Source organism: Equus quagga, chromosome 5 (genome assembly GCF_021613505.1).
Source record: "Equus quagga isolate Etosha38 chromosome 5, UCLA_HA_Equagga_1.0, whole genome shotgun sequence".
Classification (NCBI taxonomy): Eukaryota; Metazoa; Chordata; class Mammalia; order Perissodactyla; family Equidae; genus Equus; species Equus quagga.
This window is the reverse complement of record NC_060271.1, coordinates 112,570,760-112,631,707: the sequence shown is the minus strand read 5'-3', so window position 1 is coordinate 112,631,707 and position 60,948 is coordinate 112,570,760. Positions and strand designations below refer to the sequence as shown.

Genomic DNA, 60,948 nt, shown 5'->3' with positions numbered 1-60,948 from the left:
ATCTCACCTGTAGCTGTTCTCTCCCATGAAACCTAAGCTCCAACTAAATGACTTCCAGTTTTCCAAGTCCATTAAATGATCTCTGGGATGTTATGACCCAGGCTGCCAGCCCCCGACACCTCTTTGCCTGAAAATTTTACTCATCCTTTAAGTACCAATTTAATTGTTACCTCCTCTGAGAACATTTTCAATATTCCCTTTTACAGATTAATGGCCATGACTTCCTATTGCTCTACGACTGATCAGTCATGCATCTCTTCAAGTCTGTCTCATAATATACTATCAGACCCTCTCTCTCCAAATTGGAAGCCACATTTATGTAGCTAGGATATTACATTTAAGAATATTTATTTAAACATTTAAAAACCTAGGAGGGTTTGTAAACTTTGGTAAGTATATCAACAGACAGGATCTTGTAGTGAAAACAGCACTGGACCAGAAGTCAGGAGATTTAGTTACAGTCCTAATTGTTTCCTCCTTAACCTTTCTGGCCTCAGTTGCCTCCCACATAAAGGAATGTGGCTAGACTACAGCCCCAGCCTCTGGGTGGTAATTTACAGCTTATCTGCTTTTTTACTATTATCCAATCCAGCCCCCTTCATTTCACAGGGTAGGAAACTGAGGCTCGGAGACGATATACAATATTATTTAGACAAGAACCTATACAATTAATTACTAAGGGCAACGGAATCTTGGGATCCTAGACCGGGGCAGACCTTTGGAAACGTTCCTAGTTCTAAAATCCTCTAATCCACCCAGTTAACAAAAACGGAGCAGAGAGGTAAAGAAAAGCCAGAAGAGATGAGACTTAAAGGAAACAAACACATCCCAAACAGAGGGAGAAGTCACAGCGTTCCACGAATCAGAAGTGAACTTCCTGGCCTGGGTAAACTTCCGGAATAAACAGCAGGGAGACCCAATCAGGACCTTCCTCCGGGAGCCAATGGGAGAGCACATTACAAAGGGCCAATCCAAGCGGCGTTGTCACTGTTATGGTCCTGTCAGGGCGCCGGCGTCGTGGTGCTTGGGCGGTCGCCACCTAAGGGACTTTGGCGGGGCAGCCTCGGGGGCAGCCGCGGTTCCGCTGCGCTTGTCTCCGGCCTCGCTCCCAGCCCGCACCTCGCGGCTCGCGGGCCGCACTGTAGGGCGCGCGTGCGGGTCGGCGCCGGGGCCGCCCCGGGGCCTGGGCCCAGCCACCGCCTCCTCCACCGCCGCCGGCTCCGAGGGGCCGCACGATGCAGCCGCCGGGCCCGCCCCCGGCCTACTCCCCTACCAGCGGGGACTTCACCTTCGTCTCCTCAGCAGATGCCGAAGGTGAGCCTGAGCCCCCGGAGGGCCCGTCACGCCCGAGGCCGCCGGCCCGGCGCGGCGGGGTCTTCTGGTGCTGGGGCGGCCGTGGCCGGGTGGGGACGGGCCCGGTGACTCGAGCACCCTGCGCCTGCCGGCCTTCCGACAGGGCACGAGCGGCCGCGGGAGGGGTGTGGGGGGCTTTCCAAGAGACTGGGGCAGCTTCTGGCTGTCCGCACGCCGTCTGGGGGTAGGATTTTCGGGGTGAATTACCCAGGTGGACCCACGGAACCCGAAGATTTTATTGCTGAAATGACTTGCCGTTTCGCAGAAAAGGGCTGTTTAGCTGGCCTGGGTAGGTGTCAGAGGCCGAGAACGAGAAAGGGGAGCTGTGTGCCTGTGACTTATCGATAGGATGCCTTTGTGCGGGGATTCGATTCGGCGCTGCTAACGCGAACGTCCCTCGGGGAGGTCGCGTTTTCGTGGAGTCTGATATCTTGCCTACGTCCCAGTTTTTCTCCTGTTTAATAGTGTTTGACCTCAGTAGGCAAAGAAATGGACCCAAATATATTTGAAACTTCCTGTAATCCAGCTGGTGTTCCCAGTAGCTTCTACCAGTTTCCTTGTACTGTTTCGAGGAAGCAGGAGTGCTGGAGAGATTTTCCTACAGCCCAGGAAAATTCGTTTTCCTCGTTTTCTCCGTTCCTTACCAGACTCTTTGTAACCAGAATCTTTCTGTGTTAGTCATTTTCAAATTTGGCTTTTATTAGACTTTCTACATCAGTTATTTTCCAGTGACCAGACTCACTACCCGGTATGAAAAAATAAGTGATATTTAGTTGGAGAAGTTTCAGTCTAAAGAATAACCTAGCGTTTTTTTCGAGTGTGGTTTCATAGTTGCATCGGTTAGTATAGCTTGTTTTCCTTTTTTTGTTTTGTTTTCCTTGTTTTGCTTTTTGAGTGGCATTGTTTTAAAAAAAATAGTTCTGTAGTTTTGGTTATAGTTTAAAATGTAAAATAAAATTTTTGTCTATCATAGAGAACGTAGCTGATACATTTCTTTTAAACTTAGTATGAATATTTGATGAAATAGAGCAACTTGGAGTATTTCAGTTTATTTTATCTACATTTGGTTGCATGGTGCTTAGGGTGGAATATCAACTTTAATTTTACAGACTTAAAAAAAAATTCTCTATCTTTGAGTATCAGAACCTGATGTTCGTTCAAACTTTATATCTATGTATATATTTTTCATATCTTCCTTTCCCCCAGGAATTACCTTTCTTAAATACACCCAAGAAGTCTGACAGAATAATATAACAAGTAACTCATTGCCTCCATATTCTAAACCAAGAAACCTGGAATAAGTAAAATCCATAAGATTTATCCAGACTTCTCTGTATAGCCTCTAAGGATATATAGGCTCCCTGTATATCCAAGGATACATAGACAAGAATAGATGTATGTATAATAATACCCTCATGTATATAACATGGTACAGTTTAAATTTACACAGTATTTTAAGCAAACGACTTGTTTAGTCTTTTTAAGAATCCTGCTGAGCTTTATTATTCCTGTGTTTTATAATGAAACTGAGGCCTAAAGAAGTTCAGTAACCTGCACGTGAAGGATCTGGAATTAAGAGCCAGTGTTCTGTCTCCTCAAATTTCTTTCCACTAAACCATGATGCCTCTTTCTTATATTTTTACAAATTGAATAGTTTTTCTGAAGCGTAGTGTTAATAGTCCTGGGTTTGGATCCTGGCTTTACCAGCTACTATCTATGTGATATTGGGCAAGTTCCTTAGCCTCTCTGAACCTTAGTTTTCTTATATACAAAATAAGAATCGTAATACCGAAGTGCTCAGTACATGTTAGTAATGATGCTACTGCTTGGGTTTCAGTATTAATTGGTGCCACACTTATTTTTTATTATTCTCCAACATGGACACTTGGCTCTGCAACTTCAAGTCTTTTCTTGGGTTCCTAAGCATGTCATATAAATTCTTACTTCTCCCTTTTTATGCTGTATCTCTGACCATGAATGTTTTTGGCTTTTAGATGTTTTCAGTGTATACCTTCCTTCTAGATTCTGTTCAAGTCTCTCTTTCTTTCTTTTTTTAAAGATATGCTTTTCCTTTTTTTTGGTAAGGAAGATTGGCACTAAGCTAACATCTGTTGCAATCTTCCTCTTTTTTTTTGTTTTCCTCCCCAAAGCTCCAGTACATAGTGGTGTATCCTAGTTGTAAGTCCTTGTAATTCTTCCATGTGGGATGCTGCCACAGCATGGCTTGATGAGTGGTATATAGGTCTGCGCTCAGGATCCGAACAAGCAAACCCTGGGCCACCAAAGCAAAGCATTCAAACTTAACCACTGTGCCACTGAGCCAGCCCCCAAGTCTCTTTTTCTTAATGATGCCTATCCTTACTATTGGGCCACACATATCCTTTATTCTAAAATGTGCCTTGGTGTTTTGTCTCCATATCGATCCATATTCTAGTCCTCATGCCTTTCTCCTCCTTACCACAAGTTGAAACTTAAGACTGAACTCAGATACTCCTTCCTTACTGAAACCTTGTTTAACTGTCCCTCAGAACCAGAAACTTCCTTAATCTTTTCTATATCCCAGCACCTACCACAGAACCCAGAGTATAAACATCACAAAATAATTGTTTGTTGAAGGAGTACATGGTTTCTGCTTTCTTTTATCTTATGTGACATTGATACTTAGGACTACAAAACTTAGCACATTTAGGATGATATAACTAAAAAATTCCTGGATTTAGAGCCAAAAGTCTTCAGTTAAAGTCCCTACTCTTATAGTAGCTATGTGATATTGGGCAACTAATACAGCTTCTATAAGCTTCCATTTTGTCACCTATATAATGAAAAGCACACTTACAAGAATATTGTGAGAGTTATTTAAGATAATGTGTATAAAAGACAGGTCCATAAGTACAGGTTAAAAGAATATGAGCAATGTGTGAATAAGCCAATAAATGACTAAATAAATGAATTGTGAGATCTAGACTGAGATTCAAGCCTATGGTGTAAAATTACATCCAAAAGCAATTATGAAGTGCATATGTATAAGTGAAAGAATGTAGTGATACCATTATATATATGTAAAGTGTAGTATAGAAGTCTTTAGGGCAATCCTTTGGCTTTATTTTGTATCAGATAAATAAGTAATTCTTGGTCTGGTTTATGTTCACAGACCAGCAGCATTGGCATTACTGGGGTGCTTAGTAATGTAGAATCTGCCTTGATTGTAACTTGCATTTTAACAAAATTCCTCAGTGATTCATATGCTTGAGAAGCTTAAAGCTCCTTAAAGCTTGAGAAGCACTGATTTAGAATGTTATGAAAGATCAAAAGTGGAGGACATTTTTTCTAGCTGAAAGATCAGGAACAATTTAATGGAGGTGATATTTTGCTAAACTTTGAAAGATAGATGATGTTTTATGTATGTAGGTTGGAGGGAGCATCTCCATGTGCAAGAGACTGCATATGAGAAAGTTCCTGATACCAAGAAGTGGTCTAATAAGAGAGAAAAGAATTTCATCATACATAATAAATACTAAAAAAGTATGGTTCAAAGGAGAAAGTGGCTACTCTGCAGGAAGGGATCAAGGAGGTCTTCAGTGACAGAAGAAATATGCTTGGAAGGATAAGTAGGAGTTCTTCAGATTGAAAGGGGGAAAGAGCATTCATTTAAGAACTGTGCAAGTACAATAATTGGTGGAGGCAATCCTTGTGTCTTACACTTCCCAATGTTCACAAACCTAAGACAGTGCTGACTGAGACCATGAGCTCCTTGGGGTTAGAAGCTGTGCTTTACTGCCTACCAGTATCATACTCACTGCCTAGCACAGAGCCTAGCTCATAGCGGGAACTCAATAAATGTTTGATGAATGAATGACTAGATAATATTTTTTGATTAAGATAAAGTTGTGCTGCCAGAAGTGAAGCCAACCCTAATTCAACAGACATTCGTCAAGTAGTTGGAAAGGGCATGAACAGAGACAACTAAAGAAGAAAGATGATCTAAGCCACCCAGGAGCCTTTTTCCCATCCTCATATTTTTCTCTCTCTCGATATCTTTGTATCTATATTGGAACATTCATCTTTTTTCCAAATCTTAAAGGGAAGGTTTCTTTCTTCCTTTCCTTGGATAAACCTCTGCTAGTGCTTTTATTCCCATATCTCTCTGCCTCCTTTGGAACCTTTCTTTCTCTTCTGTTTTTCTCTCTAGCATTTTCTGTTTCTTCCGTCTATCTACCATCACTCACAGGTCCCCTCCTAGCTGACAGAATTTTTAATTAAGTCTACTACTTCCCTTTTTCCTTATTTTCAAAGCTAAACTCTCTCTGATATTTCCCATTTCCTCAGCATCCAGCAGTCCCTGCCACTCTGCTGGAACTTCACTTGCTTCCTGTCGTCTAGAAAAGTATCCTCAACAGTGTTTCCCAAAGGGGAAAGATTCCACGACAAACATGAGTTTGCTAAATAATGTGTTAAGCTAAGTTAAACCAGTTGCCTTAATGCAGAATTCCCAGAGACTTTAATATGCCAATATTGGTTCTGAAATTCCAAGTAGGGGTTGTAGTATGCAGGGTTTTCCAAACTTAGTGAATATCAAAAGCCTTTTGTGGAGGGTATCTCATAGGATCCACGTTCCACAGAACATGCATAAAGAAACACTTGCTTATGAAATAAAGGCAGATGTTTTCTTTTGTTTTGTTTTGCCTGATATTTATACTCTTAACAGTTTGTCACTGACCTATCTTCCACAGCTTTTGGAGATGAGCTGCGTACCTATCATAAGTCTTGGGCTTCCATGCTCTTGTCCCTGCCATTTCTTTTCCTTGGAATTATTTCTCATCCCTTCTCTGTGCTCTTTTAGCTGTCCCTCAAAGCTGAATTTAGATTCTACCTCCACATAGCCTTCCTGACCGCCTCTCTGATAGTTTAGGCACCTTTACTCTTCACTCCTTAGTCTTTACTCCTATGGCATCTATGATCACTTAACAATATACATTGTCGTTTACCTACAGAAGTGTGTGTTTTACAGTACTAATGGGGTTTTGTATCACATCTTCTCTCACTTAGATTTTTTTTATTGAGATAGCTTTCACATACCATAAACTTCACCCTTTTAAAGCATACAATTCAGAGGTTTTTAGTTTATTCACAGTGTTGTGCAGCCATCACCACGATCTAATCCTAGAACGTTTTCATCACTCCGAAAAGAAACCCCATACCCATTTTCAGTAACTCTCCCTTATTCCCCTTGCCTCCTAGCCCCTGGCAACCACTAACCTACTTTCTATCCCTGTAGGTTTGCCTCTTCTGGACGTTTCATATAAATGGGCTAATATAATCTGTGGCCTTTGTGTCTGGCTTCTTTCACTCAGCATAATGTTTTCAAGGTTCATTCATGTTGTAGCATGAATCAGTAATTCATTCCTTTTTCTCACTGAATAATACTTCATTGTTTGGATATACTGTCAATTAGATTTTAAGCTCCTCAAAATATCTCACTTCTTTATATTGCTCTCAGGAAATTATAGAAGTAAGTAATCCATAAATATTTGTTGATGGATTAATTGATCGATGTTGAAAATGAAGAAGGTGCTAAAGTGAAAATGACTTAATGTTTGTGATATAGTTCCTCAAATCTCTTCCCTCTTAAACCAGTCCTCCATAGTGCAGCTAAGATTATATTTCCAAAATACAAATCTAGTTTTGTATATTTGCTTTTTAAAAGCCTTTTATGTCACTTCTTGACTCAAGCTATGTGGAGCTATTTGCCCTTCCATTAATTAATTCATTTAATTGGCACACATTTGTTGGTTGCCTACTATAGGCCAGGCACTATTATAAATACTGGGGATATATGTTCAAAACAAAACTACCACATATATATACACAGTGGAATACTACTAAGCCATAAAAAAGACAGAGTCATCCTATTTGCAACAACATGGAACTTGAGGATATTATGTTAGGTGAGATAAGCCAGACAGAGAAAGACAAACACCATATGATTTCACTTGTGTGGAAGATAAATACATGGACAAAGAGATCAGACTAGTGGTTACCAGAGGGGAAGGGAGTTGGGGGCTTGGCATAAGGGTAAAGGGGCACATTTATTTGGTGACAGACAAATGATAATGTGCAACTGAAATTTCACAATGTTGTAAACTATTATGACCTCAATAAACTAAACAAAAAAATGCAAACTACCCCAAAAATATTTAGTTCCTGCCATCATAGAACTTACAGACATTAACCAAATAATCACACAAATACATTGTTATAAACTGTGTAAATGCATGAAGGAAAAGTGCAGGGGACTATGAAAGCAACCTAATCTTGTCTGGGAGAGCAAGGACAGTTTCCTTAAGCAAGTATATCTGAGAACTGAGGAATAGGTGGCATTTCATTATCTGAAGTTAGAAGTTAGTTAGAACTGCCTGGGCAAAGTCCCTGAGCTAAAAGGGATCCTGGTTCATTCAAAGAACCAAGTGGCTAAGTGTGGCTGAAGCATAGGGTCCGTCTGGGGAGGAGGCAGAAAATTGTTCTGGAGAAGTAGATAGGGCAGGGAAAGATTGTTGGACTTGAGCTGAAAAAGCAATGGGAGGCTGCTGAAGGATTTTAAACAGGAGAGTGAGAGACTTGCATTTTGAAAAGATTCTTCTGGCTGCAGTTAAGAGAATGGATTGGAAGAACACAAGAATGACTAGAGAGGGGCCAGCCTCATGGCTGAGTGGTTAAGTTCCCGCTCTCTGCTTTGGCAGCCTGGGGTTTCACCAGTTCAGATCCTGGGAGCAGACATGGCACCGCTCATCAAGCCATGCTGAGGCAGCGTCCCACATAGCACAACCAGAAGGACCTAAAACTAGAATATGCAACTATGTACTGGGGGGCTTTGGGGAGAAGAAGAAAAAGATAAAAATAAGATTGGCAACAGCTGTTAGCTTAGGTGCCAATCTTAAAAAAAAAATGACTAGAGAGAGAGCAGTTAGTAGACCGTTATAGTCATGCAGACAGGAGATAATACTTTGCACTAGCTTGGTGCTGATGGTAGAAATGGAGAAAAGTGGACAGGTTAAAAAAATAGAGGTTAAAGTGCCAGAATCTAGTGGTGGATTGGATGGAGTGGGGAACATGTGAAGGGAGGAAATTGTCACGGATAATCAAGCCTCTAGTTTATAATGCTGGAAGGATAGTAATACCATTCACTGAAATAAGAAACTGGAATAAGACCTTAGATATTAAGAATTGAGTTTTGGGGAGTCGGCCCAGTGGCATAGCAGTTAAGTTCGTGCATTCCGCTTCGGTGGCCTGGGGTTCGCCAGTTCTGATCCCAGGCACAGACCTATGCGCTGCTTATGAAGCCATGCTGTGGCAGGTGTCCCACATATAAACTTGAGAAAGATGGGCACAGGTATTAGCTCAGGGCCAATGTTCCTCAGCAAAAAGAGAGGATTGGCATTGGACGTTAGCTCAGGGCAAATCTTCCTCAAAAAAAAAACCCCAAAGAATTGAATTTTGGAATATTGAGTTTTAGTGCTTTTGACATAGCTACAAGGAAATGTTAAGCTGACAATTGATTATGTAAGTCTATGGAAGAGGACTGGGCTCAATATATTGCTTTTTGAACTCAACCTTCCTCAACCTTCTTACCCCTTGTTATGTTCTGAATGTTTCTGTCCCCCCAAAATATATATGTTGAAATCCCAATGTGATGGTATTAGGAGGTGAGGCCTTTGGGGGCTACCTAGATCATGAGGGTTAAGCCCTCATAAATAGGATTAGTGCTCTTATAAAAAAGACTCCACAGAGCTTCCTACTCCCTTCTGCCATGTAAGGATACAAGAAGTCTGCAGGCCAGAAGAGGGCACACTAATCTTGGACTTCCAGCCTCCAGAAGTGTGAGAAATAAATTTCTATTGTTTATAAGCCACCCAGTCTATGGAATGTTGTTATAGCAGCCCAAACAGACTAAGGCACTCATATAAAAATGATTCTAGGGGGCTGGCCTTGTGGCGTAGTGGTTAAGTTGGGCGTACTACACTTCAGTGACCCAGTTTCACAGGTTTGGATCCTGGACATGGACCTACACCACTGGTCAGTCACGCTGTGGTGGCGACCCACATATAAAGTGGAGGAAGACTGGCACAGATGTTAGCTCAGGGCTAATCTTCCTCAGCAAAAATAATAATCATCATCATAATCATAATAAAAAATAAAAATGATAGTATCTACAACTCATGGTACCTTATTGTGATCAGTAAGCTGTAGGCATAATAATCTAATAATTACTGTCAATGCTCTTTTGAGTAAGTGATAATTTTCTGTTACTCTGTTAAGGTAACCAAACATTTAGCCTAATCTTTTTGTGAAGTCTCCCCCTGCCCCAGAAAGGATATCACCTCCCATACAAGTTAGTAGTGTAGATAGAGAAATCTTTAGTTTTTCCTTTTTAAAAGTTTCCTACTTGATTTTAAAAAAATTATATATCCATGTAGGTATTATCACATATCTTCTGTACAATATACTAATAAAGTATGATACATGGTGTATAATAAGTGCAAGGATAGCTTTTCTTCCATATTTGAAAATTGAAAATGACTTTCTAGCCAGCCTTTCCTGGGGAGAAAAAAAATTAGTTAAGCAAGATTTACCTTTTTAAAAACATTAATCTACTTCTTTCTTTTCATAAATGTTAAACTCGTAAGGCATTACACAAATCTACAAATGTGATAAAATTGCATAGAACTATACATACATATACACACAAGTGCGTGTAAAACTGGTAAAATCTGAATAAGGTCTGTGAACTGTAGCAATGTCACTGTCCTAGTTTTTGTAACTTTTTTTTTTTTGAGGAAGATGGGCCCTGAGCTAACATCTGTGCCCATCGTCTTCTACTTTATATGTGTGCCTCTTGCCACAGCATGGCTTGATAAGCATTGCGTAGGTCCGCACCCAGGATCCGAACCAGTGAACCCTGGGCCACAGATCAGAACACGCGAACTTAACCACTACACCACCAGGCTGGCCATGTCAATATCCTAGTTGTATAGTTACATAAGATGGTACCATTAGGGGAAACTGGGTGAAGCATACATGTAAACTCTCTGTACTGTTTTTGCAACTTCCCGTGAATCTATAATTATTCAAGGTAAAAAGTTAAAAAACTCATAAGGCAAACAAAAGAATTTTCTGTTACATAACTGGTTTATGCCAAAATGGAATTTAATTTTTCTAAAGGTAGGCCCAGGAGATTTAGTCAATTTTAATTAATGTTATGTAGAATATGAAAATTTCCTGAAAATATTGAATAGTAAGGCTACTAAAATTGTATACCAAAACAATATGAATAAAAATGTAACCTAAAACAATTTTATACAAGGCTTTAAAATATTTTCAGATGGAGTGACATAATCAAGCTCCACTATAGATCTGGCAGTTATAAAATCATTATGTACTTGGGTTGGTTTCTTGATCTCTTTCATTGGCCTATGTATGCATTAAAATGTTTTTATAACTAAAATGGAACAATGAAATTTATCCCTTCAGTATGAAACATGCTCGTTTTGCTGCACAGATACTCAATTCTGGTTTAGATTTAAGCACACATAGATTTCATTTTCAAACGAAATGAGATGATTTTTGTCCTTTCTCTTGTTGCTTGTTACGTAAGAAAAAGCTTCTTCACATGTATAAGAAGTTGGCAAATACCAACAAAGTGTTCATTGTTCGTTGCAGGATACTCTTCTTTCATAGAAATCTAGAACTTATCTGGGGGCAGGTCAGTAAATCTCACCCTGAGTATTCTGTCGTGCTGCAGTGACCCAGTTCTTCCTCGTCCTTCACAGGGAAGTTGTCAGGCTGAGTAGAAGATTCGGAGAAAGGATTCCTCACCCAGTAATACACTTGAGTTGAAAGAGCAGAAAAATTACTCTTAAGTTTTGTTCTGCAGTTTTTCCAGGGAGCTTTCAGTAAAATTTGAAACTTACTGATATTTTTCCTCACTTTGAGCCCAAATAGCAGTGGAAACATTTTTAAGGTTTCCTTTTTGAATAGACTTTTTTCCATAGGTTGTTTCCTCTTAAAACCACTTATATTTATTATCTTTACATTGTTACTTGGAAAATAGCAAGAATATTATACATGGTGTAGTAAGAAGGAATTAATTGAAAATTAGTGTTCTGTAATTCTGGATACACATCCTAGAGTTGACAGCCAATTAGCTGGTTCTTACTGTGCTTTACCTTAAGACAGCTGTACTCCCAGAGTGATTTGGAATCTTTCCCCTTGTTTTCTAACATTATCCTTTACTTGTTAATTTGTTAAGCTAACTACCAATTTTTTTTACTTTTCTATTGCATTTTCTTACGTACGCCTAATTGTGTTGGGGCTGTCCTGGGGGATCTGCCAAACTGCTGTTGCTGACATTCCTACATATGTCCATGATATTCTCCTACTTTGAATGGAATGGAAAATACTTGTAAACTAAAGATGCCTTTTTGAGGTTCTGGCATCCACGCTATGACAAACTGCTAAACATATACAATTCTTTATCACAGCATTCCTTAGCACTGTAATTTATATATCCTTTTTTGGTTTAGTTTAAGGACTTTAAGTGCAGTCCTTTCTAGAGGGCAGGAAACAGTTGTTAAGGTCCCTTCCTGCCTCATGATTCCAAAACCTTTAATGTCACTGCTGTACTAATGACTTCCTGATCTAAATCTTCCTCTTGTTAAATCAAGAAAAGTAATTTTTGTACCTATTGGAAGTGGAATTTTAGTTAAATTTCAACTTTTTCATTTTCAACTTAGATTAATACAAAGAAGCAGGAAGTAAAATTGAGAGACTATTTTAATCACAAGATTCTATAATAGCATCTACAGGGACTATTTTTAAATTTTAAGTAGAAAAGGACAGTGAATTCAAAAGTGTTTGTGTTGTGTCTCTAGTTGAGTAAATTCCCTTATAAAAACTTTTTAGAATTCTATAATGTTAAACCTGGAAAGAACTTTGAATAGGAAACTGGAGATCAGAAAACATTAATGATTTGTTGTATTAATTAGCAGCTAAGCTAGAGCTTAGCTTCAGAATGCAAACTTATTATTATAGTTAATTACAGGAGTTGTCACAAACAGACTAAGATGTGACTCATAATTGAGCCACTCACTGATTGAAGTTTAAGCCAAAATTTTAATGGCAGTTCTCAAAAGCTAACCTAGAATTTAGAGTAATGTGCAAATTAACCTCTTTATGTGATCTTCAGGGAAGGAGTCTGTGTTAAGAGTGTTCTGGTTTTGCTGTTGCCAAAATTGTTTTCTAAAGTACCACTCCAGTCATGTGGCTTCTAGTTAACAACGTTGATGGTTGTTTACTAGTGCATGTTGTCTGGTCCTATAAATGTATTTTTTTCTTCTTAATTCCACTATGACCTCAAGCAAGTCCTTTACTATTCTAATTTTCTTTTGACCATAAAATGTAGCATTTGTACAATTGTGATTATTTGTAACCTTTAAGGTACTGTGCAGACTATGAATGGAATTTATTTTGTAATATGGATAACTGAATCTTTACCCCTTTTTAGAGCTGACCTAAAAAAAAAAACCTTTATTTTTGCCAAAACTAAAGATGAATGATACAATTATGTAAAGGAAAGAGTAGCTGGAATAGCTGGGAACTCTTTCTAGTCAGATTTGTCCAGGACTAAGCATTAATATATGAAATAGTTAGCATAAATATTTAGTGATGTAAATGAAAGAATGTATGAATAAATACATGAACAAATAGAGAAAAATTATCTACAGTTTGTCTTTAGCAAATTATCTAATGACTTGTATATATACATATTTAATGCTTTTAAAAAGAATTTATACAATCACTTTGTTCTGAAGCTCATAAAGTACGTAATAATGAAGGGAATCCACAATGATATCATGTAATATATTTTGTATATATCTTCCATTTAAATTTTTAAAGTTACTGTTATTAGTCTAGATTCTGGTACCAGTCTAACTGATTAGCTTTGAAACCTTTCATATGTCTTCACCTCTCTCATCTTTCATTTTCTTCTAAAATAAAAGATAGTTTTTAGATATCTACCAACTATAAAATAAGATTGTATGCAATAGCAAATGTTCATAGTTAGAGATCTTTAAATGATAATTATCTTAGTTGTATATATCCTCATGTTGGTTAAGATTCACACATTTTACCTTGGTTTATAGTTTTGTCTTCTTTTCCCTGAAGATCTCAGTGGTTCCATAGCATCCCCAGATGTCAAATTAAACCTTGGTGGAGATTTTATCAAAGAATCTACAGCTACTACATTTCTGAGACAAAGAGGATATGGCTGGCTTTTGGAAGTCGAAGATGATGATCCTGAAGATAACAAGCCACTCTTGTATGTAAAATTAATAATATGTATTTTTTGGTTTTTAGAGCTAGTCTGTGGGATGATTATATTCTTTCATGTTATTTAAAGACAAGTATGGAAAATCTTAACCTTTTTGGTCAAAAGTTGTAGCTATTTTCAGTTTTACTAGTAATTAGAAAAACAGAAATAATGAGAGAATACTTTTAACTTATTGAATGGCAAAAATTAATAGAATCATAATCCTTTATCACACACACGCAAATGTACTCCAGACTGTTAAAGCTTACCTGGGTCTATAGCTGTCTCAGGTAAACATGCCATCTAAGGAAAAAAGCAGGGTGCTTGCGTGCTAACTGTGGAAATTCAGTTTAAGACAGATTAAGACTTCCAAAAAGGTTACCCTCCAAAATCCCTCCCACGTGGAAACTCTAGAGCTGCCACAGGAAGGACTAGAGGGAGACTCACTTTCTTCATAGTACTTGAAATTTTTTAAGTTATTATGTATCACTTGGAAACAAAAGTAAAGAATTTAACAATTTTGGAAAGAAGAACCTACAGCTTTCTAAAATTGATGCGTTACCAAGTTATTCTCTGTAGTAATTATTGGTAGATCAAGTGCTAAAACATCCTGTTTCTTGATGTTAATATACTATATTTTATCAAATCTAAGATGCTATGGATTATAAAATGCAGTTATTTTACATTTGTCAGTAATAGAGAAAAAGTGTGTAAGATAGCATAAAGCCAGGACATCCAAGAGCTATCTCTTTAGTCTGAGGATAAATGAGAACTAACCCACCATACAAAAAAAGACAGCAAGGAAGTCTGCTTATCTCAGTTTGACCTGGCTGGGGTGTTGGAAGAAAAATTTCCTCCGAGAATATAAATCCCACACCAGTTCCCTTGTAGGATTGCAGTCTGAATAATAAGTATGGTCCAAAAGAGTCTCAAGCAGAGAATTTTATTTAAAGCCCTCCCAAATTGGTAGTGCCCCGAGGAGACTGGCAAAAGGAAAGGCAGATCTTGAAGCCTTTGACTTCACTCCAGGTTGACAAAAGACACCGGTGATTGTGAGATGCATCCCAACTTTAGAGATGTTGAAATGTGCACTGTAGTATCAGTGAAATATTTGGTACTTCAAATGTTTTGTTGACCTATGGAGGCTCTCCCATCATGTTTAAACTTTCCTTAAATTCTACTGCAATTGTCTCAGTATTCAAAAGTGTATGCCTTTTAAGAATTTTTATGTTAAATTATAGGGAGGAATTGGATATCGATCTAAAGGACATTTACTACAAAATTCGATGTGTTTTGATGCCAATGCCATCGCTTGGTTTTAATAGACAAGTGGTGAGAGACAATCCTGACTTTTGGGGTCCTTTGGCTGTTGTTCTTTTCTTTTCGATGATATCATTATATGGACAGTTTAGGGTAAGTATATCTTAATTTATACAAGTTCTAAATATTGAAGAGTTTTAAAGTTAAAAATAGCCAAATATTAACTGTAATACTACATTATGTTTGAGAAATGCTTTACCTTTACCCATTATTTCTCACTTGTTCATCCCTAGAACAATTCTTACTTAAATAAGTGGGGAGTATGTTAGATTAATGCTTTCCAAACTTTCCCACATCATCATTCACATAGAAAGTATGAATACTTGTATGGCAACTGGAGTAAATGGATGAGACTACTCCAAGCTGACCAGAAGTGACCAAACATGCCCTTTCTGATTTCCCAAAGGGATGAAGAATTTGAAACCCAGTACTCATAATCATGTCCTTACCTTTCATTTTTGGTTCTGTTTTTTAAACTAAACATTTTAATAAATGATGACAAGGATTCCATCAGCATTTGTTTTTATGTAATACTTTGTCCTATTCTCAGGCACTTGATCATCAGAACACAACATACACATATCACTCCCTCATCCCTAGTTTAAGGCTTTAGGGGATTAAAAGAATAACTCTTTTACTACAGGGTGATTTGGAAATTAATTCGTTTCCTATTGCTCCTGAAACAAGTTTCTGCAAGTCCAGTGGCTTAAAATAATGCAAATTTATTCATTTACAGTTCTGAAAGTCAGAAATTCAAAATGAGTGTTAAAGAGCTAAGATCAAAACGTCAGAGGCCGGCCCTATGGCTCAGTGGTTAAGTTCATGCAGTTCACTCCAGCGGCCCAGGGTTTCGCTGGTTTGGATCCTGGGGGCAGACATGGCACTGCTCATTAGGCCACATTGAGGCGGCATCCCACAGGCCACAACTAGAAGAACCCACAACTAAAATATACAACTATGTACTGGGAGGGTTTGGGGAGAAAAAGCAGGAAAAAAAAGATTTGCAACAGTTGTTAGCTCAGGTGCCAATCTTTAAAAAAAAAATGTCAGCAGGGCTGATTCCTCTAGAGGCTCCAGAGCAGAATGTGTTGCTTGCCTCTTCCTACATCTTGAGGCTGCCAGCATTCCTTGACTTCTGGCTGCATCACTACAATCTCTTTTTCCATGGTTACATTGCCTTCCACTCTACTGTAGTCAAATCTCCCTGTGTGTCCTTTTTTTGAGGACAGTTGTGATTACATTTAATGCTCACCCAGATAACCCAGAATAGTCTCCCCATAGCAAGATCCTTGATGTAATAAAAGTGTAGCCTTATTAATATTTACCTTACATCAATAGTTTATATCAAGTCTTCTGTTGGAAGTGTAAGGACCATTGAAGAAGTTGAATGGGGGCTCTGGTCTCCTACCCACAACCAATCCTTACCCAGAACATTTTAAATTTTATCTATTTTGTGTAATCTTTCATTTGAACAAAAAGTTCTAAGGCTGAAAGCAGATGATTACTACCTCCATGGCATGTTGCTCAGTTTGGCTTTGCTTGATATTTTCTCCTGACTGCATTGGGGTCATGCATTTTTGGCAAGAATACCACAGAAGTGACATTGTGCCCTTCTCTGCATATTTTTGGGGAGTAGATGATTTTGATATGTCTTGTTACTGACACATCACCATTATTGATATAGCACCATTATTACTTGGTTATGGGATGGTGTCTGCCCAATTCCTCCACTGTACAGTTGCTGTATTTCCCTTTTTCATTATTAAATACCTTGTGGAGATACTTTGTGACTATGCAAACATCCTGTTTCTCATCAAACTTTAGCTCACTAATTTTAGCTTCTGTTGATGGATCTTGCATGCAACACTTATTTTTGTATTGTTTACTGAATGGTGATTTTCTATTTTCCTCATTCCTTCCACATATATTAATTGATATTCTCTATGGAACAGCTATCTCTTCTTTGCTATTACTTAATCATTCACTCATTTCTGTCAGTTTGGACTCATGGATATTTATTTTATTTTCTGGATTTTAATCCAATATTATCACTTATTTCATTGCTTAGATTATTCTAGCTTTAGCCATTGGGAACTCCTTCAGGTTAGCTTCTGTGTGCTTTTGACATATTCCCATCCTTTTTTGAGCACTTCCTTTCATCTGACTCCACAAAATGTTCTAGGTTTATCTTTTATTTTCCCTGCCCCAGCCCCGCAATCAGCCATTTCTCTAAGGAGTCCTAATTCCTTTTATTCGGGAATAATATTTAGAAACCAGGATCTGGACAGTAAGTGCGCTTATGTTGCTGCTGGGGTGTCATTATTATCTCTAGACCCTCCAAACAGACAGAACTTGGAATTATATGCATGTATCATTACTATACTAAGTCTCAGGAGTTAAAATTCTCAGAAATGTCTTCCATATTCGGTTACTTGGATAAATATGCAATTAATGTAAATTTTAAAGACCTCCTGAGAAGATTGGTCACTTGTTTCAGGGATAAATTTTCCTTGCAAATGCTGTAAACCGGGGAATTGGGAGTAAGTACTTTGTTTTCTTTTTGCAGTAATCTTTATCATATATCTTGAAATATTGAGGTTTCCTTAGACAATTCGTCATTGTTAAACTTGCAGTTTGGATGTAAAATTGTGTAACACATTGTATTCTTATTAAATTTTGGAAAGCTACCTGGGAACCCAAACTATCTTATATAGCAGAGAATTGAGTTCCTGGGAAATTATCAGCTCATTTGATACAAAGATGTTAATTGTACAATTTTTTTTTTCCCCGTTAAGGTGGTTTCATGGATTATAACCATTTGGATATTTGGTTCACTAACAATTTTCTTACTGGCCAGAGTTCTTGGTGGAGAAGTAAGTGGTTAATTTTGAAAATAGCCTTTGTTTTTTATGGTAAGCTTTATTTTTGATTCTGTAGATACTATCACTAGCTATATTCATCCTAATTGTTTCTTGTCTCATATTTTCTTTTGAGTTGTGCTACTTCCTCCTTTAAGATGATCAACATATGAGTATTGTGCATACTCAATAAATATTACAAAAAATGAAGAGGAAAGAAACAATTGCATCCCACCATAAGTAATTTACAGCTTTTTAGGGAAGCACACAGTTCATTCTTTCTTACAGTAGTGCTCAAACTTTTTGATCTCAGGTCTTTATGTTGGTTATGTTTATCAATATTTATCATGTTAGAAATTCTTTTTTAAATTAAATATGTATTTATTCACTTAAAAATAAACCAAATACATTTTAACATAAATAATACATTTTTAAGAAAAATAACTTTTTCAAAACAAAGAAATAAGTGAGAAGAATGGTATTATTTTACATTCTTACAAGTAGCTTTAAGGTCTGGCTTAGTGGCAGCTAGATTCTAATATCTGCTTTCTGCATTCAGTCTGTTATGATATATTGTTTTGGTTAAAGTATACGGGAATAAAAAGGCCTCACACAGATATGTAATTGGAAAAGGGAGAGTATTTTTAATAACCTTTGTGGGTGATTGTGGATATTCTTCTCTGATGCTACACCAACACTGAAAGAGTAGTAGTTTCTTAAGGGTTTGCTATAGTGAGGAATCTTGGACCATATCAATGAACTTTTCATTCTCTGTTTCATTAAAATTCACTTTGGATGAATCTTTTTACCCATGCGTGGTCATTAGGAAAACTGATTTACTGAGTTTTGCAGATCTTCCAAATGTTGACATGTTTTATTATACAGTATCAGAAAATCACATTCATTAATGTCACCACCCATCTCATCAGGAATCTGTATGTATTGGAAAACTGTCAAGCTTACAGTGGTGGGTACAAGTTTTCCAAAATTCAACTCTTCACTCAAACAGTTGTACAAGTGCTCTTCTTTGGGATAACAGTTGAATCAGGATACAGCAGAAATACTTTCTGCGTACTTCCCATTTTGTTATACAGAATATTAAAAAGGTCTATGCTCAATGGTTGAAGTTTAATAAAATGAATCATTTTATCTGCTTCATTAAGGACATTCGTGAGTGAAACTGGCTTTTTTTTCTTCTTTCTCTGTGTGTGTGTGCTAGTATAGAACACAGTAACTACCAGTAAAGTTTATGCCATCTTGATATGTTTTAGCCACCACTGCTTTTGCCTTATTAATACCAATATTAACCTAATGAAAAAGGCAAATAATGTTTTGTTGCTATTATAAAAAATAGTTTTGATCTTCCAGTCTTCTGGAAGAGTCTCTGGGACCCCCAGGGGTCCATGGGCCACACCTTGATAACCACTGCTCCATTAAATAAGACTTTTTAAATTACTGTAAACTTAGGAATTATAGCAGTTTATTCTGTGGAGAGAGTAAAGCAGAGGGGATGCCAGGGAGAGTTACGATGTGGGTGCTGAACTTGAATGCCAAATGCAGAAACCTTGAGCACTTTCCTCACACTTGGTGGAAAGATCTGCCAAGTCTGTTAACTTAGCTCTTGTTCGTCTGCTTTCCAGCTCCCCAAGTTGTGTTGCTATTGTCCCATCTTCTCTTCTCCTGTTTATGCCGCTTATAAGTAGGAGTTTCTTTTTTCCCTTCCCTTTTAATGGAGTTTCTGGGAAATTAGGTATATGTGCTCAATCCATCACCTTAACCTAAAACTCTTGAATGAGTTTAGAATAATGTTTATCTGAGAAACTTTTTCACTCTTCATATAGACGTTTAAAATAATTCTAATAGATACTTAAAGTTATGCTTGTTCACATATTATTTTTTGTATCCTATACAAAACCTTATATAGTATTTATATGACAATAGATATCACTAAATATTTTGGTAATTTAGGACTGTTGATGGAGGAATTGAGACCTGGATCTTAATCTGAACTCTGTCACCTACCAGCTTTGCTTTCTAAGAATCAGTTTCTTCATGATGGGGACAATAATACCTGCTTCATAGGGTTGTTATTGCATTTGATCTTCGCAACATGTTGAAGCCTTATCACAAAGCTTGGCACACAGTAGCCACTGAAAAAATGTTTGTGTCTTCAGTCTCTTCTGCCTGCTCTCCTTTCCCTTCTGATTCTCAGTTGTCACATCTAGCTTTTCTAGACCTTGAATTTTTTTGTCTGACTAAGATGCTGTGGTCCCTTTAAATAATCCTCCTACAATTTAAGGGAAGTATTGACGAAGTGTACTGTAGAGATATACTGAAGGTAATTGTATATGTAAGTCTGAAGCTCAAAAGAGAGAGAAGGACTGGAAATGTAGATTTGGCTATCATCAGAAAATTAGTGATAATTGAAACCATGGTGGGTTGGCGAGATTGTCCAGGAACATAGGAGACTGTATGATAATTTGAATTATAATGGGTATGATACTTAATGATGTCTTCTTAATTCTCAGATTTATGTAAGTACAAAAAAGGCTATTTGATGTTCAATTGTGACTAAAATGAGTGTCTTGATTTCTGTGATATTTACTTAAAGTTTTGAAAATTCACAGGTTGCCTATGGCCAAGTTCTTGGAGTTATAGGATATTCACTACTTCCTCTCATTGTAATAGCCCCTATACTTTTGGTGGTTGGATCGTTTGAAGTGGTGTCTACACTTATAAAAGTAAGTAGTGTGTATTGTAGAAAGTAGTTTATTGTTTTTCAATAACAAAATTAGATGTTCTCTAGCTAAGAATATTGCAATCTATAACTATTTATCAAGCAGTTGGTAATATTTTGGAACAGTGACCTTACTCACTGACTTTACCAATTATATTTCTTTTATTTTCCCTTTTTAATCACCAGGAATTACAATGTATGTCTAGGAGGGAATAAAGAACAAAGAACAAATCAGGCCTCAGGATATTACACTCAGAATTTTTTTAATGTTGAATTTTTCTTCTCTATACTTTTAATACAAGTTCAGCTGACTTAGATTTTGTGGGAGATATTTATTTAAATTCAACTGGACATTTTATTTAATAACTGTTACTCCTACTTGAATAGTAAATTCCTTATCAAATATGGTAGACATGGTTCTGGTAAGTTGGCTTTTCTGTATTGCGGAGATCAGGACTTCTTTTCAGCATATGTACCCCATTTAAAATGTTTACTGATAATATTAAGTATTAATAATAAGCAGTAATTTACCTTAAATTTTGAACAACTTTGGAAGTAAATGACTGCTTTAGCACATGTATGTATATTACATAGTGAATGTAATTTTTTTTTCCGTGTGGAAAAATGTAACTATTTAAGACCATCACTGTCAGAGCTGCCGTTACATAGCCTTCACGCTAAAGTATTTATTTTAAGTAGAGCCACTTGATTTTTATGACATTTGGTTTTATTTAAAGTTCATTACTAATTCCAATATAAAAAAAATGATTCCTTTTAGAATTGGGTAACTACAGGCAAATACTGACGTTATATAAGCATTGTCCATTGAGAAGAGTGTAGATTTTGGAGCCAATCGGTTCTAAATTCAAATCCTGGTTCTGTCACTTACATGCCGTCTGCCTTGGGGAGATATATTTTCTTTCCTCCTCTGCAAACTGAGAATCTTAATTACTTTTTAGAGTTTGTTATGAAGATTTTAAAGTTTATGTAATGCCTAGCACAGTGCTTGGCACAGAGCAGGCACTCAACTGGTAGCTGTTATTATTACAAATATTATAGAAGAATATTTTGAGAACATCTTTGTATGTTTGAACTATTTGAACACTTTAGAGACCAAAGAGGAGATCTTTCTTTCGTCTACATTCTAGTCCTAAAATCTTTTTCTTTTAATTGGCATTAATTAACTCTTAGTTTGAAAGTCTTGCAGTGTAGGAGCTAGCTCCATGATGGCATTTAATTATCTAGCATTAGTGAACATACCACTTTACTGAATCATTCAGGATCACTTCCTGCTTGTGTGTTGTTTTGCTTGGGTTTAAGCTGTCTGAGTATTTCTGAAACTATTCCCAAAATTGCTAAAACCATGTCCTCTGGTTATATTTAGTCATTGAGTTCAACTGAAAATTGGTCCTTAATATTTTTTATACAACATATAAATGTACTTTTATAAAATGGATAAATCTTTTATATCATTAAAAATTTAGGGTAAAATTATTTTTAAACCACAGATTTTTCTTTGCCAAAATTTTTTTCCTAGTTACTTAATCTCTGTGTAGTGAGCTATTGTACATGTATCTTGTTTTAGTCCAAGGTTCGTTGAGAAATATGTTGCAAAACTCTCATAATTTAACTCTAGCATTAGAATACGATCTACAAGCACTAATTTTTTAACATTAAATCTCTATAACTCTTACCAATCTTGAACCATTTATTTACAACAAGAAATTTAATCATGATGTACAAATGCAATTTACATAATTTTATTTCATAAATTTCCCTATACTTTTCTGTAGGTTTAAAATATTTTGTAGGTGTGTTTTTGTTTTTGTTTTTAGTTTAAAAAGGACAGTGGAAATTTGGACCATCTCAAATACATTTTCAATCAGTCTGCTGATATTTATTTTTTACCTCTGAGGGCGATTTTGGCCCCCAAAGGCATTTGGCAGTATCTGGAGACACTTTTTTTGTGTCACAAATGGGGTAGGGGTGGAATGTTACTCATACATAGTAGATAGAGACCACAGATACTGCTAAACATCCTGTGCTGCACAGGTCAGCTTCCTACAACAATTATCCAGCCCAAAAATGTCAATAGTGCAAGGTTTCTATTGTGCCAAGTCCGTTTCTATTATTTCTACCCTCAAAGTTCTTCCTTTCATTTTATTCTATAAAATGCCTCTAGTGACTGCATCAATAGGTACTACATAAATTTCCAGTGGAAGTAATTTATAATTAAATATATGTATAATCAGAAAACCGCAGTATATTTAATTAAACTCTTGACCAACATTTTATGTTTTTTTCCTTTTTATTTAATCCTATACTTCCACCTATTCCTGGGAAAATGCTGTGATATCTAATAAATGTTGTGTAAAATCTTTACTTAATCTGTTTTCTTCCTAGAAGAAAAAAAGGAAAAATTTCTTCTTTGTAAGAGTCAATTAGTTTTCTTTCAGCAATCAAATTTTTTTTAGCAATTTGACCCAATAATAGTTTTTCCAAAAGTTGCTTTCTCTTAAATTACCAGGGACACTTGTTAAAGTCTGATAACTACACCCTTCCCTTAGAGATTCTGATTGAGCAGATCTAGAATGAATCCCAGGATTCCCTCCTTAACAGGCACCCAGGTGATTTTATGTTTAGATAAGTTTGATAACAAAAGACCAGTTGGAGAAGTCAAGGAGCAGAGCAAAGATGAACGTTCTTAATAAGTTTTAAATATGCTCCATAAATTTTTCTTTTTACCACAGTTAGTTCTAAGGCTTGTTTTAAAAAAATATTGTAAATGTTATTTTTACTCTGTGATACCCAATATGTTAATTGACTTGCTAATACGCTGCCTTTTTGTCTTTTTTTGTTTGTTTTTTTAAAGCTGTTTGGTGTGTTTTGGGCTGCCTACAGTGCTGCTTCATTGTTAGTGGGTGAAGAATTCAAGACCAAAAAGCCTCTCCTGATTTATCCAATCTTTTTATTATACATTTATTTTTTGTCCTTGTATACTGGGGTGTGATCTAAGTCATATGTGAGTAGAAAAAGACAACGTTATATTTGTGTGTAGCCTGGGAATTCTTGCTGAGGGGATTGAAGAAAACCTGTTGTTGGTAAAATTTTACGTGTTCCAGATGTAAAGGAAGGGTTAAGGTCTTTTTAAAACAATATTTTTTGTATTTAAGCAATTGTAGTTACCTGGATTTTTTTTGGTCAGAATTCTAAATTCTGTTTGATTCTTCATATTCCAGTGAATAAAATATAAAAGCATTGTGTTTTTTAAGATTGTGTCAGTCTTCACCTAAAAATTGTGCCAAAAGCACCTGGAATGATAATTATATCTCACTTGAAGGGTAAATATGACAACTTCCTGATAATCTAAAAGTGCAATTGTTTTCTTTAAATGGTTTTCTCTTGCATCACAGATCCTGTAGATATATATTTATATTTATACATATATATTTATGAAATAATTCTTATTATTCACAAAATATATTTCTGAATAGCCTAAAAATTAAGATATTTTAAATCTGATGCTTAAACTTTCCTTAATTTGGCCATTAACTTTTTATTTAAAAATTTAAATTTTTTTTAAATTGTATATAATTTTAAAATCTCATAATGCTTCAGTATGTCCTTGTTAAGAATTCTTAACAACTAAAACTAATTTTAACAGCTGCTGATATAGCTTTGGTTTGTTTGGGTGTGCTTTTAAAAACCATTTTGAATGTCTAAACATCTGATTTAAAGTTTCTGTTTATCTTTCTGACCAAAGGAGCAAGAGGTATAATGGATATAGCATTCATTAAAATTGTCAATATCTAGAAGAACAGTAATATTTATAGCATTAGTAAATATTTTTAAGTGGTATTCCTAAGTCATAAAAATAGCTGGAAAGAGACCTTTAAAATCTTGTGGTCCTGAACAATGTTACATGAAGTAGAAAAAAATAAAATGCTTCCCAGCTCTGTCTTTTGTTTTATATCACCTTGTCCTTTATTACTTGATATTTTAACAAGTATCATGTACTCTTTAACAAGTGTACAAATTTATTAAGGGCAATATTAAGAAATTTTAACTAGTGAAATTTTTGTTGCAAGTGATTTCATAGACTCTAGATGTACCTTTAATTAATATTACTTTGTAAAGTAGATAAAATGTTTTATTTATGTCCAAAAACTAGCAAATGCCTAATAACTATTAGCAAATTATCGTGTTATCCTTTCTGGTCTCAGCTGGAGAGTTAACTGTTCTCCTCAATATGATAACATGGCATCTCTCGGTATGTCTGTGTTCCTTTAGCAGCCTTATCCATCAGGAAATATCTGGCCACTCTAAAGCAAGATATCAAGTCTCTCTCTCCCTTCTCTCTTCTCCTCCCGCAAAAAAGGAAGAAAAAACTTATTTTAAGCTGCAGGAAAAGTGTGGAGCTACCTTTGAGCCGAAATAATGTGGAAAATTACATCTGCTGATGTTTTAAACAGGCTTAGGAAAACAGATTAGAAGCACCAGAGGGATAAAACGTCTAGAACCTAAAATAATATAAAGTAGTGTGGAAGGATCTATAGCTACAGAGCAGCAATTGTAAAGTAGGCATTTGTCACATTTCAGAAGTTCCTGAGGTCAATACTTTGTTCAAATGAGTTATTATATTTGATGTTGATAGTGTTGACCCTGGAATTTTCCTCAAAAAGCTTTGGGGTCCATACCATACCAGGGGGTAGAATTTTACTAAGCAATAAGTCAAGGCATTTTAAGACCAGCTCTATCAAAAAATGGTTTAATATTTTTAAGCTATCATCTTTTTAAGATGTGAATGAAAAGTTCACCTACATGCAGCATGTTTATTCCTAATGACGTAAGATAAAATGAGGTATTTGTGTTCTAAAAAGTTATTTAAAAATAATAGCATTTCATCAGTTAAAACAGGTTGTCAGTTTGAAAACATGATTTGTAAATGTGTGCAAGATACAGTACTGCTACAGCTAATAATGCTAAGCTAACCCTAACAATGTCCTCTCCTTGGGTTTTTATATAATATTTTCTAAGTCGTAGTGATTTTAAATTATGATTTTCAAACTAATTATTAGTTCATTAGTATTTTTAAAGCAGAACTAGCCAGATAGTCTCTTCTAGTTGTGTGTCTGTCTGTGTGTTTTGTGTTATCAGTTGTAGTAATCCTAATGAATGTTAATACTCAAAAAAAGAATTATGAGGCATATTTACTTCTGTTTCAAATTGATTGTAAAATAATTGAAATTTTGATTAAAAATCAGTCTATATAATTCTCATTGTACTAAAAACAATTTAGGAAGATTTGTAAAGTTTTATGAACCATTATTAAACTTGCTTATTTCTAAGGTCTATAAGACAGTTTTCTAAGTAATGATGTGTCTGTTTCCGAAAATTTCCCAAATATTAATATACTAATATAGAGTTCTAAATTAGTGAAAATTTTCATTGACTTAAAACATGAGGTAGATATTTTTGTTTAAATAGTTTAAAATTTAGTCAGCTTATTTTTTAAAATTCTGATGTAATAAAACGTTAAATAAAATAATGCTACAAACTAATAAAAACAATATTTTTCATATTCAACAAAACTAATTGAATATTTTAAGATTGTTTTTATTTATTTTTTACACTTTTGTTAGTGTATATTTTAGGCAGTTTTAGGCTTTAGGGAATTGTGACATGTTTGTTAAGTTTTGTTAAAGTGTCTTACTTCCATACAATTCTTTATTTTTTTTTGTAGTTGAATGAGTTGTGTTTATCACTTTTTCTTTGCAAGGAGAACAACACACATGAGGAACCACAGGGTGTCTCAGAATCTTAAAAAGGACTTATTATTGGATTTAGGCTTGTGTTAATACAATTTTTTTCGATTGCATCACATGGCAGTCTGAAATAAGTCTTAATAGGGCTAAAAATCACCCTCAGCAATTCTGTGCTCTGATATTTTAGCCACATAAACAAAATAATAGTGTTTTATTAGCCTCTTTCATAAATGCTTTTTTTAATTGAACTCTTGTATTACACTTTACCTTGTACTACATTTTAGTTTCCCTTTGAAAACTGAATTACAAGAGCTCTATTCCTCACTTGTGTAATTTCCTGGCAGTAGTTTGTGTGTTTGAGAATTTGCCACTTTTTAAATAAATCCCAAAATGTGATTTTGATGTCAGTAAAGACTAGACGTTGTTATATCTTTGCACTTGAAATCATGCTATTTTCTGAAGAAAGTTCCACTTGTGAATACATTTTCTTTTTAACAAATGTATAAATTTTAGACTCTACCATGTCTTTATGGGTGTAGTGATCTGGAAAGAAAGGGTTAAGAGAATATTCCCTGTACATTTAAACAGGAAGCTTAGGGCTAGGTTTCTCACTTGAAGTTCTTTTGATATGCTGAGGTTGCCAACGGGAGGCTAATTTAGGGAAAGAAGGTTGGGATGATTAAGATGGCATTAGTAAAAGAATTCCCTACTTTACATTTTGATTGGTAGCAACTCTGGTTTCACCTTTTCTAATTTTCAGCAAGATATCCACAGTTTTCTACTGTGAAGATATTTAATGTATAGTTTGCAAGTTCTTGAAAAAAATTCCTTAAACCTCCCTTCTGAACAGTTCAGTGTATGCTAATGCTATCACTGAGATTTTTTTTGTTAGATATTAATATGAAAAAAATATTTTTTATAAAATTTTTAATTCAGCTTGTAATTAGCATATAAAGGTTATTAATAATTATGGGGGAAGTAAGCTTTCCTACGTGTAATAATTTTGTTAAATTAACACTTGGACTATAAGAAAATTAGATTTATAGAGAATAGAAACCTTGGTTTTTCTATAATAGTTGCCAAAGAGCAATTTTTATTAAAGACCGAACAAGCAAAAAAAGCTTACCAGAGTATGGACACAGTATCAAGTGAAGTTACACAAAATGACTGGTTATGGGAGAAATTTGTCATCTGGTGATAAAAAGGAAAAGATAATATTAAGTGAATTGCTTGCTGCTGTTCGCATAATAAGCATTCATTGTTGAAGGCAAATGAAATTCTACGTTTTTGCTCAATTTTACAATGATTCTACTTGCTTTTGTGGAAATAATCATTTGCTATGCAAAGTATCGCTTAAATAGTGCACACCATTTGATAATGAAACAATCTATATGTTTTGTAATCCTTATGCAAAATTACTTTCTATGTTAATTATAGTCTTTCCACAAAACAGTAAAAATATTCTTGTTCGTAATGATGGGCCTAGGTGCTTAGTTCCTCATATTCAGTCTTCTTTGCCAAGTGGGATTTAGGAAAATCTTTTGCCTAATACAAATTTATTTTCAAAGAATGGTACTGGTAGTGGCCCCAAGAATGAAACATTCGGAAGAAACAGCATTTCAGTTGGGTACCCTGAATATGAAAGAACGGATATGCATCAAGTATTTATTGACTGCTTTCTATGTGCCAGGTACTGTGCTGGTGCAGGGATACGATGATATGCAACACCCTAACCTTAACGAACCACACAGGCACACCTTAACCTGAACCAGTGTTGTAGGGGAGAGAGCCAATTAGTTTCACATATTGTAAAACAATTGCAACAAATGGAGAGAGGTCTGTGGCGGCAGGAGAGTGTATAATGGGGGAATTGGAGGAGAAAAGCCTTCCCTGAGGCAGTGATGCTGGAGCTGAAATCTTAGGGAAAAGTAAAAGTTAACCAGGCAGAGAAGGGAGGGACTACTATTCCTGACAGAGGGAATAGCAGGTGAGTAGAAGGAAATGAAAACCCTTCTGGCTGAAGTTTAGTAGTTTATGAAATTGAACAGGTAACTTGACACTACACCATACCTGACATTCTAAACCATGTTTTCTTCGTGAGAGCTTTTGATCAGAAATATAGTATCAGAAACATGTTGTTTTAATACTAAAGGCCAACATAGGCAATTCTACTCTTGATATTTACCCAACAGAAATGCATCTATGTATGCCGCAAAAGAGATGTGTGTATAGTAACATGAATCATAACAGCCAAAAATAGGAAACAGCATATCCATCAACATAGAATAGATAAGTATAATTATACAGTGAACTCTTACGCAATGAAAATGAATGACTAGAGCCACATGCAAGAACATGGAGAATTTCACAAGCATTATGTTGAGTGAAAGAAGTGGACACACAAGAACTTGTATTACTCCATTTATATGAAGTTCAAACATAGGCAAAATTAAGCTATAGTGTTTAGGGATTCATAATGAGATGCCGAGTCTTTTTTAAACAGCTTTAATGAGGTATTAATTACACACCACAATTCATCCATCATAAGTGTACAGTTTGATAATTTTTAGTAAATGAGTACAGTTGTATAACCATCTCCACAATCCAATTGGCAATGTCATTTTTATAAAAAGCAAGGAAGTGGCCACCATAAAAGTCAGGTTAGTGGTTACCCTTAATGAGGAGGGAGAAGGGTTGTATTTGGAAAGAGTCATGAGAAGGACTTCTTTCGTGGGTGTTTGGTTTTTAGTAATTCATTAAGCTGTATGTCTTATGTACTTTATGTGTGTTACAGTGCATCCTTAAAGATTTTTTTAAGTTGTTTTAGACAGGTTTTACGTTTAACATGGTTAAATTACCACTTTGCATCCTCCTCTTTTCATGTATTATTATTCCATAGGTATCTTTTCATATTTTACAAACTTCGTAACCACCTCTTCAGAGAACTCTTTCCTGAGTCCTCTAACTATCCAACCATGTGCCCCAGTTAATCTCTGTTACATTATTGCTTATTTCATTCATAGCACTACTACTCTCTGTAAGTGTCTAGATTTTTTTTTTTCATTCCTCCACGATAATATAAGCTCCGTTGGGGCAGGGACATTTTCTGATATATTCGTCAGTGTACCCCCAGTACTTTTGTTGAATGAATATATGAACCTGGTCATTGAATCCTAAATTCAAATCCAGATCCAATGAATTTCAAAACCAGTAGCCTTGATCACTAGTCTTTCATAGAGTGTTAAGGAAAACCTTAGAGATTATATGATGAGTGTAATCATATGTCATTAAACAGATGAGGAAGCTAGGGCCTAATGAAGGATTATCTGAACACTATTGACCTGCAAAATTGGAATAAGAGCTTACGTCTTCAAACCCCAGGCTAGTCCTCTTTCCATTACAACATGGAAAAGCAATTTTGCCAGTTAGATACCAACATAGGTAGTTGCCTCCTACCATAATCATAGAGCTAATTGAAACATCTTTCCTTTTCTTTCCTTTTTAATTCCTTCTATTCCACTTTTTAAAGTCCACTATTAGTTTTAGGCTTACAAGTAGTACACATTAATATTAAGTAACTACGGCTCAAAGGGCTGTTCTGAGGATTAAGTGAGCTAGTTAATATGAAGCACGTGGAATTGTCCTAGTATTCAGTAAACATTAGCTATTATCATATTAGCTATTAAACTGAAGTCATTTAGATCAATGAAACAGAAGAGTTTCCAGAAATATACCCAATTATATATGAGAATTTAGTTTGTGATAAAGGTAGCATGTCAAATTGGTATAAAGAGATGTATTATTAAATAAATGGGAATACTACAGCAGAGCGGAACACATTTGGTTGCAAGAAACAACCCTCTGATCAATGGCTTCACTAAATGGGAGTTTTCTTCTCACCTAATAAAAAATCCAAGGTTATGTAATACAGAGTTAATATGGCAGCATAATTTCATCAAGGGCACAGGCTCCTTTTTGTTCTCTTCCATTTTTAGTGAGTGGCTTTCATCCTCATTATCTCAAGATAGCTCTAGGTATTAGATCTACATTCCAAGCAGGAAGAAAGGTGAAGGTTAAGAGACCAAATGGAGCATGTCGGTCAAAGTTGCCCTTTTTTAAAATCTGTCTGGAAGCTGCACTCAATGACTTCCCCCTATATCTTGAGACAGAACTGAGTCACTTGACCAGCCCTTGCTATAAGAGAGTCTGGGGAAATATTTTAAGGTGGGCACATTACTGCCCTAACCAAAGTTACAGTTCTGTTAGTAAGGAGTAATGGATGCCAGATAGGTAACTAGCAGTGTCTGACAAAGACTTGATAGGCCATTTAGAAAAATATAAAGCTGGATCTGAACCTCACTTCTTACACCAAAGTAAATTACACATATGTCAAATATTTTAAAAACCAGAGAAAAACAGGAATTAATTTTTCATATACTCTGAGAAGACTGGGTTTTCAAAGCATCACATAAGACACAAAAGCCAAAAAGGAAGAGATAAGAAACTTGACTACATATCATTTAAAACAATTCTATGGGAAAAAGATAAACGAAAATTGGGGGGAAATATTTGTAAGACTTATGTAGACAAAGGACTAACTTCCTTAATGTAAAAAGAACATTTATAAATAGGTAATTTAAAATGGGCAAAGGATATACGTGGGCAATCATAGAGTATATCATGTATAATAGTAAAAGAATATAAGTCAATAATTAAGAATGAGTGAGGGATATAAATGATCAATTCAAGAGGGGAGAAATGATTAAAAAAAAAAAAAGACCCAACAAGTATATACATACACATGCGCAAATTCATTCATGATTAAATGTGGTTTAAACAACAACAACGTTGGCCCCTCAGCCAAAACTTTAAAAGATTGATAATATTCAGTGTTAGCTGGTTGGGATTATGAGCAGATCTGGTATTTAGCTGATAGACACCAGCATGGCTGCCTTAATTGTTAAAATATTGAAGTGTGTCTCTACCAGTGGAAAATAGTATTACTGAAACTACAATAGCACTAAAATTATGTAAATTCTAATATGGATTCATTAGTTGTATTGTGACAAATTGTGGTGATAATGGACCTTTTGTTGTAATGACGTCTGAGAAACATTTGCAACATCTGTCAACTTGGCCTGTGTCATGGTAAATAATGTCTGCATTGTGCATTACCTGTGAAGCATTCATATCCTAACACTTGCTACTGCTTCTAAATAGTTTAGTTTTTTATTTGGTCTTACTTTTAGTGCATTGTAATTCTTAGGTGAAAAGTAAATACAGTGTTTTAATATTTTAAAATAGAAGAATGTATAACAAATATTAATAATGAACACTCCAAAACTGACACCGTCGGCCATCTATCAATGTGGAATACATGCATACCCTATGACCTAGCAATTCCATATGTTCACCAACACATGAATTCAGCACTGTGTGATGGAACTTTCTGCAGTGGTGGAAGTACTCTATATTCTGTGCTGTCCATACAGTAACTACTAGCCACATGGCTGTTGAGCGCTTGAGATGTGGCTAATGCAATTGAGGAACTGTTTTTCAACCACATGTGGCTAGTAGCTACTGTGTTGTTCAGGGCAGTGAGTGTTCATAACAGCACCATTATTAATATCCCAAACTGGAAACAACCCAAATGACAAATTACGGTGGTGTACACAATAGAATACATAAGATTGATAGATCTATAACTACATGCAAGATTATGGATGACCTCAAAAACCTAATGTTGAGCAAAAGAAACCAGACACAAAACAATACATACTTTAGGATTCTATTTATGTGAAGTACAAAAACAGGATGTTGGTTACTCTTGAGTGGGAAGGAAGTAACTGAAAGAGGGTACAGGGATTGAGGCTTTTAGAATGCTGGTGTGTTCTGTTTCTTAATTTCTTAAACTCTGATTCAGTTTGTGTTCAGTTTGTGAAAATTTATCAAGCTGTATACTTGTAACATGTACACGTTCTGTAAGGATACTGTGTTTGAATTAAAAGTTGTAAGTTGGAGAGAAAAAAAAACACACCCAGAATGAAGTGTTAGTGAAGTGTTGATAGCTTCTTAACATTCCTTTGAAATTTCATAAATGTTCATATTCTAAAACTGTGGAAGAACATGGTAATGAACTCTAACTTGGAATATTTCTTGCAACATTCTAAAAGGTCTTTTGGTATTGTGCAAGAATTAATATAAAGTAAATGACGTTCATTTCTGAAGTGAAAGCATGACTTACTGCAAGTGGTATGAATGCTGAATGCAAACAGTGATCAGAATTGTAGTGTTGAAAGTGTTAAACTCATATTTCATCCAAAAAGTAATCATGTTCACTTAAATCTCATCATTCAAACAAAAATTTGCAGTCATCAATGATAAAATTAAAAGGACGTCGTAAATCATTTTCAACAGTAAAGAATTTGAAATAATAACTTCTAAAAATTTCACCTAAGAATTTCAATTGATCAAACAAGAAATATTTTAAAAGAATATTCAAATTGTTAACATCATCTACTCTGTTGTTAGTGTTAAGTACAATCAAGGATTTTTAGGCATAAAATATTTAATAAAACTAATTAATAGAGTCTTGTTCCAATTTAGATTTATGGTCTCAGTCATGAAACAAAACAAAAAACAAAAAAATTCAATTATTTCACAAAAACAAAAAAATTCAATTGTTATTGCAAAGCTTCACTTGTTACACATTAAAGTGTCTTAATTTACTTAAAAGGCAAACTATCACAATTTTAAAAATAATTTAATGGCTTCCATTGATGCTGTGGTGCTGAAAGTAATGTCTGAGGGAAGATACTGAATTTTATTACAGACATTCAAGGAAAATGATTCCAATAAGAACTATAGGGAAACTTTATTGGGTTCTGAACAGAGTACTATAGAACACTAGGGGAGAAATCTGGAATTTTAGCCAAAGTTTTAGAAAGATTTCCAGATGTTTTAATTTGGCACAAAGTCACTAAATTTGAATATATCCAAATGATGCAATAAAGATGTAAATAAATGAAACACTTTTTTTTTTTTTGAGGAAGATTAGCCCTGAGCTAACATCTGTCACCAATCCTCCTTTTGCTGAGGAAGACTGGCCCTAAGCTAACATCCGTGCCCATCTTCCTCTATTTTATATGTGGGATGCCTGCCACAGCATGGCTTGACAAATGGTGCCATGTCTGCACCCAGGATCCAAACCAGTGAACGCTGGGCTGCTGAAGCAGAACACGTGAACTTAACTGCTGCGCCATTAGGCTGGCTCCATGAATCACTTTTAAGTATTTTCCCAATAAACTATATTTACTATCATAAATTTATGATAGCAAATAAAGGTAAAAATTTTCCGAGAGAGATAATAGTATCTGAAGAGCTCAGAATTGTGGTAATGATAATTGGAATTATATTTTGGTTTCAGTGGCAGGCTACAGTGCTGGAACTACAAAACTAATTTGGAAATCATATCAAGCCTTGTATATTTTCTTCATTAGAAATTCTGAAGTCAGAGCAAACATTTAGAATGTGAAAATATTTTTAGAAATTTGGCCTCACTAGAAGTATTTAGCAGAGACGTCAATTTTTTGTTTAGGTTTTCCAGAGAACAGTGTTTTAGTAATTAATATTTTTATGGGGCCAGCCCGGTGGCATAGTGGTTAAATTTGTACGCTCTACTTCGGCGGCCTGGGGATCAGGGGTTCGGATCCTGGATGCGGACCTAGCACCACTCGTCAAGCCATGGTGTGGAGGCATCCCACATACAAAATAGAGGAAGAATGGCACACATGTTGCTCAGGACAGTCTTCCTCACACACACAAAAGATTTATAAATTAATTTGACAAGAACTAAAAGTGATTGAACATACAAAACTAAAAGTGTGAAAAAGAAGCAGAAGTTATTTAGAATATAGAAATACAGTATGCCATTTGAAATAAAACAAAATATAGGGCCAATTCAAGGGAAACGATTATCTAATAAATTGATAACATTTTGATATATTCCTTTCTGTGATGGTTAATTTTATGTGTAAGCTTGACTAGGCCATATGGTACTCAAATGTTTGGTCAAGTGTTAATTTGGGTGTTTCTGTGGGAGCATTTTTGGATGAGATTAACGTTTATATAGGTAGACTGAGTAAAAGATTGCTCTCTCTAAGGTGAGTGGACCTCAGCCAATTCATTGAAGGCCTGACAGAACAAACAGGTTGACCCTCCACCCCGTGGTAGGAGAGAATTCCTCCTGGCTGACTGCCTTTGAGCTGGGAGGACGTCTGTTTTTTCCTGCCTTCTGACTCAAACACTTCCTGGGGCTTGAGCCAACTGACCTTTGGACTGGAACTACACCATTGGCTCTCCTGGGACTCCAGCTTGCCTGCTCACCCTGCATATCTTGGGACTTGTCTATAATTGTGTGAGCTAATTCCTTATAATAAATCTCTTTGCCTATATGTGCATATATGTTTATGTGTGTGTGTGTGTATGTGTGTGTGTATATACACACTTCCAGTTGGTTCCTTTGCTCTGGAGAACCCTGATACAATTTCTATCTTTTTTTCCCTGTGCGTAGTCTTAAAACATGGACATTTTATGTAAGTAGCTTTTGTACAATCTTTTTCTAAATGTACTTAGTGCTCATTGATTTTCAGAAATCTATGTAAGAGAAAATAGAGTTATATAATATTTACCTTTTTAAAGCACAGGAAATGCAAGGCTTTTTGTAAGTGGGTCAGCATACTCTTGAACAGCTTGTCACAGAATATGGTTACCTGAAAACTCAACTTCACTCACCTCTGAGTACTTTTTGGCTGTCACTGTTCCTCAGACCTGGGTGTAGTCTAACTGGCCCCCAGGGGGATCTCTCTTCCTCTGGTCGCCTGACCCTTTAAGTCTGTCAGTGCAGTCTGCTGTGGGGTTTATTTTCTTGGAAGCTGAATCACACTGATAGCCCGGCCTATAGGTTCATCTCACGCTCCTGTTGTACAAGGCCACTTATTTGGGAACCTGAGTTTTCTTTTTTTGCTGTTGGTCTGGTCCCTTAGTTTGGAGGTTATTTTCCTCCCTTGAGAAGATAGGAAAAGGAGACTCCTAGCTTTGTGTGCTTCCAATTACCTACAACAATGTACAAGCATCTCTGAATTTGAGCATATTCCTGATAATCTCTAGTGTTTGCTTATTCTGTGTGGTAGCTTTCTGGCATTAATTTAATGAATCATCATTCAGGTGCAAGAAGCATCACATTTCTCTTTCTAAAGTGAATTAAATCTAACCTGAACTTCCTCAGGTCTGGCTAAAGGAACTTCCCATGTGGGTGGAAAGTGGGATTCCCTAACTCCTTTATTGGATCCTAAGAAAAATCCTGGCCTTACCTGATGCAAAGGATGAAGTGTGGTTCATTGAGTTTTCCATTGTTTCCGTTGCTCCTTCTAGAAAACCGTATTGCTGGGGGATGGTCTTCCTCCATCTAGTAGGCGCTGTTGCTCTGTAAGGGTCACTAGGGTGCCCTCAGTGCCATTCTCCCCACTGACCACAGGCTGGCACAGCACAGACTTCTGCTTTGCTCTCAAGGCCTCTGCACTTATGCCACCTTTGACCACCCTGGTCACAGCTACATAAGAGAGACACATCTTAACCTCTTTAGAAAACCTCCCAAACCCAATTCCCATCACAGTCCCCAGGAGCCCTCCTTTTTTTCTAATCAGGCTACTTACTCCTTTTTCATTCTCAAGCACCAGTATTTTCCACATTGCTATTCCATCGTCAGCACCAGGTTAATTCCTTTCCAACAAAGGCTTGGAAAAATTTTTTTCCATGACACCCACTGAAATACAAAGGAGCTGTAACCCACCTCCTATCCTCTCTACACACACACTAGTGGAGAAGAACCCAAATTCTAGAACGTAAAGGCTTGATTGGAAAAGGGGTAATTCCTGTCTATCATGATGAGGAAATATATTTCTATCATGATCTTACAGTCAGGAAAATAAGATCAAGGTGATTTTTCTTTTAAATATACTACGAAGCATTTTAGACATTAAAAAAGTATGCAGATTAGTATAATCAGCACTTGTGTTAAGAAATAAAGTGTTACTAATAGTTTGTACTCCATAATCACATTTTTCTTGCTTTCCACCCAATAAAAATAATGAGTCTCCTAAATTTGGTGGTTTTCATGTCCATGCATTTTGTTACAATTTTACTACATATGTATATATCTTTAAGCAAAATATGTAGGATTGTTTTGAGTGTTTTAAATTTTATGTCAATGTTATCTTTTTTGTATGTATTATTCTGCATACTGCTTCATCTGTGGGGATAAAGAAAACTGTAAATTTATTCATTTCCGCTGCTGTACAGGATTTCCTTGAATTAATATATCGCATGTTATTTATCCATCCAGTGGATAGGACATTTAGATTATTACCAAATATTTGCTATTACGTACAATGTAACTATGAACATACTTTTTCATAGCCCTTGTGCACACAAGTGACATTTCTCTAAAGGAAAATTTACCTAGAAGCAGAATTGTTGGGTCCTAGGTCATGTACATCTTCTACCTCAAGATAAGTTGCCAAATTGCTCTCCAAAGTGGATACACTAACATACCCTCTTACCAGAATTTTCCCTTTGCTTCACGTCTTTTCCAATGCTTAACATTCTCAGAATTCTTAACTTTTGCCAATGTAACTGTACCTCGTGGTTTTAACGTCCCTGATTACCAATGAAGAGGAGCATCTTCATACCCTCTGTCATTTTTATTATTATTTTACAATACTGGGTTGTCTTTTTGTATTGATTTATAGGAGTTCTTTATGTACTCAAGAAACTAATTTCTTGTCATCCAGTTGCATTTGCAAATATATTCTTCCAATCTACAGCTTGTTTTTTTACTTTGTTTATGATATTTTTGGATGTACAGAATTTTTAAACTTTAACATAGTCAAATGTCAATCATTTTCTTTCGCGTGTGCTTTAATTGTTTTTAAAGATTTTTTTTTTCCTTTTTCTCCCCAAAGCCCTCTGGTACATAGTTGTATACTTTCAGTTGTGGGTCCTTCTAGTTGTGGCATGTGGGATGCCGCCCCAGCATGGCCTGATGAGCGGTGCCATGTCAGCGCCCAGGATCCAAACTGGGGAAATCCTGGGCCGCTGGAGCGGAGCACATGAACTTAATCACTTGGCCACGGGACCGGCCCCTAATTTTTTTTTTTAAAAAGCAACAAACTCCTTTCTACCCCAAAGTCTTAAGGATATTCTCCCTGTCCTCAGCATTCCCTTGTTTAAAATCTTTGCTTTTCATATTTAGGACTTTAATCCTCCTGTTAATTATTTTTGTTTGTGGTGTGAAATGGAAACCAATTTTATCGTTTTCCATATAGGTAACCAATTGTCCAAGCACCATGTCGTAAATAATTCAACATATCCCAATGAGCTGCAGTGTCTCAAGTTTCCAGGGATGTGTGGGTATGCAGAGATAATTTGTAGTCTGGTGACCCTATTACACCATCCTTAGAGTTTATCTTACATTTTTTTGTTCATCCTTGATCTTTTGGGTTAGTCTGAGCTCACATAAGCACTCCATTCACTGCACGGTGGTTGCTTTGAACACCTCCCTTTCTTAGTCAATGGAATTGCTGGCACTTGTATTGTTAGACTGTCATTTTAAAACTTTCCTATCCCTTTGTATTTCCTTTAAGAATCCCTGGCCTTGGTATCACTTGAATTGTTTTACTTTCATGATGTCACTCCTAAAGTTAAGGGTATATGTCTACTTTATGTTCAACATTCTTCTTTTTGCTGTTAGAAAATCTTCCAAGCATAAATTCACACTGATGTCGTGACATAACTCTACCTTCCTGGTCGGAATTAAACTTGGCTTATAAGCCATTCTAAATATTTTTACTCCCTTCAGAGCAACATGGTCATGAGCAAGGCAAGTGTTCTCTGGAAAGGCATTAAAAACTTTCCAAATACCATGAAGTATTTCTTGATTAATTTTAAAGTAGTAAATTTCCTTTGACCTTATCTAAAAAGTCTACAATCCTCTTCATCCTCTACTTTAAAAAATATGCTAATTCTCTTGCTTTGCATAAGTACTTTGAAGTGTGAATAAGCAGCAGGAGATGGGGCCTCAGCTTGGTCTGAGAAGAAGTCTGAGCACATCCATTGGATTGCTGGGCAGGCTCACCAGAAGCCTATTGCCATGAGGGCCTGAAAATCCTTGAAGGACTCAACTTATCCTTAGGGAAGAGAGAACCCGGCATAGCAAGTTTGGTGCAGCTGCAAACCTTTAGTTTTCTGAGGGAAGAAGCAATGCTGTGTCAAGTCTGTTTCTTGGACTTAATTCCCAGGTTTGCAGTATGTTCCCTTCTCTCCCCTTCCCCAAGTAGAACCAGGATATGACAGTAAGGTCAAAGAACTCAATAAGAGTTTTAGCTAATATGGGATAAACTTCCTTCTCAACCCTGGAAATACTTTTATCTTTAAATATTTATGCTAAGAGGGTAGGTCTATAGCCAGACAGCCCAGATTCTAATCTCAGCCTTGTCCCTTAACTGGGAGACCTTTGGCAAGTTATTTAACTTCTTTTGTGCTTCAGTTTCTTCAACTGTAAAAATGAAAATAGTAAAAGTAGTAGCTACTTCATAGAATTGTAATGATGATTAAATGTTAATATATGTTTATGTATGCGTGTGTGTATATTCACATGAGTATGTGGGTATAAATGTATATAAACATATCTATTTCCCATTTGTTTGCTCATAGAACCCAGTAGCAATGAGCACACATAGCATCCGGATGTTGGCTTCTAAATCCCATTCTCCATTAAAAAGAAGCAAGACTCCATGAAGAAATGGGTGATTCCAGGACTAGGGCAGGAGAAGTACAAGATGCGCCTGGAACATCTTTCCATGCTGTGTGAGAGTCACGGGAACCTGTTTGAAGGAGCACTCACTGACCAAATCTGTAACAATTTGAACATCAAAATAAAGAATAGAAGCAAAGGAATATAACATACGAGTGAAGAACAGGACCGCAATAATAGAGATAGATAGATAGATAAGAGAAAGTTCATTTTTAAAGTAGAAAGCCATGTAGAAGAAATGATGGAATTAGCGAATCATCATTAAGCAACCATCATAGTAATGATTATGGTTGCTAAAACTAGTGAAAGTTTGAGGAATAACAGAATATTTACAGATTCTCAAAGTATCTCTCTACAAGATAAAAGGGTACAAACTACAAAGGGTAAACTAATAACTCAACAGTGGATAAATCTGGCCCATATCAACTTAATCAATGTCAAAGACAACATCACTAATAATGGGACAAATCTCCTGAAGCATGACGAGAACTCAGCATCAGTTCTTGCCAAATTGCATAGCTTGGATCTAATCACGAGGAGCTGTCAGACACATCCAAACCGAGACACCATCTACAATACAACTGGCCTGTACTTTTCAAAAATGCCCATGTCATTTACTACAGAGACAGACTGATAAACTGTGGCACACTAAAGGACACTAAAGAGGCATGACAATTGAATCCATACATAATCTTGGAATTTCTTCTAATGTAAAGGACATTTTAGGACAAATGGTGCAATCTGAATTCTGTAGATAGTGGTATGACATAAATGACAATTTCCTTGGTTTTAGCAAAAAACACACTACTGAGGTTCTTAGAGGTAAAATGGCATAATGGAGCTTACTCTTAAGTGGTTCAGAAAACAATTAGTTACTATAGGCACATGAGCATATAGAGAGGAGGGAGGAGAAGCAAATGTAGTAAAATGTTAACAATTGGTGGATCTGGGTGAAAGGTATCCAGGAGCTCTTTGTACTATTCTTGCAACTTTTCTCTCTGAAATTAAGTCAAAATAAAAATTTTATTTTGATAGTTATGTTTACTGCCTTGATTGTGGTGATGGTTTCACAGTTGTACGCATATGTTCAAATTCCTCAAATTGTATACATTAAATATATAAAATTAAATAGGTGAAGTTTTTTGTATAGCAATTATACCTCAATAAAGTTGAAAAAATTTTAATTAAAATATATGTAAAAGAGCTTAGAATGGTGCCCGGCACATAATAAGGAGTGTATGTGTGTTTGCCGTTCCTATAAGGATAGATTAGGAGCGTAGGTTACCTGAAGATATAAGAAGGTGAGGGTAAAAACATGAGGGTAGGTGACATTTTCCTTAGATTATCTCAAGTCCCAAGATCCCAGAACTTGTGATAGTTTACTTTAGTATCTAATGTAGCCTGGATTTTTTTTTCACTTGGAAAGAATCTAAAAGCACATGATCTTAAAGTGGAAAGTAAAAAATACCTTTTTATTTGAAAAGAATGGACAGATTTTGTAGGCAGATGATAAGCACACCATCTGGTTAACTCAAGAGAAATCCTAAGAGCTTAGATTTTACATTTTTATCAGCCATGTACGGTTTAAGATAGAACTCCCTAAGCTAAAAATATCCAATCATATTTGTTCTGCTATTCATAAGTTAGTTGAAAATGCTACTCAACTGCAGTGCTAAAGGTCCCATTTATCTTATCTAAGAGTCAGAGTCCAGGGGCGAGCCTGGTGGCACAGCAGTTAAGTTCGCACATTCTGCTTTGGCGGCCCAGGGTACGCCGGTTCGGATCCCAGGTGCAGACATGGCACCGCTTGGCAAGCCATGCTGTGGCAGGCATCCCACATATAAAGTAGAGGAAGATGGGCATGGGTGATGGCTCAGGGCCAGTCTTCTCAGCAAAAAGAGGAGGATTGGCAGCAAATGTTAGCCCAGGACAAAACTTCCTAAAAAAAAAAAAAAAAAAAGAATCAGAGTCCATTGTAGTTTGTATTCTCAAGTTCAAATGTTCAACTGTGTGCAGGACAAATTAATCACATAAGAAATAGACAAGCTTGGGGGCCGACCAGGTGGCGCAGTGGTTAAGTTCGCACGTTCTGCTTTTCAGCGGCCCGGGGTTCGCAGGTTCGGATCCTGGGTGCAGACATGGCACCGCTTGGCAAAAGCCATGCTGTGGTAGGCATCCACGTATAAAATAGAGAAAGATGGGCACAGATGTTAGCTCAGTGCCAGTCTTCCTCAGCAAAAAGAGGAGGATTGGCAGTAGTTAGCTCAGGGCTAATGTTCCTCAAAAAAAAAAAAAAGAAAGAAAGAAAGAAAAAGAAATAGGCAAGGTTGGCACAATAGTAGTATCTCTAAAATTAAATAAATTTTAGTTCTTTAAAAATATGATCTCTAGGGTCTGGCCCCGTAGGGCAGCAGTTAAGTGTGCACGTTCCACTTCCGCGGCCGGGGTTCCCTGGTTCGGATCCCGGGTGTGGACATGGCACGGCTTGGCAAACCATGCTGTGGTAGGCGTCCCACATATAAAGTAGAGGAAGATGGGCATGGATATTAGCTCAGGGCCAGTCTTCTCAGCAAAAAGAGGAGGATTGGCAGATGTTACCTCAGGGCTGATCTTCCTCAAAAAACAAAAAACAAAAAACAAAAAACAAAAACCATGATCTCACTCAATGATCCTTGATCAGGAACAGTTTTGCCCCTAGGGGATATTTTGCAAAGTCTGGAGACATTTTTGCTTGTAACTACTGGGGAGGGGGGTGAGCGTGTTGCTGGCATCTAGTGGTAGAAACCAGGGATGCTGCTAAATATCCTACAATGCAGAGGCCAGCCCCCTACAACAAAGAATTATCTGGTCCAAAATGTCAGTGGCGCCAAAGTTGAGAAATCCTGCGCTAAATGAACACATTTTCTCCAATTTCGAGCAGTTAAAGTGCTACTAGGGATGGAATAGTGCTTCTAGTCCTGCCTTAGACATGGATATGGAGTATCGTCAGCTAGCCTAGTGCCCGATACATATTATTCACTAAATATGTATTTCTTTAATCAATCAAAAACGTGTGCTGCCCTGATTATATGAGTATTTTTATGGCTTTCCCTTCATTTATATGTGCACTAAAACTGGACCAGAACTTCACTACTACCTGTCTCATAAATAGCCACCCTCATCTCAAAATATAACAAGGGGGAGATTTTTATACAAGATTATAGACAGACTAGGCTACAGGAAATACTCATTAGAGATTGAATATGAAAAAGAACCAATTTGTGTCGCTTCCAGTATAATAAAAGAATTTTAAATATAATAAAGACGTTTATTAGGAAATCTCATTACAAACAGAGAATTCAAATGATACTCAAAACGTGGATGAGAAATCAGCCCTGCAAGTGTTCACGTGCTGTGCAATATCTTTAAAGCTATTCCGGCCACAGCTACTTGTCAAACAAACTGGGGAGGATAAATCTCTCCCATCCTCCTTCGCTTATTCTGCGCTTGAGGAAAATCATGTAGCAGGAAGTTACTTATCATGGCTCCACTCCCGAGGGAGCGTAAGCTCCAAGGTGCACCCACGGCCCCTGTTAAAATGGAGAGGGTATGAACTGCTGAGAGTTCCTCTACACCGCTTGGTTTTATTTCTCTCTAGGAATCTCATCAATCTGCGGCAAAGCCTCAGGTCATCTGATTGGTTTGGAAATCACGTTTAATGTGTTATATTCAATGACTGCCTCTTGTGTCTAGAAATCTCTGAAGTGAGAAAGAAGTGATAGTTACTTAGGGAATACAGTGGTTAAAGGAAAAACAAAAGTATTAATATTTGTTAGAAACTATTATCAAATTTCTTATTTATTTGTATTTATTCGATTACGATGATTTTTAAATTTTTTATTTTATTGAGATCATAATAGTGTATAACACTGTGAAATTTCAGTTTTACACTATTTGTCAGTCACCATATATATGTGACCCTTTACCCCTTATGCCCACCCCCCACACCCATTCCCCTCTGGTAACCTGATCTGAGAACTAATTTGTTCTCTTTGTCCATGTGTTTATCTTCCACATATGAGTGAAATGATTATGATGATTTCTAATTGTCTACTATATTCTAAAATATCTTACATTTAATAGCAGTTCTCCCTACATTTGATATGCTAGGGAAAAATATTATATCTATTTTCAATCCAACTTGGTTTTTTAAAATTTTTATCGATTATTTTAAGAAATTAAATTAGTATTTAGTGGAAAAAAAATTAGCCAGTCCAGAGAACTTAGAATGAAATGCCACAGCCCCCACTGCCGTTCTTTCCACACTGATCCCAGTACAGCTTCTCTGGGGCAGCTTATTTTATTTTCTTTTTCGGGTAGTCATCTTTATACCTCTCAATTATATTCCTATGTTAATATTTCCTGATGCGTCAGTTGTAGACATTTATTCCTATCTTACAAAGGTGAGGATTTAATTAAGCTCTTCCCCCTCCCCTCCATTTTTGGTAGTTATATTATCTTTAGTTAGTCTATTGGCAGTCTTTATAACTTAAAAAAGTAAACTCCTGCTTCTTGTTCATCAGCTGTTTTTCTACTAGCCCTTATCTCCCCTGTATGTAAGATGAAGCCATTACCACATCCTCGTCTTCTTCTCTCCTCCTTTTCTTCCACCCAACCTCTGTCAGCTTCACGTTTTCTTTCTGTCTTTTATTTTTATGACATCAAGGTTAATGACAAATACACTCTGTTCTGCAACTATAAATAGATATTGAATGTTTTGTCTATAATTGATTCTAAACTTTGAACTGCAGTATGCAACATTTGCTTTATTATCATTATGTAAATATTACTCAGTGCAGAAACAAGTGCTACGCCAGGACATTTCCTTCTTCATGGGTTCACTTTTTGACCCCTCTGCCACCTAAGAGTGAATGTCCCATTCCTTAAATTCCATTGGTTGTTCAAAATCAACCACATTTTAGTTTGCTTCATATATGGATGATGGCTTTCTTGTGATTTTTTTTTTCTCCTACAAATTCCAATTGCCTTCCTTTTTCCCTACTGAAAAGAAGAAATATGTGCCTCCTTTATCCATCTATTCATGTAATGAAATGCATTCCCTTCTCATTCTTGAATCCATGCTCCTTGGAGCCCACTGACTCACATCCTAGGGGCGCAGATTGCTCCCCGCTCTGCTGCATTGGCAGCTCTTGGCATTGGTCCTCGCTGGACTTCTGGTTAGCTGCTGTGTTCTTGTATCCCATGTCTTCATCTTTCTTGATTTCTGCCCTTGTTTTGCTGGCATAAATCAATACATTTTCAAAAGGATTTCTTGTTTTCTAATTTAGAACATGTCCTTGATTCTCCTTTCCGAAAAATATTAAGTGTTATGCACCCATGTGAATTTCTTCTACCCTAAGTGTTCTACCCTTGTGAACTTACCTTCCAACTTCCTTCTTAGATTCCTTGCCAGAAAAGCACCAACATTCTTCTTTAAAATGCAGGCATACTATGAATTCTGTAATTTGGAGCAACTATTGGTTCTCTGTATGGTGGAATAATAATGCAAATAACATGAAAAAACTTAGTATATATTTTGCAACATAAAATTTGCAAGCTTTTATAGAGATCGAGTGTGAGTTTGACTGATTTTGTCAAATTGTCTTGATTTTAACAGTATTTTCCAATAACATAGATTAACTGAATTTAAGGGTGTGGACACAATCATTGTAGCTATATAAAGAGATCTAAATTATAATGACAAATTTTAATAAGGGACATGAGATAAACATTTATATGGCCTGAAGAATTTAAGCATATTTTAATGTTTAAGATATCTTTAAAATACTGTTTCTTAGAATGTTAATTATTTCTTATAAATATAGTTTAGAATAAGATTGATTTGAGAACCTGGTACTAACGATTGAGGTAAAATCAGGTAAAGATTGAGGCTTTTAAAAGGGATCCAAAATCAGGAGCCTTTTCTACAATAAGACGTGAGCTAGTGGGGTCAACCAAGCCTAACAGATCTGTCAGAGGGATGTGATGGGTAGTGTAAAAGTCCTGGACATAAGTAGAAACTAGAATCTAAAACCAAGAGTTGGATAATAACAGTCCCCACAGCTGAACAGTGAAGATTCCTGGAATAAATGGACAGCAAGTATCCCAGTGGCAAATAATGGAGGTGAAGAGGATCACCCAACCAGCAAAGCCACTACAGGCTTTTATGCAGGGATGCTTTTCAAAATATTTGACAACCAATAGGGAACAGTCAAGGACTAACTGGGATTGAGGCTGACCATGGCTCGGTAACAGGTGCCTAGAGGACCCTGCTGGACAGAGCATTAACTTTTTAGTGGATGCATTATTGGGAGGGTCCAGCGGCCCCTGGGTGAGAGGAAAAGTGTGAGGGAGCACTGGGGTGTCCAGGAGAGTGGCTGTTTCAGCGCTTTAACCACCTGTACAGCCATGCTGGTGAGTCCTAGCTGTCTGAATTGGTGGCCAGCCTGGAGGACTTGAAGGCGTCGGAGATCCAAATAATGTTCTAACCATCCACGCAGGAACTCAGCTTCCAAGGTATTAGGGAAAAATCCATTTCTACAGAAACTGAGTCACAAGTGTGGAAACTCAGCTCCAGAGGGGAGGTTATGCGAGATGCTGAGAAACTTGGAACAAAGGTCAGGTGAGGATAAGCAGCAAAGTCAGGGCTACTGAATTTGAGCTCTGCATGTCTTATCAGCCTGGGGTCAGGGTTGGAATCACAGAAAAGGGCAGGCCAGGACCACTGTGTGTGTGTGTGTGTGTCGCAGGGGAGTAATTAGAATAATGTGAATTAGAATGTGCAGGGCCAGGCAGAACATTTCACTATATTATTATTCTCTGAAATCTTACTGATTGTACCAGCCAGGGTTCAGTGAAGGAAACAGAGACCACCGCAAGTATTTTAAGCATGAAGGGATTTATTATACAGATTTATGTGCTTAGAAAATCTTTGTAAGGGCTGAAGGAACAGGTTTTAGGCTGGGACTTCAGGAGTGACTCCTAGAACAATACAGAACTGATTCACCAGGGGATTCCCTTCTGCGGCCACTACTTGGAATGATTGAGTTTTTTTTAAAAAAGCTTTTATTTTTATTTATTTACTTATTTTTTAAAGATTGGCACCTGAGCTAACAACTGTTGCCAATCTTCTTTTTCTTTTTTTTTTTTACTTCCCAAAGCCCCCCAGCACATAGTTGCATATTCTAGCTGTGACGAATGATTGAGTTTAAGACAGCAATACCACGGATACATTCCAGGAATCCAACATGGCTCTTGTTGCCAAAGTAACTGCACCCCTCCTCCCCAGAAGCTGCGGAAGAAACGCTGAAGGTCTGCTGCAAAAAATAAAACCTCACATTTTCATGACCTCACCTGCAGCAGAAAAATAAGCAAGACAATCAGGAAAATAGCTTCCACCTCACTTCTGCCTTCCAAATCTCACTCGAATGTGTCTAATTGGTAGAAGCTAATTGACGTCCAGAGCTGTACCTGCAAAGGAGCCAGAACCGTAGATTTTAGTGTTCTAGCTTGTCCAGTCCAGGAAGGTACCTGATGAAGGGTAGAATGCAGGTGGAGTGAGCCAATCCACATTATCCACTAAAATGATACACCAATTTTAAAGTGCAAATAAATACACTGAGTGGGAAGAGGAATGACCACTCAAGGTGTCACTTAGAGGCCAGATTCTGTGCAGGGGTGCTGAATTCAGGATCAAACATTTTTCTACAGTGTTTACAGACACTATGGACTTGATTTACTTCTAACAGTTAGTACCTTATTGGTCAATCTTTTCTCCTTTCAGAAAGTTTCTTGACAGTTTTATTTTGTGAATAGGTAATGCATTCATATGGTTCAAAATTTGAAAGGTTCACAAGGCTTTACAGTAACTGTCCTTCAGCTACTCAGTTATTCTCCTTAGAAGTAAACAATCGTACCTTTTTATATGTATCCTTCCAGAGATATTTTATGCATAAGAATATATGTGTATCATATTCTCCCCTCCCTTTTTATGCAGTGATGGCTTTCATGCACACTGCTTTTCACTGTACTTTTTTCACTTCCCAATAGATCTTGGAGATTATGGCATAGCACCAGAAAAAGAGCCTCTCCATTCTTATTTATAGATGCCTAGTATTCCATTGTATGATTATATACCACAATTTATTTAACCAGTCCCCTATTGATGGATGTTTAGATTACTTCTTTTGCTATCACAGATAATACTTCGAGAAGTAATCTTGCACACATGCCATTTCGTAAGTCTGCAGGCATATCCATAGGATATTCCTAGCTGTGGAATTGCTGGTATTTTCATTGTTTAAAAAAGAACTCAGACAATAGACAAGAAGTGGAACCACCCTAAGTGCCCAGCAACTGATGATTGGATAAAGAAGATATGGTATATATATATACAATGGAATACTACTCAGCCATAAAAAGGACAAAATCGTCCCATTCACATCAACATGGACGGACCTTGAGGGTATTATGTTAAGTGAAATAAGCCAGACAGAGAAAGATGAACTCTGTATGACTCCACTCATAGGTGTAAGTTAACATATAGACGAGGAGAACTGATCAGTGGTTACGAGGGGAAAAGAGGGGGTGGGGGGAGGGCACAAAGGGTGAAGTGGTATACCCACAACATGGCTAACAATAATGTACAACTGAAATTTCACAAGGTTGTAAACTATCATAATCTTAATAAAAAAAAAAAAAGAACACGGACTAGAAATGATGAGGAAGACCTGGAAGCATTAAGATACCTCTGCAGAGGAAGGTCATCCTAGTGTGCTTAGATTTGGGTCACCCTATGGCGGATCCTCTAGGACTTTCATTAGGACCTTGTGAAAATCAGGTTTCACTTGCCTGCTTGCCTCTAAAGGTTCCAATTTACTACGATCATTTGTCCTTTAAAATTTAAGTAAAATTGCCCTTAGTAGGACAGTATAGCAATATCTATCACAATAAATAATACACGTACACTTCACCCAGCAATTCCACTAGAATTATCATGATATCTAACAATAGGGTCTGGTTAAAAAACATTATGGTACATAGAGTCAATGGCTTACCGTTAGTTGTATAAAAGATTAAGGAAGTTCTTCATAAACTGATATGAAAAGATCTGGAAACATTGTTAAGCAAAAGCAGCAAGGTGCACATAATTATGTATAGTGTGCTTCTAATTATGTAATAATAAAGAGAAGGACAACATATACTCAGATTTGATTCTAAATGAATGCTTAAAATTTCTAGAATGATACTTACAAAACTAACTACAGTGGTTAACTGTTAGTGGAGGGAAGGGAAAGCCAGGCGAATGGAAGACAACGAGGGCCAGCGGGAGGGAGAGCGAGAAGGAATGATTTTTTAAAGACAAAGTATAAAATAAAAAAAACTTAAGTAAAATAGTCCAGAAGCACAATATACTGGAAAACTCAATATTCCTCCAAAACCTCTGGAAATTCCTATGGTGTCCACATATTTCCTAGTTGCCTGTCTTTGAGTTGTTGCCTCTGCTGACTTCTCTTGTTTATCTGCTGTTTCACCCCCCCTCTCAGTGTTGTCCCTTTGCCATCCTGTGTCACAGCTGTGCATCATCTGGATTCATTCAATTCCCAAAGCACCACCGCAAGGCTGCGTGTAGCACACCTTTACTCAAGAGCCGCACACTGTAGCACATTGTGACCCAACGAACAACTTCAACTTGGACCCTGTTCTTAAAAGTCCCCCAGCCACTCCCTCCTCATGACTGCCTCTCCATGAGGAGCCTTGCAGCTGAGTACTTGTCTCCTCTTCGACCTTCTCCCCTGTCCTCTAGCATCACTCCCAAAACTGCTGTGAATTTCTTAGGCAAAGCAGTTTGGTTCTCAGTCCACTCCAGAAGGTCTCGACCAACCAAAAGCAGCCTTTAACATGTGTATGTGTTAACTTTTTCTTTTGAAATAATTTTAGGCTTAAAGTTGCAAAAATAATACAGAGAGTTCCTGAATACCTATCTCCCAGTTTTCCCTAATGTTAACATCTTGCATAACTGTAGTACATTTATCCAAACAGGGAAATTAACATCAGTACAATATTATTACCTAAATGATAGACTTGATTTGGATTTCATTCGATTTTCCGTCAGTGCCCTTTTTCTGTTCCAGGATCCAATACTGGATCCCACATTACATTTAGTCATCGTGTCTTCTTAAGTCTCTCCAGTCTGTGATAGTTCCTCCATTTTCCTTGTCCTCAAGACCTTGAATCTTTTTTTTTTTTTTGAGGAAGATTAGGCCTGAGCTAACAACTGCCACCAATCCTACACTTTTTGCTGAGGAAGACTGGCCCTGAGCAAACATCCGTGCTCACCTTCCTCTACTTTATGTGTGGGACACCTCCACAGCATGGCTTGACAAGTGATGTGTAGGTCTGCACCGGGGATCTGAACCGGTGAACCCAAGGCTGCTGAAGCAGAACGTGCAAGCTTAACTGCTGTGCCACTGGGCAGGCCCCCATGACCTTGAAACTTTCAAAGAGTCCAGTTCCTTTGTAGAATGTCCCTTAGTGTGGATCTGTCTGATAGTTTTCTCAGGATTAGATTGAGGCTGTGCATTTTTAGTGAGAACCTTCAAAAGTGATGTCCTTCCCAGTATACCATATCAGGCGGTACGTGATGTTGATGTGTAAAGTAGTTTCAGAGTTGCTAACCCCATGCCTATGAGAAACAAGTTTACTAACTAGAGTATAGTACTTGTGCAGTCTTTTTCTTCTTTAACTTTATGGTCTATAGTCAAAATACTGTTTTCCAAAGTTACTTACATTAATTCTTTTCTGCTCCACTCCCTTCAGTGTGCTTGTGTTGCAGCCATGTGTCGCTTAATGACGGGGATACATTATGAGAAATGCATTGTTAGGTGATTTAGTCATTGTGTGAACATCGTAGAGTGCACTTACACAAACCTGGATGGTAGAGTCTACTACACATCTAGGCTATATGGTACTAATCTTAAGGAACCACCATCATATATGTGGTCTGTCATTGACTGAAACGTCACTTTGCGGTGCATGGCTGTAATAATTGGTAATACAGTTAGGTTAATTTGTTATAATTTGTATTCTATTTTGGGTTTCCATCACATTCGGGTTGAAAATTTTTTTTAACTTACATTAAGACACGTTTTTAAACAAAGCATATTCTCTTCAGGAGAAAAATTCTACAGGCAGCTCTCTTAAAGCAGAGGCCCAGCTAGGTTAGGCCCAAGGGTGTAATATCTTTGTCCACACACAGGGTTTTTTTTAACCATTCTGAATTCCTTGCCAACATGAAAAAATTGGGAGATTTCACATAAAAAATCCAAATTGACAGCTTTGCCTAAAAGAATCAGATCTACCTACCCTGAGCATGCCTTCCCATATGAACAAAAATTCCAACTTTGTAGGTCTGTTGTGTGACAAGGAAGTTCCCCAGGAGGTCTTTAGGTCTCCTGTGATTGAGAACTACTGCTCAGAGGGCTAGAGGGAGGGACACTGGGAGAAGACAGGATTGGAGCTCTGGTGGAATCCTCTGACCCGAGCATTCCTCTCACTACACCATGTTCTCTCTGAGCGTTAATATCAAATTAGTAAAGGTATATTGTTTAGGGGGAAGTTTAGTATAGTGGCTGAAAGTACAGGCTATGATGTCAAATGGGAGTTCAAAGTTCAAACCCTGAATCCTCCACTTACTAATATATGATCTTCCTTATCCCTTTAACCCCTCCCTTAACCTCCTGAACCTCTTAGGACTTCAGCAGCATCATCCATAAAACAGGAATAACAACAGTTTGCACCTTAGGAGTGTTGTAAGTTCTATCTCAGATAATGTTCCTCCTTCGGTCTTCTCAAACCATGTACTGCCTCAGTGCTGATCTATGTATTGAAAATTTCACTGCTGCTGCTACCTCATGAAAGAAACTGTTCATCAGGAGGGCAGTTGGGCATCTGGATCAGGGAACAACCGAATGTTGATTCTGATCTCCCTATTCTGACAATATGGAGCAGGTCAGAAATGAGGGAAAGATACCTGAAGAGATAAGGGGTGGGTATGATGTAAGGAGTGCCTCCCAATAGCCAGGAGGGATCACAGCCACCGACAAATGTTAGTCATCCGGGACAGATCATGACAGCCTAGAGGAGGATCCTGAGATGAACAGCACAGCTCTGTCTTACATGTCAGATGGCTAGACTCTGCTCGTCTTATTTTATATTCAGGAAACCTGGAGTGAATCTCTTAGAGACATGGGTCTTCCTTAACTCAATGGGGCTGTTGGCATTTGAGCTGGGGCTGGTGCAGCATCAACGTACTGGTTCTGGTAGCTATGCTGATGTACTCATTCCTCAGAATCATAAGTTCTGCTGGGCTGGAACACTATGACAGTCAAAGCATTTACTGTCACACTTTTCCTTCATTCAACCAACAGTGAGGTCAGAAAGTGGTGAGTCTTCCTTGACGTCTCCCTCTCCCTCATTCCTGTATTGTTGAACCAAGAATTGTTGATCCTACTTTTTAAAACACCTGACATTAGCCACTGCTCTCCTTTTCTTTGCCACTGTGCCAGTTCAACTCACTCTCTTTCATCTCCTGAATCCTGCTCTAGCCTACTTTGACATTTCCTCTACCTGAGACCCTCTTCCTTTGGTTCTCACTGTTCAGATTTTAGCTCTTCTGGCCTTTCTTAGCCATGCTTTCTTAAGTAGCCCCCTCCTAGTCACCAGATCAGATTCTCTCTTATACCTCCTTAATTGAACTAACAAAATCTAAAATCATCTTGTTTATTTAGTTCTTTATATTACATCCGAATGTACACTCCATGAGAGCGGAGACTATAATTATCTTTCTCACTCTGCACCCCCACAATGTAGAACAGTGTCTGGCATTGTTGAATGAATGAATAGATGAATGATCTCCTAATTGGTCTTCCTATTTCTGCTCTTACAGGGTGAGGCAAGTGAGGCACTCACTTCAGGTGCAAAACTTAAGGTGGTGCCAAAAACCTCAGTAATCAAGATAAAGTGTATGTTAATGAAATATTTAAAAAAATAAAAATAAGTGCAAAAAATGATGAAAAAAATCAAAATTTTAAGTAAAGACAGGATCTGCACTTGCATGATCCTGTTGTACTTTTCTCAAGCTAATCCCAGCCCTGGTTCCAATGGAACCTTATTTACAAAAGCAGGGAGCTGGACTGTAGGCCATAGTTTGTAGATTTTTAAAAATAATTGCTTTAAAATATGATTTGTCTGGATCACTGAGTGTTTTGGCAGCTCTTAAATTTTGCATCTGAGGTGAGTGCCTTACTTGCTGCTCCCTATTTGGGTCCTGATTGTTGCCTTTCAATTTACTCTTCACATCGCAGCCACAGCGTCTCTTCACACGCAAATCAGATCATGTCACTCTATCGTTAAATGGCTTTCCTTTGCATTTAATATGAAGTCCAGAATTCTTGGTGTGGCTACACCTGTTGGTTCCTATGTAAGCTGGCCCCTGCCCTCCTCTTGAACCTCATCTTGTACCATTCTTTCCATTCCCTACTCAACTCCAGCAACACTGGCTGGAACAAGCCAAATGCCCCAGGGCCTTCATACAGAATTTCTCTGCCCAGAACATTCACTTTTCCAAAATACTTCTAAATATTTTCCTCTTCACTTGGTGTTTCCTTTTCAGGTTTTAGATGTCAGCTTGACTTCCACTTATGTTGACAAGCCTGCCTTGACTTTCCAGTCTCAAACAGATTCCCTATCACTTTCTCATAGCACAAGTTTTTCCTTCATACACTTATCGCATTTGCGATCACATATTTATTTTGGTGGTGATTTGGTTAACGTCTCTCTGCTTATTTGACTGTAAACTCCAAGGAGCAGAGACTGTATCTGTTTTTTGTTCTGTTGTTTCTATCATCTTTACTCTGTCACTAGTGCTGAGTGTGTAGTAGGTGCTTAATAAATGCCTAACACAGTGACTGGGGCATAATAAATTCTTAATAAATTTTTGCAAAATTATTATTAGAAAGGTAAATCAGATAGGGTATGAAAGGGAGGAGGAAAGCAAATGAACTTTCAAGGCGCTGTAATGAATGTCCAATTAGTTCCCACTGTTTTTTTCATTGGTATTTTAGTCCATGACTTTTCCTTTCATCTCAGGCTGCAATCTTATGCTTGTCCTTATCATACAGATAGCTTCTGAAAGTGTCTATCCTTAATCCAGAACAGCCCGGTGAATTTTTATGATTGCCTGAAAGTGTCAAAGCATCCCAGCCTTTCAGTTCAATGCCACATTGAGCTCTTCTCTGTAAATAATGACTGCTCACACCAAAAAGGCACTAGCTTCTTTCCAATGATTGTCCTGTATCAAATTCAGAAAATGGAAGATGTTCAACATACCTCACTTTCCATGAGTATGGTTTGGCCAAGAAGGAAGAACTGAGCCCATGAAAGAAGAGCGGGTTCCCCTTACTTCTGCTTTTCATCTTCTAGCTCTTTGCTTCTCAGAAGATGGTCTAGGCATCAGCAGGATTGGCCTCAGAGCTGGGAACTTGTTGAACACAGAATCTGGAACCCATACCCCCAGAATCTATATTTTAACAAGATCCCTAGGCCTTGAAAAATTTAAGAACATTTGTTCTTAGTAAGGGTTTAATATAAACAGCAACCCATTCCAGAATGGGAAGAGACTGTAGTCCAAAGGTTTCCAAACCTCGCTGGTATCAAAACCCCATAAGGTGCTTATATAAAAATATAGGTTCCAGGAGATTCTAATTTCATAGATCTAGGGTGGGGCTCCAGAATGATTGTGATGCCACCAACATACAAATGACATTTGGAAACTGCTGATTTTGTCCAGTTTTATAATTTAACACAGGAGGCAACTGAGTTAGGAAGCTTTAGCAGCTTGCATATAGTCTCTAGATAGTGACAAAGCGATACTGGAAAAGAATTCTTTCAGAGGGAGGTGGAGGGAGATTCCAAGAGTTTAATTTTATTCTTTCACTCTGATATGTATTTTTAAAACATTTTCTTATGAAGAATTTCAAACCCAGAAAAGTTGAGAGACTTTTCATAGTAAATCTCTGTATACTGACCACTTAAATTCCACCACTAACATTTTACTATACTTGCTTTATCATAGATTTACCCATTTCAATCCACTCCTCTATCCATTTATCCATCCATCACTATCATTTTTTTGATGCATTTCCAAGTAAATTGCATACATGAATTCATTCTCTCAACACTGCATCATGCAATGAGATAATTTGTTTAACTTCTCATCTTTACACTGTATCACACACTTTTCATAGGAAGGGCAAGAAAACCATGAAGATAGCAGAAGTGAGAAAAACAGCAAAAACATGTAAAAGGAGGAAAGCAAGAAACATTGGCACATTTAAAGATGATTAACTCCAATTTTTGAAGTACAAAAAACCTCACACAAACCTAGTAAGTTTATGTAATTTACTACAGAGAGTAATTTTTTAAAAAACAGTACCTCCTAGATATGTATTAACTTCATGAAGTCTGATCTTTGGCACTAGATGCAATATTTGGAGCTAACATGCTATTGTTCCCCCTGACAGCATTTCCCGCCTATAAATCATCATATTCACATCCCAAACATACACATCCTGTAACCCCCTAGCTCTGGCCTCTTTCCAGGACACTAGGATACCACTGAGGTGAAATGAAACTATCTGGAAAAATTTGAGGGGCTGTAATTCCTTCTCAGTTATGACAAACAAACATGGACTGTGCTCCTGTTTTCTCTTGACAGTGAATTAAAACAAATTTTTTTTTAAATTGTGATAAAACACACATAACATTAAATTTGCCATTTTAACCTTTTTTTTTTTTTTTTGAGGAAGATTAGCCCTGAGCTAACTACTGCCAATCTTCCTCTTTTTGCTGGGGAAGACTGGCCCTGAGCCAACATCCATGCCCAGCCTCCTCTACTTTATATGTGGGACGCCTACCATAGCATGGCTTTTGCCAAGCGATGCCATGTCTGCACCCAGGATCCGAACTGGAGAATCTCGGGCCACCGAGGAGCGAGAAGCGGAACGTGCCGGCCCCTTAACCATTTTTAAAACTAATAGACTTTAATTTTTAGAACAGTTTTAGATTTACAGAAGAATTGAGCAGATGGTACAGAGAATTCCCAAATATGTACCACCTCCCCTGCTCTCAGTTTCCCTATTATTAACATCTTGCGTTAGTATGACGTTTGTCATAGTAAATGAACCAAAACTAATACATTATTATTAACCAAAGTCCATAGTTTACGTTAAGTTTCCCTCTTTGTGTTGTACATTCTATGGATTTGACAAGTGCGTGATGTCATGTATCCACCATTATAGTATCACACAGAATAGTTTCACTGCCCTAAATATCCTGTCCTCCATCTATTCATCCCGCCCTCCTCCCCGAAAACTGCTGGCAACCACCGATCTTTTTACTGTCTCCATAGCTCTGCCTTTTCCAGAATGTTGTGTAGTTGGAATCACACAGTACACAGACTTTTCAGTTTGTCTTCTTTCACATAGCAATATGCATTTAAGTTTCCACCAGGTCTTTCATAGCTTGATAGTATGTTTCTTTTTATCACTGAACAATAATCTATTATGTAGATGTACCACAGTTTCCTAATCCATTCACCTAGTGAAGGGCATCTCACTTGCTTCCAGGTCTTGGTGATTATGACTGAAGTTACTATAAATATCCATGTACAGGTTTTGTGTGGACACAGGTTTTCAATTCAGTTGGGTAAATACCTAGGAGTGTGATTGCTGGATCATATGGTAAAACTATGTTTACCTTTGTAAGAAACTGCCAAACTGTCTACCAAGGTGGTTTTACCATTTTGTATTCTTACTAGCAATGAATGAGAGTTCTTGTTGCTCCACATCTATCAGCACTTGGTATTGTCAGTTTTTTGGATTTTAGCCATTCTAATATGCATGTAGTGGTACCATCTTGACCACTTGTAAGAGCACAGTTCAGTGGCATTAAACATATTCACATAGTTATGCTACTATCACCACCATCCATCCACAGAACTCTTCATCTAGCAAAACTGAAACTCTGTACCCATTAACCAGCTCCTCACTCCCTCATTCCTCTAGCCCCCGCAACCATCTTTCTACTTTCTGTCTCTATAAACTTAACTACTCTAAGTATATCATGTAAATGGAGTCAACAGTATTTGTCTTTTTGTGAGTGGCTTATTTCACTTAGCATAACGTCCTCAAGGTGGTCATCCATGTTGTGGCGTAAGTCAGAATTTCCTTCCTTTTTAAGACTGAATAATATTCATATATATTTTTCACATTTTGCTTATCCACTCATCTGTCATTAATGGACACTTGGGTTCCTACCACACTTTAGCTATCGTGAATAATACTGCTATGAAGATATAATACTGCCCGAAGATACAAATATCTTCGAGACCCTGCTTTCAATTCTTTTGAGTATATACCCAGAAATGGAATTGTTGGATCAGATGGTAGTTCTATTTTTAATTTTTTGAGGAACAGCCATACTGTTTTCCACAGCAGTTGTACTATTTTACATTCTCATCCACAGTGCACAGATTCCAATTTCTCCACATCCTTGCCAACACTTATTTTCTGCATTTTTTGGTTGGTTGTTTGTTTTTGATAGTAGCCATCCTAGTGAGTGTGAAGTGGTATCTCCTTGTGGTTTTGTCCTCAGAGTGAATTTTAATGATACGCATACTGCTTGTCAATATCAGGTCAGATAGAAGGAATTCCTAGGCAATCAGCCTTTCCTTTAGAAATCATTAGAACTTTATCATAGTCTGCTTTGGGACAAAGCAAATCTCGCTGTAAACTTCAGTAGGGAAGTTAATTAATTTGAGCATTAGGGTGATGATTTCTAATTATTTTTTTTTGGTTTAGTGATTCGTTTATTGTCATCGAAGTTTTTTTTTTTTTTTTTTTCCTAAATTTAGATTCCCTTATTACATCAAGCATTTCTTTTATGCAATGTTTGTATATGGCTCAATTGTGTTTGTGTATTGTGGGATTTTCCAGGAGTGTGTCACAAATGTGTCCAAATCCTAGCTCCCATTGCATGACCTCAGCCACCCATTCAGAGTCCTCTTGGTACTTATCAGGGAATCTTCAGGGACAGTGTTTGTTCCGTAAGCTCCAGAGTCAGTTTTGCCTCTCTCTCTGCTCCTATGTAGCTCCAGACACAGGTCTCCACTCAACCAGAGCCCCTGCTTACTCTTCTGCTAATCGTCATCTGCAGTTCTGGGGCAACTCGTCTCTTTTAGGCCTCAGCCTCAAATCCTTCTCCTAAAGACTGGTCCCCCATTCCCAGTGGTTGCACAAGGGAGAGAGAGGGGCAGGAATGAAAAACTCTGCTCTTTCTCTCTCTTTGCTTTTTGTTTATTTTTCTTGCCTTGTTGTAGTGACTTCCATTAAGTTCCAGAACTTCCAGTACTTGTTGAAAAAGAGTGATGAAAGTGGATGTTCTTGACTTGTCCCTGATTTTAGAGGGAATGATTTCAGTCTTTTGCCGTTAAGTATGCTGTTAGCTGTAGGTTTTTTGTAGATGCTTTTTATCAAGTTGAGGTAATTTTCCTCTATTTTTAGTTTGCTGAGAATTGTTTTTTCCTTGAATAGGTGTTGGATTTTGTCAAATGTTTTTCTGTGTCAATCAGGCCTACTTTCTGTGTCCACATTTCTGATTCCAGCAAATTCCTCTTTCCAGATGATTGTTAGTGGGAATTTCTACTTCCTTTAGGTGATCACCACCTATGCCCAGAATGGCTTGGTTGGAGGCCCTCAAAAGGATTTGCTCTTAACTCCACGTGCAGGAAGACATCAACAACACAGCTGATGTTGAACTTCACCCAGTCTTGCCCAGTTTCATTTTTCTGATCACTTCAAGGAACCTTAACTGGTGTCCTGAAACACTTAACTGCAGTCTTTCAGGTCTCAGCCAGTGCTCAAACAAAAATACACACTCTCAAAAACAAGGAACAAGTTACATTAAAGAGTGCTCACTGAAACACTGTTTTGCAGGATTCTACAGTCATATGAGTTTGTGAAATGCTAGTTAAAGAAGGTTAGATAGGATTCTTTACCAGAGGAGGTCTCAAAGCTTTTGTTATGCTAATGTGTATTATAAATCTCCCAAGAGGAGTAATATAGGTGGGTTGCTTCCCAAATTTCTCTGATTATGTGTTTTACTTCAGAACATCTGGGTAATTAGCTTTGGAGAATGCTGGTTTACAGGTGAAAGCAATCTAAATTCATAGAGAAGAAATCTTTTTTTCCCAATCAAAAAAAGAAAGTAACAGGCTAACAGACAAAATTATGCCCCAACTCTTTTCAATGTAGTACAACAGTAAAGCACACTGAGTTTAAACTTAGTTTTCAGGTACTAGTTTGTTTTCCTTGTCAATAAGGTGGGGGACTTGATCTGCTTGCGAGGCCTATTCAGGGGAACCTTTCGGACTAATGGAAAAGTTTGGCTCAAATGGGTCTTGAGGGAAAAAACTTTCAAATGGCAGATTTTACAGTTTCTGCTTGCGTCCTGAGATTTAAAAAGCTGTTTCAGGAGGACACCCCCAGGGACATTTAGACTTGATTATCTGCACTCCTTTATTTACCTCAAGACGCTGAAGTGCTGAGCAGGAGGGTTAAGTTATGAGCACGGGTTCTGGAGTCAAATCGTGAGTTCAAACTCTAGCTTGCTGTTACCACCTCCTTACAAGCTGTGAGACCTTGGACGAGCCATTTAACTGTGTTTCCATATTCACAAGCACTTGTAACAAACCTAACTAGGACAAAGAACTTTATCATCTCCGTTTGACACTTGGTGAAACATTCTCAGAATGTGTGAGTGACTTGCCCAGGTTCACAGATAGAGCTGATAAATGAAGCCACAGTGACTCAAAATCATTCATTTAGACTTTAATACCTGGGTATTCTTCTACTTTATTCTATGTTGCCTCAAAATATCAGATAAAAATGGCATATTTGCCATTCCAAAATGGAATGAATAGATTATATAAATACAATTTTGCATATGAATAAAAGGTTTAAGACGTAGTTGGGATAATCCATGAAGATTTCCTGAAGGAAGTCTGCAGGAACAAAGGCAGGCAATTAACTTTCATAACTTTTCTTGAGCACCTACTGTATGTCAGATGTTGTTCTACACATTTTACAAATTATTCTTCCTGGTCGCAACAGCACTTTGATTAGGTTTTAAGGAAGAGGAAATTAGGCTTTCCAAGATAATGATCCCAAATACACAGAACATACAGTTCTGTACATCTTGATTGCACTGCAGGAATGTACACGTAATAAAATGACACAGAACTGTACACATATCATGTAAATATCAAACCCTCGCGTTTGATAGTGTACTAAAATTATGCAACATGTAACCGTTGGGGGAAACTGGGTAAGCTGGACTTCTCTATCTTTGAGAAGTATTGGTCAGGTATGTTACAGAATGTCCTTCAATTTAGGTTTGTCCAATGTTTTTCTCATAGATGGGGGTTATGGGTTTCGGGAAGGCAAAACCCACAGTACAGAGGTCAGTACTATAGCTGCAACTAACTGTGAATCTAATAATTATTTCGAAACAAAAAGTAAAAAAAAAATGCATTGTTATTCTCCAAAGGGGGATTATTAGTAAATTTATTACAGTCCTTTCTCACCCGACAACACCCACACACACCTATTAACCATTCGCATAACCTGAATTGTTTGGAATGTGGATAGACAAACTAAGCTTAGTTATATGCTTGCAGCACCTCTTATCTGGCACTTTTGTTGAACAAAAAGATTTGCGGATGGGCGGGGCATTGTAATAGTCACGGGCTTGGGGAAGTTGTTCGGTTTCTCCAAACTCAGAGTAGAGGTTTTTCAGACGGCTTATTCTCGGACTAGAGCAGCGGCCCAGACCCTGAGGTCGGCTTCCGACCGCGGGCAAACAGCTGCACCACGTGTCGTGGGAACCGTCCGAGGGCAGCTGGAACCGCAGCAAAGGGCCTCAGGCCACCTCAGACAGGTCAAAAGGGCCGGAACCGCCGCCTAGCGGAAATACACGGAACCCCACTCCCCCACCCCGTCAGGAACAGGAGAGCGGGGCGGAGCCCAGGCAGCGACCACTCCCGGGCTCAGAAAAAGAAACTGGCACGTTGCGGACCCGGAGCTGGCCGGACCAGCGGCGCGTGGCACGCGCGAGCCCTCCCGCGCATGCTCCCTCCGCCCGCCGGCCGCCCCCGCCCCGGGTTCCGCCTCTTTCGCTCCCTCGCCCCCTCCCCCGCCAGCCTCCCTCCGAGCTTGGCCCCTCCGGGCGCGCGGCCGACGTCCCGCGTGCGTGCCGGCGCCTGACTTCACTTCCGGCTAACGCGCTCCGCTTGCCCCCTGGCCCCGGATGGTGACTGGCGGTGGTGCTGCACCTCCCGGGACTGTCACTGAGCCGCTTCCCAGTGTGATTGTGCTGAGCGCAGGCCGGAAGATGGCGGCTGCGGCTGCGGCGGCCTCGGGCCCGGGCTGCTCCTCGGCGGCGGGGGCGGGGGCGGCCGGGGTCTCGGAGTGGCTGGTGCTGCGGGACGGCTGCATGCGCTGCGACGCCGACGGGCTGCACAGCCT

General features: G+C 37.6%; 2 protein-coding genes across 13 annotated transcripts in view; both read left to right on the top strand.

Annotated features, from left to right (window-relative positions):
* The first annotated feature begins 993 nt into the window (after positions 1-993).
* On the top strand, positions 994-24,602 carry YIPF4 (Yip1 domain family member 4). The gene is made up of 6 exons (XM_046661899.1): positions 994-1,314; positions 13,573-13,726; positions 14,959-15,130; positions 17,833-17,910; positions 20,523-20,636; positions 23,505-24,602. The coding sequence occupies exons 1-6, from the start codon at positions 1,236-1,238 to the stop codon at positions 23,640-23,642; spliced, it is 735 nt and encodes a 244-aa protein (XP_046517855.1). The 5' UTR covers positions 994-1,235; the 3' UTR covers positions 23,643-24,602.
* Positions 24,603-60,015: 35,413 nt separating this feature from the next.
* BIRC6 (baculoviral IAP repeat containing 6) overlaps positions 60,016-60,948 on the top strand; it is a 221,425-nt gene continuing 220,492 nt past the window's right edge. For 8 of the 12 annotated variants that reach the window (XM_046662165.1, XM_046662162.1, XM_046662161.1 and 5 more), the window contains exon 1: positions 60,021-60,948. This exon is cut by the window's right edge and continues 107 nt beyond it. In XM_046662165.1, the coding sequence (XP_046518121.1) occupies positions 60,731-60,948 (218 nt within the window). In that variant the 5' untranslated portion in view covers positions 60,021-60,730. The other 4 variants (XR_006888703.1, XR_006888704.1, XM_046662164.1 and 1 more) reach the window with 2 other exon arrangements.

Excerpts from the sequence above, each read along its gene's own strand:
- YIPF4 (XM_046661899.1), top strand. The coding sequence starts at position 1,236 with ATGCAGCCGCCGGGCCCGCCCCCGGCCTACTCCCCTACCAGCGGGGAC. Across the intron at positions 13,727-14,958 it reads GAAGATAACAAGCCACTCTT|GGAGGAATTGGATATCGATC; the intron begins GTATGTAAAATT and ends GTTAAATTATAG. Across the intron at positions 20,637-23,504 it reads TGGTGTCTACACTTATAAAA|CTGTTTGGTGTGTTTTGGGC; the intron begins GTAAGTAGTGTG and ends GTTTTTTTAAAG.